The sequence below is a fragment of the Haliotis cracherodii genome, unplaced genomic scaffold, assembly GCF_022045235.1.
Source record: "Haliotis cracherodii isolate W230 unplaced genomic scaffold, xgHalCrac1.p SCAF_21, whole genome shotgun sequence".
Lineage (NCBI taxonomy): Eukaryota > Metazoa > Mollusca > Gastropoda > Lepetellida > Haliotidae > Haliotis > Haliotis cracherodii.
This window is the reverse complement of record NW_027266277.1, coordinates 13,978,995-14,051,083: the sequence shown is the minus strand read 5'-3', so window position 1 is coordinate 14,051,083 and position 72,089 is coordinate 13,978,995. Positions and strand designations below refer to the sequence as shown.

The window sequence follows — 72,089 nt, the reverse complement described above, 5'->3', positions numbered from 1 at the left end:
TCGCGATTTCCTGCTTAAGATGTTCAGAATGGCAGGATTAACAAAATGATTTCGTCAAAATCTAAAATTCATACCACAGCTGTAATTTGATTGACTGCCTTAGATCACGTGCTCAAATTTGACCAATCGCAAACCTTGTAGCAGATTTTGGCACGAAAGCGTCATTAGAAACCAATTTTTATTCAATAAAATCGATTGTTATAACTACGAAAAACTCCAGGCGATGTTACGAGCTTGTAGATGAAAGAATAAGCTTTCTAACGATGTGTCATATGCCAGTCTTCGACGAACGTGTTATTCATACGAAGCCTCGAAAAACGGGTATTTCTTCATGTTACTGAGGGACAGGCGCTGTTATCGGGAAATGGGTGATGACAGATACTATTGATAATTCTTTTTAAAATGCTTTTCCAATAACGTAAACAATAAAAATAAAAAGGAAATAGGTAAGTAAGTGCATTTAATGAAATCGTATATTTGCCGAAAATCATCAAATTTTCGCTTCCTTGGTCCTTAATCTGGACGTTATAAATGTGTTAGCTTACATCTTTTTATATACAACGAACATAATTAAGTAGTAAATGCATTATTTAAATAATGTAATAAACATAACTTTCTTATTTATAAACAATAGGATCAGACCTTTCAAATGGTGTATAACATAGAGTAGCAAAGATATTTTACAAGCAGATATTTTCTTTGATAAATGTTGGTTTCATCTATCACACAAGAATCTCTGGTAACTGGGTGTCACAGCAGTAAACGCTTCTGGTTGACTGGTGTTGAAAGAGTTAAAACAACTAATATTGTCCATCTTTTTACCTGCATGTCATTGTGATGAAACTGCGCGAACAGCTCTTTGATAAACAATTACAAACTTACGTTACCACAAACACTGGACCCATATTATACATAAATACCTCCAACATTTCTTCATGAACCTATGAGCTAAACGCACCCATGATGTCACTGAGTCTGGAGAATTGATACCACTAATATTTACTGCATGTTGGACTTTACCATTATGGTGCCTTAAACAGCTATTCTTGAGTCAAATAGCACAGCCAGACACAAATACAATTGTCTGTTTTGTCTGAATGTTCTGGTTTTTCCCTTTTTTTTTCTTTGAATAAAGCTAAACTTTGTATGATTGTACTGTGCACGTGATTCAATGTGGAGGTAAAATAATCTTAAACAGTGGACAGAACTCAATAAGTTTTCTTCCACAATATAATTGCAGTACGTATTGCAATACAGAGGAATGTATCACAATATATGGCAATACGAAATTTGGGGCAATACGAAATTTGGGGCAATACCGAGCTCTAAATTTTAGTTACAATTAGGTCCCCAGCAACCCATGCTTGCCTAAAGGGATCTGGGTGTCAGGTCCAGTGACTTGGTGGTAGATTGCATGCGTTTGTATCTCAATTAAGTGGATCAATGATCATAGTGTCGATCACTGGATTGTCTGATCCAGATTCGATTATTTACAGATGGCCGACATATAGCTGGAATATCACTAAGTGTGGCGTTGAAAAACAACCACACCAAGTTGAATTAGCTACAAAAATATCACTTTCGGTCTGCATGAAAACACACCATCGAATGTATAGATTATTTACTTTTTTGTAGATAAACGTGTTTATTGTTTGTGAGTCTTATTTCATTAAAAATAAATAGTATTATCCTTGTGTTTTAGTCATCAAGCATGTTAAAAAGTCTGTTTATTCAGGACATGTTTTATAGTACTAGGTTGATAGCCCTTGTACCCTCAAGGGCGTGGATCGTTCCGCGAAATATCAGTCACTGGATTGTCTGGTCCAGATGCGATCATTTATTTACACACGATTGGATTATTGCTGAGCGCGGCCTTTATTTTTTTGCATTTTGGTCCAATGTCATAGCTTTACATTGTGGCTGTAAGTTTTCAGATGTTCTTGAACTACAGAGTCGATCCGGTAATTCTGCTCTCTTCACGGCGTCATGTGAGACACAATCATTATGAGCAGAAAGGAACACAATACTTCAAAGACGAGATCCTTATTCAACGTCACCAGTCCTTGTCATAAAGGTCATCTCTACAATAGCTTTATAAGGGCACGTAATCCAAGGGCATGTAACTGGCAATGCCTCAGTTTCTGCTACAGTCTGTAATTCCACTCATACTTGTCAAAATAAATTGTGATTTGATCATATCGTCACATGACAACAGGACTAACACTTAAAATATGTTAATTGTTGGGCATGTACAACATTTTAGAAGTGATTAATAATTATTTTGAAAGTTCTTGTGGAGAAAACGTGTTTGTATTAGACTATTAACTGATGTACAATGATTCATTACTACAAAACTAGTAACCAGTTGCATATATTACCAATGATATCTCAAAAACATTGTTCTAGTTAACTTGCCTTTATTATATGATAGGAATTTTTTTTATAGAAATGTTGATGTGATGATGAAAGATATTAAACCGTCCACATTGTAACAGACTAATAGTGTTCTCGACAAATAATGTTATTATTTATCCAGATTTACTGACACCAAGATTCTGTGCTGAATTAGCAATTATTTTTTATTTTATAAGAAGTTTTAAAGGTAACATTATATTGAATATCACATGAAAACTACCTTATTCAATGAAATAAATACAAACTTATTTGTTGAAGCGATCATTTCCAAATTAAATAAGAGGTATCTATCTATATAACTCGAGTATTTGGACAACATCAAATTTCAAAACACATTAGGTTTGTCTCCTAATTTGACATATTTTCACAACTCATTGATAATGGCGTCAAATTCCGCTCACTGGCGAATTGCCACATTGTCGGTTTTTTTCGCTAAAATTGAATTATATGTATAATGTAAAGCACTTGAATTGTTACCCAAACACACCTTAAAACAATTTTCCACACCTTACTGGTGTAGTTTCTTGTGATTGATGTGAACTGATGTATTCTTCCTGTGAGATCTACCAAGCTGATATAGAAAGGCAAAAGACCCGCGCTTGTCAAACTTTTGACCAACCGAATTGCAGGTGCTGGATGGGTGGTTCAATCTGGTCGATTCCATCAAAATGAAAACTGTATGATTGAGGCAATCGTGAATACAAACATCTGTAAGTTATACTGACCCAATTCAATCAAATTTACAAAGAAACTATGATTTGTAGGTATTACGGGTTTGACATATATTTGACCAGAGTTTAAATATTTCATTCCGCCTTACTTATATTTTAAGTTCAAAAGAGTTTACAAAATCTATACTGGCTAGCGACTAGTTATGGGGGAGGACCAATTATGGCCGCGCGATGTTTTGGCGCATGCATCTCATTTTACATTTCCTTGTATTCATTAGAAGAGAGAAATATTTTTTTAGAAAATTATGAACAAATCGGATCTTGTGAATTTTAAAAAAAAAAATACATGATAATCCCCTTGCTCAAATACAACTTTACAAACGACACGCGGGAGATGTCACGTGACTAATTCACATAAAAATATAAATCAAACAACACGATGATGCACTTTCAGCTCTGTCATTTCTTCCCCAAAATACAATTCTGAAACCTAATCTGAGCGATATTTCCCAAAATGCATAGCCTCTATATGTCACAAAATCCATAGTACATAGTGTTAAGGATAAGAATGTGTAGATCGAATTTGGGGGATATTGGTCATTGTCAGTTTGCAAACGACACATTGATAATAGCATTTCTTATTCATTTTGATGAATAAAAACAATTAAATGCCATACCAGAGATACTAACAAAATGTAATTTGTATAAATGCGCTTGATCACGTGACGCGTATTGTTAAGACATCGGCGATAACTGATACAGTAGGTCGACAATTTCCATTGTTTTGATTCCCAATAGCGTTAATAGTTATTTCACGGACAAAAAAAAATTAAAGTTATTGGTACAGCAAATTGTGTACACGGAATATGTCAGAAATAACATGAAAAAAATGGCGAGAGCTGGTCAGTGATGAGTGTCAGATTTTGTGATTTGAAAGCATGATGAAACAGGCTTGTGCTGGAGTATGGTAGAAGACGTGGATTAGGGAGTTTGAAATGCTTTCACAAAACTGAGTCCCAGAATTTTATAGGGAGAGTATGGGGGAACATGCATGAGTATTTAATCCACTTCCCCTCACTGGTTGTATAACGTACAGACAACATGGGTGTATATTGCAGAGTTTCCTGTCCAGTGTATCCCCCAGTGTGTCATGTCAGTCTCAACCACCAACTGTACAGGGCTCACCCAGTTGGTATGGAAGATGTAGGCTGTAGATTGCACATAGTTGTAGTGAGTGAGTGAGTGAGTTTGGTTTAACGCCGCTTTTAGCAATATTCCAGCAATATCACGGCGGGGCACACACGAAATGGGCTTCACACATTGAACCCATGTCAGGATTTGAACCCGGATCTTCGGCGTGACGAGCGAACGCTTTAACCACTAGGCTACCGGACCGCCCCACATAGTTGTAAGCCTGACAAAGTAAATAATTTATCTACAATATTAATCCAAACTTTGTTGTGAACTATTCAGTTACCTTTACAACTACATATGACGTGAATGTATTGTATCGGGGAGAGCGTAGGTCAGTGGTTTGATCCCTTAGCCGCGTCACACTGATACCAAGAGACATGGTACTTGTTGTTATCCTGTCTGCTGCTCGGCATTAATGGGACTCAGTGATATGTGCCATATATGGAAGTGTTACTACGATTTATCAATGAAACCAGCCCAGTTCACATTGTTGACCTGCCTGACATCGAAATGTCTTAATCCGATTGGTTGACCGGTGTAACTGTATGCAAAGTAGATTGCCAGTCCTCTTCCGGTTTGGTCGATGTCCACTTCCGGTATGTCTGCAATCCATTTCCGGTGTACCTGCAATCCACTTCCGGTGTGCCTGGGGTCCACTTCCGGTGTGTCTGATGTCTACTTCCGGTTTTCCTGTAGCGCATTGTGCAACATTGTGCAACATTATGCGCCATCCACTTCCGGTGTGCTTCCAATCCACTTCCGGTGTTCCTGATGTGTACTTCCGGTGTTCCTCTACTTCCGGTGTTAAACTTTAGCAACATTGTACAACATTGTGCAACATTGTGCAACATTACGCCTCCAATCTCCACTTCCGGTGTTTCCTGGTCTGTACTTCCGGTGTCTGATCCCCACTTCCGGTGTGCTTGCAATCCACTTCCGGTGTTCCTGATATCCACTTCCGGTGTGTCTGATGTCCACTTCAGTTGTTCCTGTACTTCCGGTGTAAAACTTTCGTAGCCGATGTCCAACATTGTGCAAGATTAACCTTCCAATCCACTTTTATGTGCAACATTTTGCAACATTGTGTAACATTGTGTAACATTGCCCAGAGAAAAACGCCAATCCTTACCCACAATATGAGTTTTAGTCATCTCTTACATTAATACGAGTTCAATACTGAGAAAGACTGCGCAACATGTTTCAATGTGACATTCTGAGAGAAATGTGTCTTTGATCAGTCATGCACTACATTAATTCAACTTAGAGGCTGCCTATGCGTTAACAATCCACAAATCATCGCTTCTCTTACACACAGCACAGCACAGCACAGGAACACCATATTACATCTGTGTCACGAGTTTCATAGTTATTGATACAACGCAGGCTCACCTGTTCAACGCAATTATTTTTTTATAGTAAAAAAAGTGTGCTGAGAAATGGTAAGATCTATATAAATATAACGTATAATGTTCCACAAATATTATTCATACCCAACGAATAGTCTTGCTCTTTTTATTTTCGAATGTATCAATAGTGTCTGTCTTTGTGGTTAAGGCATCCTTTGCGCATTTACAAAACTGGAGATATCATGCAACGTGCAACGTACGTATGCTATTCCACTTTAGGCCCCAGCAACAAAACCTGCACCGGTGCTTAACGGGGATGGTGCGGGCTTATAACCTTCAAATAGATTTGCCCAAGGCCAGACAAACGATCCTGTGCACCCGTAAGCTGGAATGGTTTATTTCACACCGCCAATGTGGCCACAGGTGATCTTATTCATCTCGCGCTATATCCGAACGTTTATTAATAGAAAGGGGGTTTTCCAGACAGTTCACACCCATCTGGAAATCCAACTTGGGCTACTTTGGGGTCCTTTCGAAAGTTCTCATGCCTCCAGGTTCGGTCCGCGGCATCTAGCCACGGCTCAGGGGCACCCTGAGTGGGTGCAAACCCCCTTTCTAGGAGGAACTCTTTTTTAAAAGAACTACTTACATGCTACATGAACCCCAAACTCAACTCTCACCCTTCAACCCCCGCCAATCCGATCGCTCCCTTTTCGCCCACCGACGAATCGCTTTTCTCCCTTTCCGCTCTTTTGGCTCGATTACTCGGGCTCCGCTTTTACCCCGCTTCTGCCCCGCTTTTACGCTTTCGCTTTTAGCTTTCATTTCATCACATTTTTATTATCAAAAATATATAGTAAAATAAAAATAATACTTCTAGTCATTTTACTTCTTGCCCTTCAATGCAGCTTTCCAATTGTCACCATTTATTTTACACACCCTTCTGTTAATTCATTTACCTTCATGTCTTCTCTTGTCTACGGAAGCTGTTTAGGGCCATTTGTTTTGGGGGTTTTTTTTGGGGGGGGGGGGGGGTTCGTGAAATCTCAATATATTTAGTTGAAATATCAAGGGGAAAAAAAACAACAACAATAAAACAAATGGCCTTAAAAGGCTTCCGTATTTGTTTGTAAAACAAATAATTTTATAATTATACTTCATTTTTTGCTGGAACCAATAAAAGAAAATATCTTTAATTCATCATACATGTAGTTCCATTTTTTATACTTCTTTCCAATTTTCACACAAATTCAACCCGGGACTACACCGGTTACGCCGAGAGCATCTGGGCATTGCACCGACCGCCAAAAAACGCAGTTTAGACAGCCGGTACCAAGCCACTCGGAAGACACCGGTTACGCCGAGAGAGCATCTGGGCATTGCACCGATCGCCGAAAAACACAGTTTGGACAGCCGGTACCAAGCCGCTCGGAAGACACCGGTTACGCCGAGAGAGCATCTGGGCATTGCACCGATCGCCAAAAAACGCAGTTTAGACAGCCGGCACCAAGCCACCCGGAAGGAAGCGGCAAAGCACCAATCACAAGCCAGGTGACTAATGCCAAAGGCCATCATTTCCTCCATCGACTGGCCATGGTGGAGCACGTATCTGACGGTCGCTGGCTGGCATCACCACAAGCGTGCTCGCTCGGTCTTGTCGCGTCTGCATCGACGGAGGGGACGATTTTACACATGCATCTGAAGGTAAGTTCATTCATATATTTCACTCCATGTCTTTTATTTCCCGCACAGAGCGCCCATTCTGTCTAACGGGAACGAAGCATGTTCCAAAACTTGTCCTCCCTTGGCCATTTTCAACTTCTTCTTTCATCCCAGAAAATGTCACCTGTTTTGGCCGCTCTCTGGTGCACGTTGCAAGTGTTTTCGTGGCGAAGAAGCGGGCGGGGTGCTTCCTGCATTCTTGTATGGATGATAAATGCGTACCTCCACATACTGACCACGCCCTATAACAGTGGATGCAACTACCGTATTCCATCCGATAGAAGAACTGCACTATGCTATCATTAATCAACATGCACCATTCATCACGCCCTTCAGTGTAAACAAACCTAAGTATTCAACTGCCGTATTTCCCACAAAAACACGTCCCTTTATTATGAGTATTAAGATTTGTGGAGTCATTTTGTTTATCTTGTTTTGGCTGTGAATCACTTGTGCTCATTGTGTTGGACATTGTTGCAGACCCTCACCAAGATGGCTCTGTGGTCGCCGACACAATCTCCTGACACAACATACCACAGCCCCGGAGATTTTCTTCGAGATGGAAGATTGTGAAAGGTAGGTGATTTTATACCTTGGTCTCATTGTACTCAATAATATTTGTCATGGGGTGCCCTGTATTTGCGGTATTAAGCACCCCGCTCCTATTATAGCAAGGATTTATCTAGAATTCCAAACAAGGTGCCATTTATTCCCTCTGCAGGAAGAAAATAATTATATTGAGATATTTGTCATATTATAAAATGTTCTTACTTTCTGAGGAATTGGGAAATTTTAGATTCAAATTGGGAATTTGTACAGTCATTTGCTGCAGACTTGGGGCTGAATATGGGCCTTTGAGCAAGTCTAGATAATCCCCAAATAGATGTACATGACAGGTCCTCTTTCCGATTAAGCACCCCTTTACGATTTTAGGGTTAGGTACCCCTTTCCGATCAAGCACCCTTTTACGATCATTAGGGTTAGGTACCCCTTTCAAATCAAGCAGCCCTATATGATCCTTAGGGTTAGGTACCCCTTTCCGATTAAGCACCCCTTTACGATCATTAGGGTTATGTACCCCTTTCCGATCAAACACCCCTTTACGATCCTTGGGGTTAGGTATGTGGTAGGGTTAGGTACCCCTTTCCGATCAAACACCCCTTTACGATCATTAGGGTTAGGTACCCTTTTCCGATCAAACACCCCTTTACGATCCTTAGGGTTAGGTACCCCTTTCCGATCAAGCACCCCTTTACGATCCTTAGGGTTAGGGTTAGGGTCAGGGTCAGGGTTAGGGTTAGGGTACCCCTTTCCGATCAAGCACCCCTTTACGATCCTTAGGGTTAGGTACCCCTTTCCGATCAAGCACCCCTTTACGATCCTTAGGGTTAGGGTCAGGGTCAGGGTTAGGGTTAGGGTACCCCTTTCCGATCAAGCACCCCTTTACGATCCTTAGGGTTAGGTACCCCTTTCCGATCAAGCACCCCTTTACGATCCTTAGGGTTAGGGTCAGGGTCAGGGTCAGGGTTAGGGTTAGGGTACCCCTTTCCGATCAAGCACCCCTTTACGATCCTTAGGGTTAGGTACCCATTTCTGATCAAACACCCCTTTACGATCCTTAGGGTTAGTTATGTGGTAGGGCATGGGTTAGCTATCTCTTTTTTTTTAATCCAAAGGCATTTATGGAAAATCCATACCATTTCTTTCAAGTTTCAAACGTCGCGATGTCTCTGACAACAAATGTAACTTGTGGTTTCAATAAGCGGCCCCTACCTTTGTCCATTTGCCAAGCTCCCGGGGCGCTTACTACCACTGTCATTTAGGGCTTGTTTATGTTTTTTGTTTCAGTTGTCTTGCAACCATGGCATCTTCATTTTCAGGAGGAATCTATTGTCAGAGTTTTGTAGACTTAATTGGGAGCTTTCCGACATTTCTATTTCAGTGTCTGTTGTTGCTGACAAAGTATGACACCAACATCTGAAGTGTTTCATCACTACATGTCCACTTACCCTGTGCCAGACTTGATTATTATTGCCGTGGTGATGCTGGAATATTGTTGACTTCAATGTTCAACTTTAATTCACTCACTCACACACACATACACACAACCACATACTCACACACTCACACACTTACGTGCTTATAAGACTGGGAGAGTGGAAGTTTCATGGTTCAGTCCCATGGTGGGACGGTAAAGGATGGTGCTTGTTGTTACCCTGCCTGGTGCTTGGCATTAAGGAGCAAAAACAAGTGCTGGGCAACCATTATAAAATGGGCATGGGCATTAGTCTGTACGGGTATAGGCAGACCCCCTCGCACCTACATAAGACTGCTTATAAGACAGGGAGAGTGGAATATAAGACTGCTTTTATGACTGGGAGAGTGGAATATAAGACTGCATATAAGACTGGGAGAGTGCAATATAAGACTGCATATAAGACTGGGAGAGTGCAATATAAGACTGCATATAAGACTGGGAGAGTGCAATATAAGACTGCTTATAAGACTGGGAGAGTGCAATATAAGACTGCTTATAAGACTGGGAGAGTGCAATATAAGACTGCTTATAAGACTGGGAGAGTGCAATATAAGACTGCTTATAAGACTGGGAGAGTGGAAGGTCAGTGGTTCAATCCCCAGGTGGCCAACTCATATCTCTGTCTTGTTATGAGTCTATGTGGTATGGTTGGCACAGTTGTTTGGGTTTTTTCAATTTAGTTGTGCAGAGTTGTGTCCCCTAGGCATGCCTGCCAGGGAGAGCAAAGTTGGTGGTTTTGGATAATCTTGTCTCTCTTAAAGACCCCAGATGATATCAAACAATCACCCCATTCTGTTCCACCCCTCATCCCCTTCTCAGCTCCATCTGATTGTACTCACCCTTTCGGCTGTGTCAGGCCTGGCAACTGGAATACTGTTCAATGCAGGATTAAAACTCACTCACTCACTCACTCACTCACTCACTCACTCACTCACTCATCCTATACTTATCCCATTGTCAAATATTGAGAGACTTGGGTGGTTTTTTTGACTGTATGCATAACTTTATTGAAGAGACTACGGTATATGTTAATCTTGAATTGAATGCCTGAAACCAGTGATCATGGGTTCAAATCCTGGTTCGACCCGATTATGTTTCTAAGTTTGTCACCACCATACCCAAGCTCATGGATTTTGCCCCAAGTGGTAAACATCTTACATCTGCATCACATCGGGATTACCGATGATTGATTTAGTCCCTCATTGAACTCAACTGCCCTCCTTCATAAGATGGGATAAACAGCATGAAGTCCTCTTTATGATGTAATTTCAGTAACATTTGACAGAAAAATGATGATGTTAGCATTTAGTTCCACATTTACCTTCATGTCTTATGTTTTCTGTGAAAACAAATTATTGCATAATTATTCTTTATTTTTCACGTCACCAAATGTCTCAATTAGATCTTCTTCCTCATAGGTCAACTCTTTTCTACTTGTTTCCACTTTTCACACAAACCGGCCACATGTGGACATCCACCCTGCTCATGGTCTCCGTTTCACCGACCACCAAACTGGCACAAGTCTCTTAGAATATGGTTATTAGTTCCATGAATATATCAATAATAAGAACACCTTGTCCCTATAAAAGACTGTCCTCCTTGTAGACAAGTCCATTATGATCCATTATTATGTACTTATCATTCAGTAAAGACTTGGAGCAAGTCTAACAAATCACCCGCCTTTCCGTATCCGGAAGCAGCAAGCACCAATCACAGGCGAGATCACGAACGGCCTTGTTTACTTCCATCAGCTGGCCATGGCGGCACACACGCTTCTTGTGCCCGGCATCACCAACATGCTGGTTCTGTCTGGTCAAATCTCCATCACTGGTCAGGGACAGCTGTAAGTTCCTTGTATATTTTACTCAACAGTTTATATTTCTTGCATGTAGCTGCCATTCTGTCAAATAGGGAGGAATCATGTTTGGAAACCATGTCACGTGCCTTGTCCATTAGCAGGCCTCCAGGACATTGTCACCTGTCTTTGCCGTCCTCTGCTGCACATTCCGAGTGTTTTCAGGCGAGGAAGCTTCCTGTATTGTATGTATTATAAGTGCGTATCTTCACACACTGACCACGCCCGAACAATGTAAACAAACCTTAATATTCAACTACCGTATTTCCCACAAAAACACCTTCCTTTATTATGAGTATTCGTTCTTTGTCTTCATTCCATTGCTGATGTACAGACCTGCTGACCCGATGTCACACAACCACGGCCCTCTCCCCTTGGCTCCCACTCCCAGGGAAACAGTGTCTCATCGTTTTTCATCATTAAAATCTCTTCTATTTTCTAAACACATAACCTTTTAACCTCTATTAAGGTTGTCGGCACTAGTCATTTGTGTTACCAGTTGATTGTATCCATGGTAACAGTACTCTACTCTTTCTAGTATCCTGTACGAGGTAAAATCACATATTAATATCTTATTTATCAATTTCCATCAAATTCAATTTGTAGTTTATTTCTATGATATCAGGGCGTGAACGTTTACATAGCAATTATGGTTTATCTCCCTTTCTTTGTCTGTCAAGTACATGTAGTTGTGTTCATTGTGTTGTACATTGTTGCAGACTCGGACCAACATGGCGATGCGGCCACCAACATGACACAGCCGCCTGACACATCCTTCTGTCACATCCTTCTGACACATCCTTCTGTCACATCCTTCTGACACATCCTCCTGACACAGCCTCCAGACACATCCTTCTGACACATCCTTCTGTCACATCCTTCTGACACATCCTCCTGACACAGCCTCCAGACACATCCTTCTGACACATCCTTCTGTCACATCCTTCTGACACATCCTTCTGTCACATCCTTCTGACACATCCTCCTGACACATCCTTCTGACACATCCTTCTGACACATCCTTCTGTCACATCCCCCTGACACATCCTTCTGACACATCCTTCTGTCACATCCTTCTGTCACAACCTCCTCACAGCCCCTTCATATTTACTTCTAGATGGAAGATGGTGTAAGGTAGGTGATTTTTTTTACCATGGTAGCCACTGTATTCTCCTTAAAAGCAGCCCACTCCAATAATTCATTTACAGGAATAGGTCCTATTTCCTTGTGTATATTGTTCAGGAAGGTATAACTATTATCAAACAAGCTTTTGATGTCACCAGTGATATAAGTGATATCTATACTCCTTTTGGGAGACGTTGATTAATTTGGTAGAGCAGCTTTCACTGTATATATTTAAATTATTACAAACGATAACCATTGCACTTTGATACAGCTAATAGCTATTGTTGGATAATTTTTACCGATGGAAAGCTTGAGCAATCACGAATGAGGTTTCCCGCGATCTTGCTATTTCGATTGTGGAAACATTCTGGTGATAGTTAAACTACAAATGTGACTTTTAACGAGTCAAAGTATGACATATCAAGGCGTCAGTAGCAGTAAACAGTTGGTTGCTGTAAATAACCGTTAGTTGGTGCGATCCCATAGCTACATAGACTTACAACTGTCGTAGAGCTATAATCGCATTGTGAAACGGGGCACCACTTCGTAAGAAGGTCAGTAGTGCAACATACAAAGTAAATATAGAGCAAACGAAAATCAAAGCAGTTCACCTGCCTGTGGAAAGGAATGTGTAAACAGAAAGTGCCTGAGAAAAGGAGTAAAAATAGTGAGAGAAGAAAGTTTGGCACTTATTGGTAGTATAATAAAATTACTTTTTTTTTTGCTTTTTAACCATATCAAAAGACATCTATCTAGACCAGCTAATGCAAGCAATATCGAGACTGTTGATCCTTTTATTTTCTACATGTTTGACAGGTGCTGGAATTTTCTCACTAACTGACTTAAAAATGAAATGAGCTTCAGTCAGCCAAAGGAATGTGTGAAAATAAATAGGATTCCTTATTATGGTACAAACATTGGCAGTCAGCCGAGAAATATTGGGACAATTCTGTTTGCGGAAACACTTCATTTATAGTTTATTTGTACTTATGGAGGACTGTATATGTTGCCACAAGTTATGCAAACAAACCTGAAAACAAGCTTGCAAGGAGTAACTACGCCCATATGTATGTAGGTAGCTGATGGCAGCCTCCCATGATGCAAATAATCTGATTTGTTTGCTGAGAACGCAGAAATTAGACAACCTCATCTCCTCAGTCTACCACCATTTGCTTGTGAAAACTGTCAGCATGATGGCCGCCTCGACATGTGTGTTTAATAAGTTCATTTTCAAAACTACAGCTTGGATTCGTTCGAGGCTTATTTGAATCGTTGTTTTTTGTGATTCCTCTCCAGGCTGGTTCATTAGCGTGTTCTGCATGTAATATTCATGGTCATCACTTTTGTGGGTTCACCGGAATAGAGGTCTTCAAGAATAGATGTTTGTACTAAATGCTTTTTAGTTCATTTAACCTTGGGACAACCATTATGGTGATTGTTTATAGCTTTTGACATAATAAATGTTTAGCCCATCCAAAGGACAAGCCAACAAGATAAGAAATTAGCACTAGCCTGCTATCCAGGACCAATTTCACTTATGTTAAAAGGTATCGTAATAACTAGTAGAATTTCAAACATTTTGTAGGGGTATTGCTATATGTTATCACTATTCAGGCTAGTCGACTTTCTTGGTTAATTTCTCTCCCTGGCCATCACCTCAATTTCGTTGTGATAATGTCAGAATGTTAATGATTTAGATATTAATAACAGTTTCTATTGTCATGTTGGTTTATTGTTAGAAATGTTTGGACGAAAGTTATTGGTACCTTGTCATAGTTCTAATGTTAAATATTCCTGTGAAGATCTGGGTTAGAATAGATCTTCAGTGACCTATGCTTGCCGTAATAGGTGACTTTGCTTGTTGTAAGAGGCGACTAATGGGATCAGGTGGTCAGGCTCGCTGACTTGGTTGATGCATGTCATCGTATCCCAATTGCGTGGATCGATGCTCATGATGTCAATCACTGGATTGTCTGGCCCAGACTAGATTATTTACAGACCGCTGTCATATAGCTGGAATATTGCATCATGTTGCGTTATACAACAAACAAATAATGTAAAAAATATTCGTTTTTATTTTTTCAGTCAGGGATAGAAATTAAAGGTTCCGTAGCCTGTATTGTGATTTCACACTAACCGCTGCCAACTCTGCTAGAAATTCTCTGAGATACTGGGTTTCTTGTCATAAGACTGATGTTAAAATATAACAGGAAGTTTTAGGGGTCCCTAGATTCAAATACCACTGCAACCTCAAGGACCCTTTGCCCCTTAGTTACGAGAACTGCCTTCAACATTAGGGAATTGGAAACGGGCTAATATCTGTTCGTATCTCTGATGATTCTTTGATACAGATACTCTCCAGGCCTGCTCCAACCCCCAAATCCCCTATAATTTCTAACTGCATATTGTCTACAGTTATCAAGTAACACATATCTGGTAAGTTTAGATACCTTTCAATGCTTTTTCAGTAAAAGATGTATACATAATTTAGATGCATACAATTTGAAATCCCAAATTTAATGGTAGTCGACTGATATCGAGGGCTTTAGTTACCAGATAGATCTGAAATGGCAGTATTTCCTAGACAGAAGAAACCCAACAACCTAGATCAGAGATTCCTATCTTGGTCTGTCAGTGTAGGGTTTCCACTGAAACAACTGGTAGCTTTAGGAGATGATGAATTTTTATGGATTAAGAGGAACAAATCCAATAGTTTCCTATGGGACGAGAATTGTGTTAGGAAAGTAACTCGAAAACAGCGATTGCCTCACTTTCAATGTTTGGATAGTCGCCTCCAAGTTAACTAGTTTTATTGTACAATTTGTTTCCCGTGATGTCTCATCTTGGAATTTAAAGTCAGAGTCTACAGGAAATGGAGTCAATGTAAAAGCCATATTTCTCGTCTGCGATAATGTCCAATGATAAATGATACCCAGTTATTTCCTCGGAGCTGGATGTAAGCCTGGCTGGGTCTGAATGTCTATGGTGGTCGGAGGGACTATCTGTCAGTAAAAAGCTCGTAAAGTAGAGGGAGCAGAAATGCTGGAGAACTTCTCATAAAAATGTCTCCAATTCTGTAGCTCCTTGATGATGTTAGCCTTCTGTGAGTGGAACTCTGTCTCTCATCTATCAGAGAAGACCTAGTGTTTGCTGAGTTCAGTCACTACACAAAGGGTTAAGAGTCTGAGATTGTGTTGTATTTTATTGTATAATATTGGACATATTTGTTGTTCTACGTCTGTAACCCGTGCGAATGGAAATGGGTAGTGTTAGAATTTGATGTTTACTGACATTATGAAGAGAACGCTGGCTGGTTGGATCTGTCTGAAAAAGTTATAGTACCTCCACGACGGTGATGAATTGTCGGCTTGTTTCATTTCATGCAGGTGCTTGTCATATAACACTTGCACACCAGCTTCTTGTAAAGATCCCAGGTAGAATAGGTCTTTAGCATCCCGTGCTTGCTGTAAAAAACACACTATGCATGTGGTAAGAGGCGACCAAAATGGATCGGGTGGGCATCCTCGCTGACTTGGTTGATGCATGTCATCGCATCCCAATTTTGTGGTTCGATGCTCATAATGTCAATCACTGTCTTGTCTGGTCCAGACCTTATTATTTACAGACCAAAACAAACAAACAAACAAATCCAACTGAACCAAGACATTATGTAAGTGCTAGTCATGTTATATGCAGTCTGGGCCAAAAATGTTCAAGTCCACTTGCCCGAAGTTGGCCATTAGAATCATTTTTTGTACATTTTAGTCTCATCATATTGTTAATTGTCAGCTCAGCTTATTAGGCCAAACAGAATTTTACAAGACTCAGGCTTTGAACTAATTGCTGAAGTCACAGTAATGGGGTCTAGTTTCTGTCACTGGCTCATATGGCTGATGAAGCTTATGACAATGTTAATGTTGGAACTAGATAAGCCATCCATTGTCGGGCATTACTAAGAACAAGGTAACACCACCATCAACCCTTTCAAAATCCACGATCTGCCTCTGTTGCAGTAATGTTCACTCGTACCCATAGTGTGAAACAGGACACAAAGCATACGTCCTGAACAAGAGTGAATGTGGATCATGTTTTCGAAAGCCAGACAATAAGACAGGAGTTTCGGTCTATCTGAGCATGCTTAGTAATAAGGAATGAGAAATAGAATTACAAAACTAAATCAAGACCTTGCACATTACAACTTACAACTCCATTGTGTTGTATTGTCATTTTTTCACACCCGTGAAACTCTGGGTTATGATTGGTCTTCAGCAACTCATGCTTGCTGTAAGAGGTTTGCTGACTTGGTTGATTTGCATAGATCAGTGTTCATGATATCAATCACTGGGTGGTCTGGTCCAGGCTCGATTATTCACATACTTATAAGACTCTTATCATGTCTATAAGACAGGACTTAATTGTTTCTATGGTCCTGTAGTGTTTCACGATATGGTAAGCAGTAGAAACTAACATTTTTCGTCCACTAGTCCTGAAAATGATAACATATATCAAAACGCTTAAGAATGACAAATCTCTACTAGTCCTCATGATACCTTAACTATTAGCAGTTTCGCAAGTACTATAGGACTACTGCTAATTTCTAACACAGGGTCAGTGTTTACTAAAATAACAATGTTTACGTTTTCCAGTAATTTCAAGAGCTGTCATTATTGGTGTCCAGAAGACTACTAGCATTATCTGATGTCAAAGTACACATTCTTTCAGTGAGCCTTAATGTTCTTAATGTATCACGGCAACATTTAGTATAGTCCTTATGACCAACAGATTTATTGAAACCCACAGGGAACACTGGATTTTCATGTGTTGTCTATTCTCAAACTTGCTACTAATACTCCCCTTTTAAGCCCTATAAATATCAATATCATTTATGCAGAAGTTTCTGGATGTCCCGGACTCCAACGCAGTTGGGTTTTCTTTCTTCATAAAAATCAACAATGGCAGCCACAGCAGACAATATATTTTTACAATGGAGACTCCTTGCCTTCTCCATTGACATTTTTTTTGGTGTTCTTAGCGAATGTTTATGGGAGCGTTTTCAGTTAAAGATAAATTCAAATGGCTGTCATGGCAACCATCAGACATTGGGTGTCAGAATACATCTGAATATAGCCGAATGTCAACTTTTGACTACTTCATGGGTGCTATTAGTGTCGGATATATCATACCTTATGAACCATGTCTATACATCAGGTGAAGTTTATGGGCATGTTTACTTTGAAGGTCAAGGTCACGACTTGTGAAGGTTTTAAAAACATTTGAGAAAAGTGTGTTTCCTCAATAACCACTCAACCCCAAAAAAAGTACTAGAATCTGTACTTTACTAAGAAAGTGTTATCCCAAATATAACATTAGTTACATTTGACCACTTTCTAAATGGCATGGTGTATTCATAACCACTTTAAGGACTTGAGACATTTTGACCTTGAGGTCAGGGTCTCAATTTTATTAAATTTTTGTTGAGGTCAAGGACAAGTTCAATTATGTTGTCAACCTTTTCAGTTTTCTTGACAATGAGCCACAGCAAGATGTCATATTTGGTTTTGCACGTCAAGTAGATTTCTGAAAGAAAACTACTTATTGGAAACTTTAAGGTGAAATAAACTCTACATGTTGTTTCTGATAATCTTATCACATACTAAAGCGAAAGTAAATTGAAGTCTTCAAATATGTCAGTTTTCTATAAACAGTTACTGTATAAGACTATGTAAATAGACTTATGACTGGGGGCAAACGATGTCTATCTTTACTAATTTGAAATTCTGGACCCCAACTGCTGTGTTTGAATGGAATTGTGTGTCCTGGAGATATTCAACAAATTGAACCTTTACTAAACAGGAATTGGCAAGGATGCCACAATCACCACCAATATCACAACATGCCAGTGGCAGGTGAAATCTCAATGACAGTCATTGAAGGAACACAAAATATGTTTTTCTTTTGAGGAAAGTGAAGATTGTAAGATGTGCTTGACATTTTAGATAATCAAACTTTCAGATTATTGATGTGTCTGTCAGCAGCAATAGCGTTGAATCTTCTAGCTCAAACTATTGGCATCATTTGTTGTTTTTTAAATTCTGTAGATATTCCGGGTAAGGATATGGGTCCCCAGCAACCACTGCTTGTCGCGAGAGGCAACTACATGGATCTGGTGGTCAAGCAGTGACTTAGTTGATGCATGTCATCATATCCCAATTGCATGATTTCAGCCACTGGATTGTGTAGCCCAGTCTCAATTATTTACAGACTGACATCATATGGCTGTAATATTACAGAGTCCTGCTCCAAAATAACAGATGCCAAAATTGGCACTATTTTCAGTAGATTTCAGTGTGCATATACACAGTAACCTACGCTAATAACGAACACGTTTATAATGAACTGACCGATATAACAAACATTTTTAGTTCCGTCCATTTGTTGTATATAATGCTGTATATTTGCTTTTAACAAACTACGGTTATTACAAACTAAGATTAGTGGTAACCGTCGTTTACTGTATATGCAGAAAATCTACGAGCAGCTTTAGAAATTTGCATTTTTGCTAACTGACCAGTGTATTGTCAAACAGTGGATATGGACCTTGATTAGCTAAGCTTGTGAGACCGAAACACAATCACCAGACTTTATGCTTCAGATTCATGACCACAGTCGTACCCTTTGACTACAGCCACCATCTGTCCATTGAGCTCAGTTTATAATACCGTATTCGACGTAATAAGCGCCTACGGCAATATTTCTTAATATATTGTCTAGTGAACAATCACAATCAGCACCACCTCAATGTACAAAAGACTTATTTATTCGCGTATAATATGCATTTGTGTGTTATATGCATCCTTAATTATGGGCAATTAAATTCTGTGAAAAATATATACCGTATGTGGTATATAAACATTTCAGGCTGTCAGCATAAACCCTGAAATTTATCTTTCAACTCTGTTTTTTCACCAAAATATTATTCTAATAAGAGCCCCCTATATTTAATATTGAGAGCGCCCTGGGCACTTATTATGTCAAATACAGTAACCAACCTGTTGGGATCCAGGTCAGAAGTCCCCAGCAACATATGCTGGTTGCAAGAGGCAACTCAGTGGATAAGTAATTTAAGCTTGGTGACTTAAATGTTGCATGTCAACCCACCCTAAAGCCATTGACCGTTGCTCATAATATCAAAAACTGGATTGCCTTGTCCAGATTTGACAGTTTACAGACCGTCACTGTATAGCTAGAGTATTGCTGAGTGTAACGTAAACAACAAATAGAATCATAAGAGCCCATATATAAACATTACTTGCTATTAAGAATGTTGCCAATAGATGAATTGGGGCTGGTAGACTGCAGACAGAATGGAATACATGAGACAAGATTTCTGTGTGTTTTTTGCTGAAGGGCAAACTTGAGTGATGTCACCTTTGATGAGCATCTGATTGGGAGTCTAGTCATTTTTCATCCCTCCATGCACTAAAGAGTGATTGTGCGTCTACTGTCTATCAGATTAAGTGGCCACAGCAGGGCAACAGGGAGCATTAATTGGTCATGTAATGTTCCTAATGGTCTGGAAATGCTTTTGGGGCACTTGCAGGAACATGGCGCTAATTACCCAGAATATTGTAATTAACAGGAATAGCGTTAGTTACTTGTCAGGTGTACAAAATATAAACTGACATAGCTCAATGCCAGGAGTTGAGTGTTGCCGGGCAACAAAGGTAGACTGGAAGATTTTAAAAGTCATCAGTAATTATGGTGATAACTTGAGGCGAAACATGGAGGCATGGTCTCACCATGAGCTGTCTAGTTACATGCGTTGAGACATCAACCAGTCATCATATTTGGGTTTTACACAGCATTTTCAGTTACATTTTAATGAGTTTATGCACTATGAGTGTTTTGGCACTGTTTATGTGCTGTGTGGTGCCTTTTGCTTGATATTGGTGAAGCTCACACCAGACTGTGGTCGATAACGCAGGATACGATACGATGCGATACGATGCGATACAATACGATACAAATTTCGACCGGTCACAATATGATTCATATTTCATTAGACTGATCACAATACGATACATATTTCAGTAGACTGATCATAATATGATATATATTTCAGTAGACTGGTCACAAAGCGTTACATATTATAAATAAGTATAATGAATTGATATCCAAGCAGTACATGTCATTTGGTTATATTTACTACAAATGGGAAGTTATGGATGCCAACAAGGATTTATCTAGACCTGCACAGAGGCCAGAATTAGGCCCAAGTCTATACCAAATGTCTATGAAAATTTCGAAACTGGATTTAAACATTTCCCAATTCATGTTGTTATAGTTACAACTAATCTTATGGTATTTTAGAGGTGACTACTTATATTTCACTTATAACAGAACCAGTATGGAGGAAGATGCTTAAATGCTTAGTTTGCATTATTACATTGAATGCAATGTTATACAATGTTAAATAAAAACGTCTTAATTTAGAAGAAAAAATTATAACTTTTTAACAAAATTATTATTTTCCCCAGTTTGCCTCCAAGGAGCATTTAGTTTGGAATCATAGATACATCTGTTTAAGGTGGCCAGTGTAGAAAACAGTGGTGTGTGGGGAAAGGTACAGATATGTTGCCCAGACATGTGAACACTCTGCCATGTGATGTCCACTATTTGATGTAGAGTGTTAAAACACCTCACTGGGATTAAATGCCAGCCTTTCTTGCAACTAATGTTTTTTATGGATTGAGAGAAGTATGTTAATAGGTTATTTAGGTATTTAGTGGAAATTCTTAGCCAATTGACAGGTAGAAAATGTGGAAAAGCTTTCAGTGTGTTGTATTTCCATAGAGCTTTTCCATATGTGGCAGGTTTTTTTTTTCAGTTATTTGTTTGTAAAAGTAGGAAAGTACTGATATCCATCAGCCAAAAGGTTAAAATGAGTCACATTTTGATAAAAATATAGAAATATGTACTTCTTGGATGTATTTACTATATCAGCATGGTAGACCTGAACAAGACCCCAGAAACATGGGAGAACTTGTCGTGAATTTCTCAACATTTCATCAAGATTACAGTTAGTTGCTTTTCTGACTGCTTCATTTCCATTACAGCAGGGAAATTAACCAGTTTTACAGCATTTGCAGTGATTTGGCTAGAGAGAGTTAATATCATTAGGACATGTTTGTGATTCTTACAGTTTTTGACAGGACATTTTACTGTATCTTTACTAAAATTGAAAAATATCTTCAGGACCTTTTGTATGACAATCAGTCAATGTCCTTTGAAATTGAACCCATCTGAAACACTGCTATTGCCCATATGATGTTAAGATTAATATGATTTCCTGTCTGAACAACATTGTTCCATTCATACTATCCCCACTATAGTAATCAGGGAAAAAACTATTTTTCTTAGCACTTCCCTGAATGGGATACCTTTAACATGGGGGAGGGGGAGGTCATGTGACTCATTTTACTTGCTTTTTCTACTGCAGTAGTCTTCAAGTCTATGGGTCCCTCGTTTCAAAGACTACAGGAGCAAAGTTCATTGACCCCAGGACTCCCCTAAACCTAAAATTTGAACACTGTTCTGTACATGCTATCTTAATCCTGTCACTTAATGTCCATGTTGTGTTACAGTTGGTACCCGCAGAAAGCAGTGCATCCGACACACAGTCACAATGTACCGACTCCCAGGCCGGGGACGTGGTCCCCCTCCCCGCGGAGAGGGTTGGGGGGATCGGAGACAGCAGGCCGCCATCATTTCAGTAAGTATATTGAACTATGGGTTTCAGTGTTGGACATACTTTGGGTCGTTATTAGGAGTGAAAAAGTTGAAACCTGACTGAACTTAACAAAGGCTCAGGGCAATTTGCTAATTGTAGTTCTCCATTGGCTGGAGGAATTCTGAGATGAGATACTGTCATCATATAAGCCTACTCGTTAGTGGAAGTGTGTGGTGCCGAAGTGAGGTCTTGTACAAAAAATATGTTAGAGTAATGATTTGAAACGTGGCCCACCAATTAGTATATTGAGTTACATTATTTTGCCTTTGGTATGATGCATAGGGCTCATTTGTGCTGTTCCTTATTTAAATAATTCTTGAAGAAATCACAAACATGTTGTAGTATTGCTTAAGGTATAAACCTGCAAGTATATATGTGGCATATTAGAAACTAGTATCAATGAAGACAGTTGACAGGGTTGACTTGTGCTTGCAAGTACCTGAGAAAGATTCTAGCATCTGTTCGAAAATGTACGGAAAGAAAATGTCAACTGTCTTCAGTGTATGATATAGGCAAGTGGGGATACCATGCTTATTTCACCCACTACCCCCACAGAAGTGTAAAACAAAATGTTTTAATGTAATCAAATATGTTTTTCCAAACATTCCAGAGATTGAATCTGAGAATGTAGAACAGCAGTTTGATGTTAAAATGTCTTCTACTTGAGTGAAATTGCACACAGTTGCACTGAACCAAGTTCCAGTGTAGTAACATGTAACCAGTTGCCGGATACTTTCACACTTGAGTGAACCCTCCATTATGAGCCCTCCATTATGAGGGAATAAGCATATGCCTAGGTTGTCATTAACAATCACTTGAACAGCACACCCACCATTTACTGCCGTTTTATATAGAGGGAGGAGGTGAGTTTTTATGCTGCATTCATCAGTATTGCAGCAGTGTCAAGGAAGGTGAAGGTTTAGCTCAGTGGTGAGAGCACTTACTTGTGACGCAATAACAGGATCCTACTTGCCTGCACATGGCTATGTAGTGTAATGCCAGGTCTTTTTGTCCCCACTTTATACCACTTACTTCTATTTGATATAGAGATGGTGGGTACACAGGATTTATCTGGACCTGCTCAGTGGCCAGTATTCAGCCCCAAGTTTACAGCAACTGTCACAATGTAGTCTTTTTGTTCACAATTTGCTCATCACAGCAGAAGACGTTTGAGTCTTGAAGGGTAAAACGCATGATGTCATTCTTGGGGTTCCTGGTATGATATCACTGGATTGTTGCCGAAAGCAACAGCTCACTAGTAACTGGGTACTTGATCCATAAGGTTTCAAATCAATTTGGAGCTCAGTAATGTTGAATTGTGACCCCAAGGTTACATTGTTACACTTAATTTGGCTTTTGAATCCTGACTCCTTGTATATTGATACAATAAACCATGGAGTTTGGGCTCATTGTTGAAGGACCCAGCTCTGGTTCTACCTATTCAGGAACAGGCTAAATAATTGGGAATTTGCTGCGAAACAGCACTGTGACATCTGTCAAAACAACTCTAAAGAAGCAGTGCTTGCTTTCATTGCATAAGAGAGGCAAGCCAAGCGTAGTTTCCATGATTGAAATCAAGATGTCTGTTTAAGCCGTTGAGCAGCTGTTGCTCTGTGGCTGTTGTTGCTGTTGCAGAACCAGACAGAGCTACAGCGAAAGGTTTACCTCCAACTATAAATGTTGGAAGTTGGACGAACTCATGTGTAGTGGTTGTGGAATATTTTCTGACACTATCCTGAAATAACTTGTAATATTTCTGGAAGGAACTGATGTAGGATGATCGTGTAAATTCATGCTGAATCAAGGAATCTCGCTGGTTGGGAGAGTTCAATGATTTGGGGGTGCCGAGACAGGGAAACCAGGAATTATATCATTTTCAAACGGTTAAACTGCAGTTTCTCTCCCCTGAAGTACACCTTTAACATGGCAGATTGATTGGAGACTAGATGAGGAAAAACATCTTTCCAAGTACATTAGCTAGAGGTCTATTATCATGGGTACATTATGTTTGATAAACAAGGTAGGTGCAAGGACATGTACAATGTATTGTGTACAGTCCTTCTGTGAACCAGTGGCTGAGGGTTATTGTCCCTTGAAAGAAGAAATAACTGTCCGTTTCTAAGAAAAATGAAATGGTTCATCTAGCTCTATGTCATACCTGGCTGATTGCTACCCCTTGCAGGTTTCTACACCCTGAACTAACCACGTCAGTGTGAATCTATTGGAGTTGTTCCCCACTATCTAATGCTAGTCATAAGAGGCTACTCAGTAGTAGAAACAAACATTTTTGTTCCACTAGTCCTTATAATTATCACATAAAGCAACACCTTTACAAATGGCAAATTTCTACTGGTCCTTGTGATACCTTAACTCTTAGGCAGTTTGGCAAGGACTACATTTGCTACTTCATTGATTGGGTTATGAGCCTAGACTTGTTGCTTGTGTGTTATCATATCCCAATGGTGTTTATCATTGCTCATAGTGTCAATCACTGGTTTGTCTGGCCCAGGCTTGATTTATACACAGGTTTACCGTGACTCGAACATTTGGTAAACAGTTCCCTTGCTCATACGGAGGTTTGGCAAGGAGTCATCAGAATCATTGCCTGATAGATGTAGAGTTTACTACAGGAGTGTCTTTCAGATACCATTTATCTACCTATCTAACGAGCATAAAATATTATATTTAGACGTGCCATTGTTTATTTCAGTGCAAACGCATCAGTAGTGAGTCGAGATGAAACTTGTGACACATGCACGGAGACGGACTCAGTTATCAGTGCAGCGGCAAGGAGAGGTATGTAGAGTTTTCTCCCTTGTATATACACCCTTATATGTTCTAGGTTATGTGATATATTTGGTGCAAAGTCAGGAGAGATATATCTATACCCATATATACCCAGGAGATAAACATATGCCTTTATGAGGCCAGTGGAGGCCCAGGTGGCCCAGGCGTCTAAGGCATGACAATTAGCATCCATTGGGCACGCCAGAAACCTGGGAGCATGGGTTCAAATCCCAGTTCCCCCTGATTATGTTTCTTGGTTTGTCAGCACCATACACGTACTTGTGTTTTACACCAAAGTGCATCACATAGGGCTTTCCTCCCACATGATGCTGACACGCTGTGATAGCTGAAATGCTGTTCAAAGCGGCATTAAAACCAACTCACTCACTCACTCAATCACTTATGAGGCTAGTAGCGATTGGTAGAATAAACTTTGACAGTACTTGATAGCTGCTTATCGCTAGGTAAACCGTGATGATAACTTAAGAAACGACTTTACACAGTGTGTCTACAGACCTAGGACAAACTTTTGAGGAAGGACGTACTTGGTTTATTTGTGAATGGAATAATATGTCGATGTTGGCTTTTACTGGCAATGCAGGTTAAAGACATTGTATAGCATCATTTGTAATTGTGGGATCCTTAAGGTTATCTGTAACTTTCAACATCCAATTTTATTATTTACACCACCTGAGTCTCATGTTTAATTTGGAACAATGTACAGCAGAAACTGATAGAATATGTTTCATGTTTGTGACTGACACCAGTAAGTTTGAATACCACAAGGCCATGAACCTCCCCAAATTTTGAACTGGTCAGAATATGTCCCCAATAACTCATACTTGTCTGCTTGTTGGGATTCCAAGGCAAAATAGGCCTTCAGTAGTATAAGCTTGTTTCCTGGTTTGGGTTCCTGGTCAGAATAAGTGCAAATGATACGAGAGGTGGAATCTGATTGTTCCATAGGAGAGGCTTGGAGAGACATAACTCGTAATAGCCACTGGTAGCGCTACAATCGTGCCCAGGAATTCCAGCCTAGTTGGGCAAGGGTGGAAAAAAGACTTTCACAGTCAGTCAATGCCCTTGCCTCAGGAAGATGGTTACTGGGTGCTTATAGAATACAAGCTAGAAGGATTTACGGATTGTTTGTACGAGGTGTTAAGTGGTGGACTTACAGCATTCTTTCATGAAAAGTGAAATAAGCTTAATTCTGACTTTCATGTATTCTATATATTGTTCATTATCATTTTAAGAAAGGAAATACGTTGAAACGTCCAACCTTTGGAGAAACATTGCTAAGTTAGCATATTGTTCAGATAGCGTAACCTTATCTCTTTGTGATGTCATGAACAATGGATGTTATGTCATATTGTTCTCAGCAATGTGACATCATATCACATCATCATATCATTCAGCAGTGATAATCACTATAATGCATGTGTAAATATCAGAAAGCTATTACCCTTATCTCTCTACCCTAGTATGGGTAATATTCATAATTGTGTACCTACTGTTGTCTGAGATGTCAGAGCACGATAGATCTTCAGTTCCATAGCCTAAGTACCCTATTTCCTCCACTAAATGCTTTCAGACACTCTTTACTACCAACGTTTAATCAGGAACCAGCCTTATAATTCCAATTTCAGACTAATGATTAGCTCAAACTCTTCTTCGGTACAGTTCTCTAAAATGCTTTAGTTTTCCAGGGACAATGTGTTGAACGCTTACAGTAGTTGAAATACAATATGTAATGCATTATGAAACTACCTGGCGTTTTTTTGTTTTTTCATCACCAGCGTATAATCGAGGAAATACGGTATTAGGATATGCTAAAATAGTGGCAGAGTGGTCATAATTGTATTTTCAAGACTGTTTTGCCAAAGAACATCAGAACATTCTGATACTGAGATTAAGAAAAAAATAAATTCAATATATTCTTTTTTTAAAATAGCTACAAAATAGGTCTTTTTGACAAATAGGTTTGTTTTATCTTATTCAACCCACAGAATGAAAAATAAGATTGAATTGGTAGCTATCATGACTGTGTTGTAAAGTATGGTCATGAAGATAACTTTTGGCAATTTTCCAGTTGGTGATATCTATACTCCTTTTGGGAGACGTTGATTAATTTGGTAGCAAAACCATAAACACAATGAGGTGATCTACAGGAAATGTGTCGATACTGTTGCCGTACTGGGAATTTGTGATTGATGAATAAATTTGAGAATATGAAATATGAGTCATCTTGAAAAGAAAGTTTGAAAATGTATCGCAATTCGCCATTTCAAAATTAATTTGGATTTTAATAATTAAGGTGTCATGTTTGATCTCTAATTTACAAATCAGATATGTTCATATAAATCTACAAATTGATATAATTAGTTATTCTAGATTTTATCTTGGTTTTCGCTGTGCAGAGTTGCATGTTTTGGCATGCCAGAGACCTAAGGTCTTGGTGGGAGTCTTAGTTGGCCTGATGATGTTTCTAGGTTTGGCAGCACCATACCCGTGCTGTACCACCTTATGCCACAGGTGTAAAATAAGCCCTAAATGATTCTAAAATGCGGCCGCTACTGAGTTTATGTGTATTGATGTGCGACCCCGATACAGCACCCCCTGTCTGGGTGCAAGCAGGTGAAGAGCTAAACGTGATTGGATAGATGTTTATTTATACTGTAGAGTATCTTCCCAGGATGCCACTCGGATAAGGATTGAGCCTCATTCTGATTTCCGTCTGGACCACATGAAATAACACACTCGACACACCTCCAAATGTCAGGGGACTCTAAGGGGGAAATATTGCCGTGATAAACTCAGATTCTGTTGCTTGTTGCCCAGGGGCTTGACAGTGTGGGGTCAGGATACAGGGTTCAGGGGAGACAATCCTGGCATGTTTGACATGTTATGTGTAAATAAAGATAAGATTATTGGCAATTTAGAAAAAAAGACATGCCAACATTCTGTCAATATCAAAGTTGTAGGTACGGATCAATTCTTTTTGAGTCAGTTCAGGAGTAGCTTGACATCAGTTTGCCTGCATTCCTTACATCAATGCATACAGCTGAATAAGTCAGTACACAACAAATGCTTCGGTTTGAAGAACTGTACTTTTATCCAAAATGGTTTTTGTCCCTACAGTAAACTGAAGCCAATTCTTCTTCTCCTGTGTGGTGATATGGCTTGAAGTAGCATTGACCAACACACTCAGAATGAGAGAATCATTGTCAGTGAGGCTCCTTCACCTTCTTATGGCAACATCTGGAGTTGAACGGAAGAAGGATTATTCTGCACTATTATTTATGGTTCCAGCCGACCCATTTGTGAATACAGTTTGAGAGTGAACATTGTCATCAATATGTAGGTGCCACACAGACTGTTCAATACAGAGCCAGTAGATGGGACCAGGTATTAACAGGTATTAATACCTGTCATGTGATGGCCATTATTGGTCAGGAACTCAATCCCTTCTAATCACGCAAATAAAGGTATAAAAACCTTCTTGAGATTAATATCTGCCCTTAGTCGTGTATGTTCCTGATCTTTAGTATACAAACAAGCAGATTGTTATCACAATTGGTAGCCATTACCATGTGACATGAAGTCTTTATCTTTCTCTGACAGTGGTATAAACATTGTATCGGTGTCCTTCCTACCCGTTAGTGCTGTGCTAAACAAATATAGACACGTGATATTGTCTAGCTGTGCTATACAGGGTATATCTCTCCAGGCAGTTGTGTGTTACACACAGACAATAGTGTTGTATCACACAGACAGTATGGTCTTATATGACAGGAATCAGTAATGTTATATGAGATTTATGGCATGTTGTGTCAGGACTAACACTAAGCAGTGGTTAAGTGTCAGTGTCTACCTGTAGGAGTGTTGATTACAGTTGAATCAGATCTTTGCCTGGGACAAAAGCAAGATCCTGCAGTTCTGACATCATGAAAAGTCGATTTTATGACGACTTTGACATTGAGGAGCTACCATGGCAAGGTATTTTCTGGCATGTTTTGGATCTGTACCTTTCAAGGGAGGTTGGTCGATGTATTTGTTATGTCTGTTTGTAACAATATAAGTAAAATCAGAGATTTTAAACCGTGGGAAATATTTGTTTCTTTGACATTTTGATGTTCATTAAGATCATTGAAGTGAAATTAGTACTACTGTTGTAGTATTTCGAAATCGATCATTTATGGGGGGAAAACAACAATAAAAGTAATAATAATGCTTTTTCTACAGCACAAAATTCCTAATCACTGAGGGACATGCTCAATGCACAACACAGCATATGTACATATATATACAACAGAGAGGGGAGAGTAAGATAATAAACATATACACATTCAGTTGTAGGGTTCGAAAATGTAAGTTTGGAGTCCAGATTTAAACAGTGATACAAGGTGCACTTCTGTATGTTGATCGAGTTGTGACGTAAGGTAAGGTTTGGCTTTGTTTTGAAAAGTTTGTGGTAGGTAAGTAGGTCAAGAATGGTGAGAGTTGAAGGAAAGCTGTCCTGTTGTCAGTTGATTTATTGTTTGAAACTGCCATGATCAGTGAATCAATAACTCAAAAATCAATACTTGTGTCTAGGAGAAGCTTAACTGATCACTGATAACGTACCACTCCAGAAGATTCAAGTGTTGTGGTATAGGAACATGAGCGTTGATAATGTAGAATCCAAATTGATATCTGCCCATGGTAGAATACAAATAGAACTAAATATGCTGTGTCCCTAGTTGGTTTCCATGGTAACTATTTCCTCATGTTTGTAATTCAAGGACTTATGGGGATTGGTTGGTGCCAATGGGAGCTGACTATGGATAGTGTTGACTCGAGCTGGAACATTGCAGTCTTTGCCAACGTCTTTTGAGATAACCCATCATTTTCAGTCTATATTAGTCTTGATGCAGGGATGCAAATTAGCACCAGCCTGGACCAGTTTTGTTAATATTAAAGTAGTGGAATTTCAAAGTTTTGAGGATTATTGGCATTGCTATATGTTATCACTGTTCAAGCTGAAGTCTTTGATAGGTGTTTTGAAATTGGAAGAACATGAATACATAACACTTTTCTATGGATAACAATTGCCCCTTCATCAGGTGAAGGGGCAAGAAGTAGCTTTGAAACATCATGGCAAAGAATAAAAGTTGTTATCCCTAAAAAAGTGTCATATATTCACTGTAGATAGTAGACTTTCTTGGCTAGCTTCTATCCCTGGAACTTTATTTATGGATTATTATTAACCAAGCTTGCTGGACCGAATACGTTCAGTAGACAAGGAATCAGTCTTGTGGAGGAAACCACAAGGTGTGTTTTGTGCAGATTTGATGTATGGCCTTCTGTAAATAATCAAGTCTGGACAAGACAGTCCAGTGATTGACATCATGGTCATTGATCTATGCAATTGGGACACGATGACATGCATCAACCAAGTCAGCAGCAATCCTGACCTTCTAATCCTGATGGGTCACCAGCTATGACAAGCATGGGTTGTTGAAGACAATTCTAACCCAGATCGTCCCTGGGAGATATATGGATGTGAAATTACTGGTTAAAAGTGTACTCACCCACACTGTCACTTGAGCCCTATTTTGTTAACAGTTAACCTCAACATATTTTAAGTGACACGCCCTCCCAGTCCCACTCTTGATAATATACTTAAGATGAATGCCCATTACATTTGATGTGAATGCACTGTCAAGTAGTTATGTAACAGTTTCTGCATGTGTAATTGCTCAGGCGTTTATTTCTGTTTTATCTCGGTAAATATCAAAACGCAATGAAATGAGTGCTGACTAATGTAGCAATGGTTTATTTGTGGGTTGTGGCGTTCTTACATGCAGATGTAGTTTAGATAACGACTGGTGATTAAGCTGGAGGCAATACACACACAGAAGTGTAATTCACTCTCAATTTTCACAGTTTGTTTCAGATATTTTGTGTGCTAAAGTGATTTGACCTTTTTTCTTAATTTGACATCGGTGATAGATTTTGATAGAATTTACAACCCCAAAATTACTTTTTAGTTAAGTACGCCTTTTGCAAATTTCGCCTTGACATATAGACTTCTGGTCTGTTGTAGATATTGGGAATGGTGAAATTAAGAGAAAAGATACTTAGTAAATCAAAGGCCTGAGAAAAGATCCAAACTCAATTCAAGATGTTAATATCCACCAAAGTAGGTTCTCCATATTAGCCCCAAAGACCTCGTACATCAAATGATCATTTTCCATGGGCCTTCTAATTAGGTGATGCCTAAGATGTGTTTTTGTCTTGATAGAAGCTTAAAACAATATTCCTGGAAATGTGTACCTTCAAGGATGCATGGAGATGGTAGTTATGATGACTGGTTCATGGAGTTTATGTGCATGCGTATTTATCAGCAGTCACGTGTGACTGATTCATCGCCAAGCTGACAGCACTGATTTCAGCTCTCATCTTCCAGGCAGGAAGATTCCCTTGACACTAATTACCAACCTGCCAACATATTTTCCGATTTTTCAATTTCTTTCTAAGTTTGGAGTCAAATCAATGAGGTTTTGCACCAAAGCACTGGTGTCAAATACTAAGTTATCTTTTCAATTCGCACAGGATAAAACTGACAGCTGATTAAATACAACAGCATAATACACCCCCTCAGCACAGCTAAGTTTCTCTTTTCCTGATATTATGTGCTGCTTTAACAGAGTAATTTTAGAAATATTTTGGGATTTGTACATGTTATACTCTGTTTGTCTCATTGAACAAGGTGTGGTTAAAAATCATAATTGGAAAGTCACTAATCTGAATAGTACAAGACAAATGGTTCAATATTATTCTCTACCATCTCAAAGAATAATAATAACTTCTCTAAATCTATTACAATATAGAGCAGTACTATAAAAAGTAAATATCTGCAATATGCTTTGTTTCATTGCAATGAATTATTTTGGTGACTTTTCAACTTTTAAATATATTAAATCCAGACACACAAAAAATGTCATTTGCACCGAGCTAAGCCCTCCATTTTGAGGTATTGAAACCCTCAAATGTGAGGTATTGAAGAAATAAGTCTGCAGGCACAGGGTACAGAAGCCTTGTTTAGTGAGCAGAGGAGGTAATGATGCTGTGACAGGGCTATAGTTGATCTGTTAAAGCACATTGCATAGGGTGCAGCTATGTAAGAAACACATGTGTGACAGGAGCCTTGCTGAGCGAGGTAGAAGTCAGATGGTAACACGAATACCTGTGTCAACATAAATCTATGCCAGCACATTCAAGTATGATGTTATGATAACAGGATATCCTATTTGAAATACCCAGTAGTTCGGTACAGTGATTTACATTGGTTACAGGCTCTGATTATTATATCGTGTGTCTTGTTGTGGTTGGGTGGTGTTTCTGGGAATTTTCTGAAAAAATAATCTTGTCTAGCAGAAACTGAACAATAATGTTGCTCCATTAGTGATTCCTGATGAAAAAGAAATATGATTTGTTAGGATGGCGAATGATTTGATGAGAGAACTGGACAATTAATTAGCCTTGGATGAAACTAGCAGAAATGTTTATGTATATCATCTGTCAATCTTGTACTCTGTCTTCAGTTGAACTTTTAATTACAGAAAATATTTGTGACATTGTTTAGGAAATTGCCTTTGATGATTCTCATTGTAACTCAAAGGTGCAGTGCCCCTTGCCAAGTTTCATATGCGACACTTACTGCTGATCATGTTTTATGTCCCAAGTTATGTAGGTCAGAGGTCATTAACTTCCAAAAGTCCTAATAACAGGTATAATGACAGGAAACAATCCCAGTAATAAAGGCTTTTGAAACAGAACACTTGGGCTCATGTTGTGAAATAATGAAGGGAAATGTAGTTTTGTTGACATTGGAGCTGGTCATTTGGTGCTGTGCCCCATGGCGTTCAGTGGTACCAGGGGATGATGGCGTTTTGGAAACTTCAGCAACAAAAATAATATTCATTCCGATGTCATGGATTAGGATGATTTTCTTCATATTAATCATAAGATCTGGTTTTGATGACCACTTGACACTGTTGGTAGATTAATCAGGACATGATAGTGAAACGTATGTAATGACAACATCCTTATTGTGTTGACCTTTAAGAGAATGAAAGGCGAGACATTGATGGAATGTTTGCAATTGAATGAGTGAAATTAATAACAGTCGATTTTCTGGAGTTGTCTATCAAATGTTTTTGGAGACCAATGATTATTTCCGTGGAACTTGTCCCGTTGATTGCTTGTAAAACTTCATCTTTCAAATCGTGAAAAGGGTGAACTTGTAACATATTTTTGTTTCATAGATCTGTGTATGAATAGTGCTTGGAGAGACATGGGGAATGATCACCTCTGATTGGCTAATTGTATGTCATCAAGTTTCATGTTTGTTTGTTTGTTTATTTGTTTGTTGGACCAGACAATCCAGTGATTGATGACATGAACATCGATCTATGCAATTGGGATATGATAACATGCATCAACCAAGTCAGCGAGCCTGACCACCCAATCCCATTAGTCACCTCTTATGACAAGCATAGTCGCCTCTAACAGCAAGTATGGGTTGCTTCAAATTTCATGTAGTGTGGACCGTTTCTTACACAGTTGACCTCCAGTATGTCCTGGCTATTCTTACAGGCTTCATCGAATGCCACTCACTCACTCACTCCAGTAATCTGCATCAAGCTACCCTGAAGATGCATCCTAATGACACAGCTGTTGATATGCTGATGGTGAAAAGAAAGGAAACACCCAGCAATACAACAGTAGAAAAAATGTTACAGCTGTTTTCAATGGAAGTGCTTTCTATCAGTTGAACAGATTAAACTGTTAGTGTCTGGTGTATCGTTAATAGTGAAGGGGTGGGGGAAAATTCTTTAAATTATCATTATTGCCTGTCAATGCTTTCCTTAATTGTGTTCACTTTTTCAGTGTAGATAGTGCATGAAATAAGGTGTTCTCTATGCATAGCTGCCAGTTGTCCAAATGTTTCATATTTGCTACGAATGTGCAACAAATATACAAAATGTGATTTATTTCTAAATTTGTAGGTCATTTTGCAGTGTTCGTACAAGCTTGAAAAAGCCTTCGTTTTTAGTGTAAACCGCGAAATGACTTGAAAATCACCAAATTCACTTGAAAATGCCCTGAATTTTAAGGTCACAATTGAAAAGCCTTCATTTTTAGTGTAAACCTTTAAATGACTTGAAAATCACCAAATTAACTTGAAAAGCCTTGAATTTGTACAAATTTACATATACTTGTTAATCAAGTATGAAAGCACACAGAAATATGTACCAAAGATGTTTAATTGAGATTTATCACAGTGGTAGATTTGTGTGCCTGAAGAATTCATGACAGTTATTATTATAGTTAATTTATGTTTTGATGGGTGAAAAATATATATTGCTTTTAAAGTCTTGCGACTAATATAGCCTTGAACATGACAGTTGGCAGCCTTGAAAAGGCCTTGAATTTTGGTGTTTCACGTCTGTATGAACCTTGTTTTGTTAGGCCTTACACTGTCTGCTGCAAACACAAGCTCCTTTTGTTTATCAACTGGCTTGAAGTCTATTTATAGTTTTACATCTGTCCAATCGAGACACTTCACTCGTATTACCAGAAACTGCTGTGGTCAAGTTTCGGAATCACACTATCGTGGGGCTTTGGTTCCCCGACCAGAACAACGGAACAAAATACTAATTGTAATTTGGGAAAGTTGGCAGCTATGTAGATGGCACCTGTGGCCCAGTGGTCTTAAGCGCCATAAGCTGGCGTGTAGATTTGTCTCTCTTTTCAGAATCAGCTGATCATGGGTTTGAAACCCAGATTTTGCACATTCATTATGTTGGACTGTCACTAACATACCCATACTCAGGTGTTTCATCCAATTACTTTATGTCTGCAGCCTGTATCACTTGAAGCAATCCTCCCACATGGAGCTGACATGATGGGACTAAAATACTGTTCTCAGCAACCTGAAGCCCCAGTCACTTACTCCCTCGTGTTCAACCCATGATATGAGGAAATAATGTTAAGTTTATAAGGTATTGACAGTTAGTCCAGGGATGTTTTGCATACAGAGGTTCTTCATATGGCCTTACTGTTATGATGAGGATAAGGTGTAGATGAACTGACGACAGTTTGAAGATCTCCTGTATGCCAAGTTTACTGTCATATGGTTACAACGAGAGAAACGTAGACCATATGTTTGTTGATGCCCAGTAAACGTATGGCCGATATTGCCACAGTGATTGACTGGAACCATTCCGTTAGAGAGTGGTGTCTTCAGACACAAGTTGTTGTCGACTCAACAGGTTAACGATGCCTTTGATCTTTCCGACTTCAAACTTAACCTAGGATCCCTGTAGAGGATTCCTGTCTGACTTTGATGCCCTCACCCCATACTGAGACAAAGCCTGTCTGTAGATCTTGATGAATATCTAAGAGCATACATGTGTATATGTATACATATATCCAGCAGACAGGCAGTCCGGTGACCTTTGCAAATTTGTAACCATATTCTAAATACATAAAGAACCATTTGCAAAGATATAACCTTGCTTGCTCTTAGTCATATGGCAAGGCGAGAGGGGCATGGGTGGCCCAGTCTTTTAAGGAGCCATGGGGCACGTGTAGCCCAAGCTATGGCGCCGTAATTCAGTGTGCAGAGTTGCGTTCCTAGGGCATGGGTCCCTATTAGCATAGGTTCGAATCGCCGTGTTTATGTTTCCAGTTTTGTCAGCCCCATGCCCGTGTTTGTGGGTTTCACCAAAGTGGTAAACGTCCGAGACCTGCATCACTTCGGCTTTCCCCCCGACATTAAGCTGACATGCCGTGATGTAACTGGAATACAGTTCAAAGCAGCGTTCAACATAACTCACTCATTTGCTAGGGTTTGACAAATACGCTATGTACACAATGTCCGAAATAACTCCCTACTCACCAGCCCGCGGCTGGTGACTTTTCTGTCGGGCTGCATGAAATTTGCCCCCATCTGCCAGACTGTCTGGGAGATAATTTAACGACTACTTATGTATTCAGTATTCTTGGTAGATTCTCAAGTAATTTTTTCATTGTTCCAACTGAATCAAGACACGATTCGTCTCAGATTATTGTGCGTGATTTCGATTTCAGTGAATGAAAGGAAGTAACTGCGCTTTCATTGGTCACCAAATTATTCCGATCACTGTGTCTACAAGACAGTGGTCAGTCCCATTCCATAAAGCAATCTGCACACTTAGTTAAAGCTATGATTGTCGTAAGTCTTTGGGAGATGTGATCGTCTTAGAGCTGAGATCACTTGTGGAATAGCCCAGGACTCGTGTTTTTATCAGTGAGGTGTCTAGCTTGGTAAAAAATGACATGTCAGTATTCTTATCTTGCTTATCTTTATCAGATTAAAGGGCAGCCTGTTGGAGACATTGAGTACTCTTGGATTAGAAGCATTATTCTGTTGCGCTTGAAAACTTGAAGACATTCTCTTTTTCAAACCTTGTATGTGAACTGCTGGGCAATCGCTGGTACAGCACAAGATTAAAAGTATAATGTGCTCTTTCCTTACAGGAAGTATCTTTTGTAAAATTGAGCTTGATATTTGCTGATTTGAATCACTCCCCCTGTCGTTAAACTGGTGTTGGGGTAGCCTCGTGGTTAAAGTGTTAGCTTGTCATGCCAGGGAACTGGATTGTATTCCCAGCATGGGAACCATGTGTGAAGTCTATTCTTGGTGTCCATCGCCCTTCATTCCCTCACTCACTATGGTTATTAATCACGTCCAAGGACAACTGGGAACATTTTGTAAATTGGTTTATTTGCAAAGGTTTGTTTCAGTAAAAATCGTTTGGGAAAATGAACCTACCCTTACTTGATGAACATCTTTGAAACAGAAGCTAGGTTTTCTGGTAATCCTTTGAGAAAAATTACAGAGAGCATGAGAGTGACAACAGCCCAAGGCTGAATAGACAACACTTATGTTAGAACATGTAACTTGACACATTATCAGCTGAATGTGAAGGCGTGAAAATGGATATTCTTTGACTCCTGTTTGATCTTTTGTGGGCAGTAATATTGTTAATGTTTCTTTTCATCTATTTCTTGTTTAACACACACCAGATCAATTGCCACACATTCCGGATGGCGAGGTTTCCAAAGTTGGTTAAAGCATTTTAATGCAATAGAGCTGAATTGAAGAGAAAAGTTACAGTACATATATGTAATTATGCTTCAAACAAAATCATATCTTTTTAGTTAAGTTTCCTTTCAGCACAAAATATGCATCAGGTACTGGAACTCGTTTAGCTTTGAAGTCAGACAAATGGTAACGAGAGGACTGTCGAGATGACAAACTGCTTGAGACTGGCTGATCTTTTTAATGAATATTAATGGCTGCTTGATTAGTACTGATTCTTGATTGATGTGCTTCCTGTCATAGGAAGTGCGTAAGGATACATATCAGAAGTAGTTGTCTGGTAGGAGGCCTGATCTGCTTACCACATGTCACTAGTTGTCCACCAGATAGCATCAAGTGGTGGCCATTTTGAAAGATGCTATTGTAGAACTGACATGAAAAGACTTTGGCTTATTTCTATGAGGTATTGCTTACAAATACGGATATTGGGAAAGATTCCATAAAAACATGGCATAACAGTTGCTTAAGGATCAGTTCTGGGTTTGAAAATAGCAGAAGTCCATTAGTCCATGACTAGTAAGATTCAGGACGGACCAATGACATTTCATTGTGAACTTTCACTTTGACCATAAGATAGATGGCAACTCTGTTCAGATCATTTAGTCGACTAGTGAAAATTACGATTAATTTCCAAGTTCTAAACAGCAAGATTGTTTTTGCATAATTTTGCTTACATCTGATAAAATGTTTGACCCTTCTTCTAAGCAATCTCACAGCTATTAAAACTATTTGTGAAGTTTAATTTATTATGCCCCTTGTGAAAGAAAATCTTATATAAAATGAGGTACTTCAGTTGGATGTGTTTGCTAAATATATTTGTCCTGTTTAGATTGTCAGATCCATACCATGTCATTTGAAGGCAGCTATAAACCCAAGTTTTACTCTTACTCTGCAACAGAATACAACAAAAATGATTTACATTGTTCCAGCAATATCTATTCTTCCTCTTGATCTCTGATAGCTCTGCATGACCCAAGCCAGACCAACACAAATAACTTTAATATTCAACATGCTTTTACTTACGTTTTATTATGAATGCATGGGTAAGTTGACTTTGTAGCTTATTTATTTCTTTTCTTTCAGTTTTGATGTGACCAGAAATGATGCATGACATGACATTATCTGTTTTTAACAGGGTCATACATGTGATACCACAAAACTGCCCCCTCCCTCATTGGATTCTGTGAGATTCCTCATTGGCAGAGAGTAGTGTGGAAATAATTCAATATGTTGCATTTAGATGTATTGTTTCTTATGATTCAAATTGTACCAGCTTCATATTCCGAAGTAAATTGTGTTTCATTTCCTCCTTAAAGAATGATATTGTTTGGTCAGAGGAAAAAAAATATTTGTCACTTCGAGCAATGGTCCTCTATGTTATATATACTCCAGCTCTATGATGTATAACTGTCATAACATACAGAAATATTTCCAGACTTTTGGCCTCCTACTTGTCTGGACCCTCCTATATATCACATGTATGGTTATTTAATTTGATTGTAGCATGAGACTGACCTGTCTTTCTCTCTCTCTTTGGTTGTGTTAGACCGCCCCTCGAGCCGGAGCTCGCGACATAATCATTCTAGTCAGTATAGGGACAGACACACCGCCCACCTCGGTAAGACCTTCACCTTTCTCTGCTCACAGCATCGGCGTTGCCACAGCATGGATGCGGCCAAACATGCACGTTCGCTCACATTTTGCACGTTGATTGCTGCTATGTTCACTTGCTCTTGTTGGCTTGCACATGATTGTAACACATGGCACATGATTGTAACACATGGCACCAAGGTGTGAGAACACCAAGCTTCTTGCTTGTTTCAGCTGACACTAAGGCTTCAAGACACCTTTGTTCCAACAGTACTCACATGCCTGTCTTGCACTCAGGCTTTGCTTCAAGTTCGTATGCTAGCACTTGTCGCAGTGTAGATCAGACACTCGTTGTGCTAGACTCAAACTCTTGGCCTAGACTGACTAGTTTAGTTTGGCAGAAAAACATTTTAGCCTTTAGCCTAGACTAATTCACTAGCATACTTGTCAACACATTCTGCTCTTTTGCATGAGAACTTTGGAACATTAACTTGACTAGAACATGTACGATTTATGTTTGGGTTGATGGTTAAAAAGCACAGACCTCGTGAACTTGCTACATGCTTATTACCTTTTTGTGCATAGCACCACATTGCTTGTTTAATGAGATTTCAATAATGAAAAATATATGTGCTAATCATGAAGAAATTATGAACACCATCATTTTAGCTACTAGTACCACCATGCCTGTGGTAAAACTGCTTTTAAAGAAGACTATCAAGTTCACAAGCCCAAACTCATCGTTTGGTGTTTTTCTTATATTACTAAAGTCAATCTGTGAGGGCATGACGGATTAACTATAGTAATATGAAAGAATCGAGCACTCTTTAACTTCTTTTGAGTAGTATATGTCTAAGCTTGTTTGACTAAAGTAATCCTGCTCAAATTGGCTACAGACCAGTTAATCAGAATAATCTGAGTTTGCTTTTAAACCCCTGAGCTCTTACTAGCTTACTTTTGAACAGATGAGCTCTATTAGTAGGTTTGCTAGCCCCATTGTAATCTGACCAGACTCCTGCCTCTGGCTAGTAGTCCAAGGAACAGAGTGGTCACTGTTCTAAATTAGGCAGGAAAGACAAGGAGTCCTTGTCATGACCCTAATGTTTTAGACGTCCCCCGACCTGTGAAGATCAGGGATAGAATAGGTCTTCAGCAACCCATCCTTGCCGTAAAAAGCAACTATTATTGTGGTAAGAGGCGACTAACGGGATCGGGTGGTCTGGCTTGCTGACTTGGTTGATGCCTGTCATGGATCCCAATTGCATGGATCGATGTTCATGATTGTCAATCACTGGATTGTCTGACTCGATTATTTACAGACCACTGTCATATAGCTGGAATATTGCTCAGAGCGGCATTAAACAACAAACAAATTAGACAGTCCCAAGATTCAATTACATGGCAGGAAACCTAGCCTGTCTCCCAGACCAGACAGAATAAATTAAAAAATGAATCCAACTAATATCTAGAATGATTTGGCAAGTCTAGTTTGCCTCACTGAATTAACCTTTTTTCTGGGCTCCATTTGTATTTATTTTGTGGATATGTATACTACTAAAAAAAAGTAAAGGGCCATCTGATTCTGTCTCCTGTTACTATAGTTAACGTGTCTTGGCATGACAGATTAACTTCAGTAATATGAGAGAATCAGGTTGTCTTTAATTGTTTTTTTATATTTGTATATTTTTAAATAAGATAATTTTATTTATAGGAGTAAATGTTAGTCTACTGGAAACCTTAAATACAGCAGATCCCCTGGGACAGCTGATGTATACAGTGATGTAGTCCAACATTAGTGCACACTAGTAGACAAAGTCCTTGTTTCTGTGGAGTGTGTTGCAGTTGCACTGATGTTAAATGTCCTCTGTCCCTCCGTGCTTCACCAGCTTACTGCTGCCCACATCATTGCTTGGATGTTTCATGTGTTTTGGTGCTGTACACTATGTGCTGTGATGGTCAACATGTGCTTAGATTACCTCCTAATGTGCTGTAATACATAATGTGTTTTGTTGTTTCACAAGGTGACCAAATGGTAAGCCTGCCGTGTGGTAAAATGAAATAACAAATCAGTCAGTATCTAACATTGTTCATTCTAAATATTTTACCATCATTATGTATTTTAGTTAAGTCAAGATTAGTAGGAAACAGGATAGCTAATAATCAGCACTGGTCATAATAGGTACCTTTCCATAGAGTTACTTCTATAGGACACTGACGCTGTCATCCAAAATGTCCTGTATATATATATATTTCCAAATTTCAAAGAGATAGAATGTCTTATCCAAAGTTGATGACATCATGGGGACACGGGTGTCCCAATCATCTGTAGCGCTGCAATTGACTGTGCAAAGTTGAATCCCGTGGGCACACCAGAATACTATGATTTGAATCCCGGTTTGCCTCGATTATGTTTCTGGGTATGTCAGCACCATACCCGTACTCGTGGGTTTCACCAAAATGGTTAGAGACCTGCATCACTTCAGGCTTTCCTCCCACATTAATCTTGACATGCCGTGATATAACTGAAATACTGTTAAAAGCACCATTAAACCCAACTCACTCACTCAGCAAAGAGTGAATGTTGTTAAATGCCGCAGTCAGCAATATTCCCGATGTGTCCCGCCTGGGAACAGTTGGTGAGTTACTGAATGTTTTAGACATGTGAAGATCCGGGGTGGAATAGGTCTTCAGCAACCCATGCTTGCTGTAAAAGGCGACTATGCTTGTCATAAAAGGTGATTAATGGGATCGGGTGGTCAGGCTCGCTGACTTGGTTGATGCCTGTCATCGATCCCAATTGCGTGGATTGCTGTTCATGATGTCAATCAGTGGTTTGACTGGTCCAGACTTGATTATTTACAGACCGCCGTCATATAGCTGGACTATTGCTGAGTGAGGCGTTAATCAACAAACAAACAAAAGTGAATGTTTTAAGAGGATGTCTGTATGGGAAACTGGCACCTTGACTTGACTTGATGCAGGAGCTGCAGCCTGTCACAATGTTGTTGCAGCATGACTGATGACCACAGCTGCTGCAGCAGCCATGCTGTGTCTACAGCATGTACAGTCAGAGCCCCACGCTGGGCAAACTGGTTTAGGCTTCAGCTACACCAGTCTTTCCCTGCTCATTCATTCTGCAGCTTACTGTTTATGCATATGCTCAATGTGAAATTGGTTTTAGAAGAGTTGAGATTTGTCCCATTCCCAGACATTCTTGTGTGAGGATTTTAGATTGAATATGTATTACAAAAAGCGCTGTTATCGGTTTAGGGTATATTGACAGAATATCATTTTTCACCAAATTATGTATTTTGGTTCATGAATATCATAAAAAAAGACAATTTCCTGAGATGTTTCTACCAAATTACATCTTAGTCAAGGGAAGCAGAAAGGAAGCTTCATAATTACCATGACGATTAAACTGTGTTTGTGTAGCTAAAGATTGGAGCCTATCCTAGTTAGTTTCCAGTGATAGGATAATAGTGAAATGACGTAGCATTTGCCATAGGGTTAAGTACTTTCTGTTGGCAAAGAGAAGAGTTTGAAGGGAGGTATGTGTTACGCTGGAACACTTTCTCAACAAATAAATGCATCTGAGTTAATTTACATCTTCTTTCTAAGTCACAGACTATGTACACTTTACTTTTCTCCCCGTTCTAAATTGAATTTCATGCAAGTAGGCTTCTTCAAATAGAGCCACCATAAAGGCTGAGAATGAGGCATGAGAGGCAACACAATCGACACGTTGCCAGTTGGGGGCCACTTGTCTCATTATATGCCCCAGCCCCCCGACTTGGATGGGCTGCTGTCTGATTACACGAAAACATGAGGATGTTGAAACACTGGGAATATCTTTACAATGGAATCACAGGTTTGAACTCAATCTGTCCGCTGTATGGGGCATGTTTTTTCGGTCAGGTTTGTGTGGAACGGCACAAAGTATTTACCTTTTGAACTGCAGAACTCAGGTTTGAAGTTACACGAGTTGCTTTTCGGAGAGAGAAAGTCCCAAGACCAGTACTTAACTCTTTCTATGGGGGAGTTAGAAATGTTGTATTTTATTTAAGATGAGTAAGAAAGGTTTTATATGTAGCTTATGGGAATTCCTTGGCATGATTAGAATCATGCTTGTCACATTAACCGACTGAAATGAAAACCGGATGGATATAGTGTATGACCTGGCTGATTGTGTGTCAGCGTCCATGGATCATTGTTCATGATATCAACCACTGGTTTGCCACAGTTGTTTACAGGCTACTGTGAAATAGCAGATGTATTGTTTTGATTATTGTATTGAATGCAGTGTTAAAATACATTGACACCATATTCCCCATATTTTCCTGCCAAGGGAACTTAGTTTACACATCCTAGATAAATCTCTAATGTTTCAAGTCATGCTCATAGGCTTAATCCTACGGGCAGTGGTTATGACTCCAGAGGTTATGGGGTTTTGTTGAACGCCCCTGTCAGCAATATTCCAGCTATGTGATGGCTGTCTGTAAATAATGGCACGTGGACCAGACAATCAACTGACTGACATCATGAGCATAGATCTACGCAACTGGGATATGATGGCATGTATCAACCAAGTCAGCGAGCCTGACCACATGATCCTGTTGGTCGCCTCTTATGTAAAGCGTGGACCAATTGTAACCCAGGTCTTTGTGGCTCCTGGTAGAGGAATACATGATGGTGGTAGTGTACATATGTTGGCACAGCAACATCAGACAGAATAGGGACCAAACAGATCCACTAATAAACTTGGGAGATATGACTCTGCAAGCTAGGATCAAAGACACCTAAGTTCATGATCTGGTGATGGTTCATAAGGCCTAGGAAATACTCATCAACTTTATCTGTGAACTGTTTCTAGTGTACAGGGAATAGCATCACAGGAGGGAAAGTGGGAACTTATTTGGGGGGATAATACTTGTAATTTTCTGTAATGGAATGATCAATATTTTCATTGCAGTTCACAAATTGATATAACAAATGTCCGTGTTGAAATGTAGTCCTGCACCATGACTGTGGAATATATGTATTTTAGGAAAACAAAACTAATCTAGATTTATAGGAAAGCAAGTCTAGCCAGCTCTATTCCACATGAACATCAGGAAAATTATTTGTTTTACTTTTAGAGGAGAGAAATGTATTTTGTAATAAAAGAATTCATAGGCTATATGTTAGACTATGTTGAAAGGATATGGTGCCTCTTACAACCCAAGTACAATCTGGCAACATGACATTAAGAAATAATATTTTTAGAAAAAGTCCGTATTTTTCTCCTTGATGTTTACAATGTTGGATGAAGAAAAGCATGGAAACATTTCATGGACACAAACTAAAATATAAAAAATAATCATCCCCAATTTTGTGTACATATTAGATAAAAGGTCTGTATATTCCAGTGTCAACTCACCCCATGAACTCAAATAGTTTGTAAGTCAGCCATATAAATATTATTGATCCAGCCTGATAATGCTGATGGGTTGTACACCGGCTATACTCGGGCTTGTATTCACCCATCATTGGTGCTGTACCCACCAACCCATGGAGAAGGTCTATCTAGATTCAGCAAGGTTGGTTTTGTCTGACAAGGCCCAGAATCCCAACAGCTGCTGGTGATTCCCTGGTTGAGATGGCAATCACTGAATCAGTGCTGAGTAGAGCTGGGGATCTGTAGGCTAATGCCATGCTAATACCCTGTAATGGGGGATGAAGGAAACTGCTGGCACACATTGAGGTTGGCAGTGGGTAGCTAGATGTTGATCCTGCCCAGACTGCCAGTTAACCAGTCTCCACCCATGTCTGTAGTATTACACAGTAGGCGAAGGCTGAAGATATTGCTAGCAGAGCCTGTGATGGGGGATTGTGGGTAGCTGGATTCGGATGTGGCTTTTGATGTTGCCCAGGAGGCATTCTAGCAACTCTACAAATTCTATCATAGTCTTCTGACCATGCCTTGCAAGCTTCATGCTCCCCGTATCTCCATCGAACAATCCTTCACTTTGTGCCAGCTTCATCAGCCCTCAACTTTCCAGCCTTGTGTTCTTCCTTCTGACTCATTTGTTCCACCCTCAACACTTCTGTCTCCACCTTCCACCCTCAACACTTCTGTCTCCACCTTCCACCCTCAACACTTCTGTCGCAACCTTCCACCCTCAACACTTCTGTCTCCACCTTCCACCCTCAACACTTCTGTCTCCACCTTCCACCCTCAACACTTCTGTCGCAACCTTCCACCCTCAACACTTCTGTCTCAACCTTCCACCCTCAACACTTCTGTCTCCACCTTCCACCATCAATCCTTCAACACTTCCACCCTCAATCCTTCATCCTCCAACCCTCAATCCTTCAGCCTCAGCCTCCCACCATCAACCCTTCAACACTTCCACCCTCAATCCTTCAGCCTCAGCCTCCCACCATCAATCCTTCAACACTTCCACCTTCAACCCTTCAGCCTCAGCCTTCCACCCCCAACCCTTCAGCCTCCCACCTTCAACCCTTCAGCCTCAGTCTTCTTCGTCCCTCGACCCTCCAGCCTCAGTCTCCCACCCTCAACCTTCCAACCTCGGCCTCCCACCCTCAACCTTCCAGCCTCAGCCTCAGCTTCCTACCCTCAACCCTTCAGCCTCAGCCTCCCACCCTCAACCCTTCAGCCTCAGCCTCAGCCTCAGCCTCAGCCTCCAACCCTCAACACTTCACACATCCACCCCCATAAAGTCTTGACCTTTTCTGTGTGATGTTGTGATAAGTAAGAAAGACAGACTTTGGCATCAGGTAAACTAACTAGAGTTTCAGAAGCAATCATCCACCTCAAGGTTAATCTGACGCATTGTGGTTAAACTTAAGGGGTGTCCTCAGATTTGATTATCTCCAAAATTTATTTCTTTTAGCATTGTTATATCAAGTACCCATTACATTTTATGCTTGATCTATTTCAAACACAGGTCACATGTAAGATAGTTAGCCAGTAGCCATTGTAAAGAAGGGCTGATACAGTAGCCGAGTGGTTAAAGCTTTCGCTTGTCACAGTGAAGGTCCAGGTTTGATTCCTCACATCGGTACAAAAAGTGAAGATGTCTCATGCCCCCTGAGGTGATATTGCTGGAATATTTCTAAAAGCAGTGTAAAAACTCTACTCACTCATTCACTCACTCATCTGGCTAAGGATTGATACAAATGATTGATACAAATGTTAGATGACTACTGAGAGGCTAAGAAGGAAGCCTTGTCGTCAACCCCAGGGTTGAAGTGTCATATATTAAGTACTTGCCTGTAACCAAGGTGATAAGGGTCTTATGCTATACAGTATTGAGGGAAGATGCAACTTGACCCTAAATAAGTCCCTGGGGAGATGGTGTGCCTGTATGAGATTGTAGGCAGTGAAATCACTTGGCTAGATCAATGGAAGAATCTCTAGTGATTGCTGTTTGATGGTGATTGCCCTCGACTGATGGGGCAGTAACAACCCAATTAGGACGTGACTGTTTTATTTTTAGTTGAACTGTCACATTTTCTTCTAGATCCTTGTTGAGGCGACATTGATGGGGTTATGACCTTTGAGCTCAACAATCATCCTAATATTTGCCGGATTAATTTCTTTGCCTCAAGTGATTGATAAATCATCACAAATTGATTTGTCAAATGGATGTTGTATTCATTCAATGCTGTAGTATTTGTTGTAGTATGATTTCCTCATTGAAGAGTTACCCTGTACAAGTAGACTGAGTCTAATGTAAGTGACTTCTCTTATAATAAAGTTAGGCAGAGGGGTAGCCTAGTGGGTAAAGCGTCAGCTTGTCACCCCAAAGGCCTGGATTTGATTTCCCACATGGGTACAATGTGTGTCCCTTGCAGTGATATAAATGGAATATTGCTAAAAGCACTTCAACCCTAACTTACTCACATGTGAAGTCACACACATCTAGTGCAAGGAACACCACAATTCATGTTTCTGACCAACATGCAGTGGTCATCAAGTCTATCCAGTGTTATTGAACCAGACAGTCTGTATCATATTTCACACAGCCATCTATTGGTTTGTCAGATCCTGTCTTTGTCTAAAGCCGACATGATAAAGCTATATTCACTCACTCTATAGATATAAAAACTGTCACGAATGACAACCAAGGCCTTTGTATCATAAAGATTTTCATAGTTCACTTAGATGAGATGATTGATTAGATATTGAATTCTTTCAACGTTTTTCTATCTAAATGTGTATTCTACCACCTACACATTGTCATTAATAAGGCACATATTGTGCTACAGCCAAAAGATGCTTTATTGTAGGTGTGGTGTAGCAGTGTTGTCAGTGAAGCTTCTAGACCCTTGAGACTTTGCTACTAGTCTGAATGCCAAGTCCAGTAAATAGTTCAATTGTTCACTTAGCAATTGTAGCCAATATTTGAGGCCTGTGTGGTAGATGTTCTTTCGGACTAGTCAAGCCTATGCTGTAGGTGTTGGTGTAGCAGTGAAGCTTCCAGACGACGCTGTAGGTGAGGTGTAGTGGTGAAGCTCCCAGCCGTTACTGTAGGTGTGGAGTGTAGGGGGACCATCTGGGACAGTCGGCTGGAATCAGGGCTTGTTACTGCTTGATGAATTGTGTGAAGAGCCTGATGAATCGTCTGAGGATGGGATTCTGCTCTGTAATCACCATCTTCCCTCCCTACTGACACATGCATCTGTTTACATTGAATCAGGACAGAAATTCTCCAGCTAAAATAGAGACGGGCAAAAACTGTTGAACTTCTTTGTTTGTGTTGGTTGTGCATAGATAGGATTGTTGCTCCCAGTTTGGGGAACGTAGACCGCTGGTGTATTCTGCTCTCAAGAGCTTGGTTTGTTTAGACTAGCTTTGAAATGCTCGTTTGACTACCAATATCTCCTTTTGTTTCTGAACGTATAATACTTTCAGCATATTTATGTGGATGTAAATTCTGTTATGGTGAGATTTACTGAAATACAATATTTGTCTCATTTCTTGTTTTATTTTTCACTTTTATTCTTTGAAGAACAGTGTGCCAGAGATAGAAATGAGACCAGTGAAAATATGGAGGGTCTAGTTATTTTCTCTCAAAATCATGTTATTTTACAAAACAAATCAGCAGTCAGAAATGAGTGTGGACTAGTTGTGTATGACCAATGGTGTCTACCTCTGTATATTTCTCCCATTGCTTTCTTGACTTTGTCCAAGGAGAATGGTATGTATTGTACAGAATTTGTCCACAAGAGACTGGCTACAAAATGGACTGTCATGACATAGTAAGAAAAATTGAATATTCCCTATGGTGTTTCTGGGCAAAATAGGTTTCAAGTTCCCTTGTGCCTGTCATAAGAGCAAGAAATAATTCCACTTAGAATTCATTTTTACTGCTTTAAAACAATTTTTTTTTTAAATTATTGCTATGACATTTATTTAGTCTTTAGGTTGGTGAAAGTAGCTTTCATCTCTAAATATTTCCCTAGGTGGGATATCTGGGTTAAAATAGGTCCCCAGTTCCCCATTTGTGGTCATAAGTGACCCTGTTGTGATACAGATATTTGAGGAATATACACATTACACCCCCAGGCCATGAGGTACACCCCCTGCACAGGCAGCCTGTCCTGTCCATCACCATGACAACTGGTGGGACAACTGGAGTTGGCAGACTGTCACTTTGTCACTGTCAGGGATGAGTGTGTACCGTGAAGCTGACAGTAGCTCCACTAACGGCATTATCTCCCTTGTGACCTCACATGTTGTGTTCAGTCTCTGTCAACTGGGTAAGGTCACACCCCACTGACACGCCCACTGAACACACATCCCACATTAATGACTAAAGGACCCGTGAAGATCCAAGGTAGAATAGGTCTTCAGCAACACATTCTTGTAAAAGGCAACTATGCTTGTTGTAAGAGGCGATTAATGGGATCAGGTGGTCAGGCATGCTGGCTTGGTTGATGCCTGTCATCGATTCCAATTGCGTGGATCGCTGTTCATGATGTCAATCACTGGATTGTCAGGTTCAGATTCGATTATTTACAAGATCATATGGCTGGAATATTGCTGAGCTGCATTCAACAACAAACGAACAAAACAAAATGAACAGCTGGAAGAAAGACCTTAACACAGAATGTTCAGTCTCAGTTACATATAGCATAAATAGAAACAGTAGAAGAAGTCAACTGACTAACAAGTGAAATTGCCAAGTTTGAATATTTTTTGGACATACTTGGTATGTGTGTGTGTTTTTCTACTGTGCATTAGGAAAACTGTGAGCTTGAAGTTTGATTTGTGTAGGTTACTAGTTACATCTTGCGTGGCTATAGATGCAGTTGACATCTATGTGAAAACATGGTATCAACATCATGAAAGGTTAAAAATGTGAAACTATCAGTAATAACTAGACATGAAAGGTTAAAAATGTGAAACTATCAGTAATAACTAGACATGAAAGGTTAAAAATGTGAAACTATCAGTAATAACTAGACATGAAAGGTTAAAAATGTGAAACTATCAGTAATAACTAGACATGAAAGGTTAAAAATGAGAAACTATCAGTAATAACTCGACATGAAAGGTTGGATCTTTTGTTGACACAAGTTACAGGGGATGTGTTGTTTTCAGGTCCCCGAATTAATGGCCATGCAAAGCATGAACGACATCGAGAGCGGCCTCCCGGCCCCCATCAGTATGAGACATCCACCATGATGAGCAGTGATCTCGAAACCACCAGCTTCTTTGACTCGGAGGATGATAGCAGGTGAGACACCATGTAATTGTTGGCTTCGTTCAATATCACTGTACATTCTCGCAAAATCGGGTGCCCCCTGCCCTGATATTGCTGAAATATTGCTAAAACTCACTCACTCACTCACTCGCTCTCAACTCAAACTGAACATTGTAACAAGGGACCACCTGTGGTCTAGTGGTAGAGCATCCGCCTGGTGAGCGGAAGGTCCTGGGTTTAATTCCCGGCCGCGTCGCACCTAAAGACATTAAAAAATGGTTCCTCTGTTGTTACCATGTCTGGCGCTCGGCATTAAGGGGCAAAAACAAGGACTAGTCGGCTCAGATTTGGGTGTAATGTGTCTGAGTGGGGTATTAATAACTGCATCATGGTATCTCAGTGAGCTAGCACTATCAATCGGCATCAGTCCGGACTAGTACAAGCTGACACACACACACATACACACACGCGCATGCACATCGCTTCATTAAAGTGGACGCGACATTAAACTCAATTTCACCTCACCTTTTAACAAGGGTTAATTTGCTTGACAAGCTGTCGTACCATTGAGTTATGTCTTGCATGACCAATGTCATTGAATACAATCTCCGAGCAGCGGCAGAAACTAACTTTTTTAGTCCACAAGTCCTTGTAAGGATAACATGCCGGCATCTTAAGGGTTCGTAGAATTTCTGGCTTTTGTGGGGAGGTATCAATGTGCGGGGGAAATCTTCAGGTTCATAACAAATTACAGATGATAGAATGCATGTGATATGTTGTGGTACGCATCACAATACCTGAATCATTATTGCACTAAATTACAACATGAAAGTCAGGCCAATACCCAACTAGTCCTCGTTAGTCAAAGGTTTTGTCCTTAACAAAAGTTGAGTAGTATATGCTATCACTATTTGGGTTGGAACATGAATCAGGTTAAGTTGTCTACCCAAGGACCAGCTGGTCAACATGGCTGCTGGGTATGGATAATGGATGGCACATCGCTTGGGAACTCATGTATGTGTCTCTACCAAAATCAGAAATTCATTATCAGCCGTGATATAACTGAAATACTGCTCAGTGCAGTGTTTGGACCAGTGCACAGTGTGATCATTGTATTTTGTGGTTACAGGTTTTCAACAGTTACTGATACAACAGGAATGTCATCACGATATGGTCGCCATCGGAAACGACGGAGGAGACATCGGCCGCCTCCTATCAGTAGAGTAAGATAATATCCAAATATAATTCTTTTTTTAAAGATAAAATAAATGCTAATGTTGCATGAGTGTAATTGGGATATTTATTTGCTCACCAATCATTTTGGGATATTCCCTTATTTTGATGCCAGGGGAGAAGAGGTTGCCAAATACCCAGGCTTGTAATAGAGCTGGATATATAGAGGAATGGGTGGTCATGTGTGACTGGCTGATTGTGTGTCATCATACCCCGACAGCATGACGTTTACCTAACCACTGGTTTGCTCCTTCAGACTTTTTAGTTACAGACCGCTGTGCCAAAAACCTTCTAAATAACTATCTCAAACTTTGTAATTATTTTTCATAATGTGTTATTTGTCAGCACATGGTCTTTACTGCTCGAACTGAGCTCTTGGCATCATTTGCACAAATTATAGTCTTATTAAATGTGGCATTAAATGTTAAAACATGATTTTTCTAGTCTTGTGTTTCGGTGAATACTGAAAACTGTTGACTCTCTGGTCAGTATTGGAAAGGTTTGGTTTGTGGACAGTTATTGCCATCTGATAGTAAATTTGTTATTTTTGTGTTGATCATTGATCTGTGTTTTGTTTCAGGCTTCATCATTTAGCAGTATAACCGATTCGACAATGTCTCTAAACATAATAACAGTTACACTTAATATGGGTAAGTTGATGCACTGTTCAGTAGTGTCCTGTCTCTTGCTGTTTACTTTGTAAATGGAAGAATATGCAGCTGGGATAGATGGTGTTCGGCTTTTCATCGGTTAACTATTGTGATGATATAGAGTTTAGATTTACCCAAACAGACTTGTTATTGTCAGTCATGTCAATTGTCGAAGACAAAAAGCTACTGTTTTAGTTAATATTTCAAATGTTCAAAGTAATCAATGCATAAATGTGTCACTGCTCACCAGTGGTGTGAAATATGTTTATTTCTTTTGGGATTTTCTTTCATATTTACTTTCATATTTACTTGGATTGTGTTACAGATACAGTCAACTTCCTGGGAATCAGTATTGTGGGACAGAGCAACAAGGGAGGGGACGGCGGCATCTACGTGGGCTCCATCATGAAAGGGTGAGTACGCCAGACTGACGCCTGTCATAATGGCAACACTGAAACTGGAAGATCTTGATGTCCCTTGTTCTTAAAGGAACCCTTTCCCAGTGAAGATCCCGGTTAGACTTCCCATGCTTTTACGTAAGAGGTGATTAACGGCATCGGATGCAGTGACTGGGTTGATGCATGCTGCCGTATCCCGTTGGTCAATGCTCACTGGATTATGTAGTGACTACTTTATTTCAGTTATGTAAAAGAAGCCATTCTGTTTTCTTCATTACAGCGGCGCTGTAGCTCAAGATGGCCGCATTGAACCAGGGGACATGATTCTCGAGGTGAATGGTATCAGTTTCGAGAACATGAGTAACGATGATGCCGTAAGGACGTTACGAGAGGCAGTACAGAAACCGGGGTATGTTCAATACCTTGGCTTACTTGAATAGTTTTGCAATTTGTAAAGCTTTATTACAAATAACTGGAATATTAATCCTGTAGTTTTAAACTACATTCTCTCACTTAATAAGCTTTGTGGTAAAAATATCCAAACAGTATTCAAAAGGTATTTAATGTAGCAATTGGCAGATACAGTGTATAGTTAATGAATAGTTGTATGAGATGTTCAGATATTGCCATTATCCATTGGAATCACCTGTGCGATAACTGATTTATGTCATCTTGTTTCAGTCCAATCACACTAGTCGTAGCCAAATGTTGGGACCCAAACCCTAAAGGTTATTTCACAGTTCCAAGACAGGAGCCAGTTCGGCCAATCGACCCGTCGGCGTGGGTGGCACACACGACTGCGATGCGGGAACACTACATGGGGCGTGGCGGACCCAGCACCTCAATCAGCAATATGACGTCAACTAGCTCCTCACTCACTAGCTCTATACCTGAGTCAGAACGTAAGTTCATCCCTCTATATGGAAGGGGCAGTAGGGAGACATCACTTTCCCAACTGCCCCAAACACATGGCCCCATACCTGAGAGCATCCTTCAGACTATGGGACAGATTTGTTTCCTTGTTGTTTTTATCATTTGGGGCAAGAAATGGAGGTGGTTTATCTATTTCCTGCAGGGTTTAGGAGTGATGGGGGTAGCCAAGTGGCTAGAGCGTTCGCTCATCGCATCAAAGGCCTGGGTTCTATTCCCCACATGGGTACAATGTGTGAAGCTTATTTCCCCTGTCATGATGTGGCTGGAATATTGCTAAGAAAGCGGCATAAAACCCAACTCGCTCATATGGCACTTGCTGGCTACCGAATACCATGTTTGGTACTTATTATTAAACTGTTGGGATTGTTGACGTACACATGCAAGAAACAATACACGTTGCTACATGACACTGTAATATGGTTGTTGCCCTTATAAACTGTACTTCATGGCTTAAGCACAAATGAAATAAAATAAAAAAGCTTTTTTTTTGTTTTCAGGGTTTGATGACTTAAATCTCACAGTGAATACTGACATGGCAACCGTTGTCAAGGCGATGGCACAGCCAGACTCAGGGCTGGAAATCCGAGACAGAATGTGGCTCAAAATAACGATACCAAATGCTTTTATAGGTATATATATATGTTTATATGTATGCTTCATGTTCTAGAGCAGAAGAGGCACATAACACAATTTTTTAATCTTAACAAATGATATTTACGGTAAAGTAACACGCTCAACTAATAATCTAATAAAGACTGAAAAGGATGCTGAAAGTGTGATCTTGAATCAAGATATTTCGTCCCGGACAAATTGTTGTGACATGATAATCAGGTCATTTATTCTTTCGTTCAGGTTCCGATCTTGTAGATTGGCTCTTTACGCACGTGGAGGGTTTCGCTGACCGGAGAGATGCAAGGAAATATGCTTGTAATCTGCTGAAAGCTGGCTACATCCGGCACACAGTCAACAAGCTGACGTTTTCAGAACAGTGCTACTACGTCTTTGGAGATCTCTGTGGTAAAGTTTTGTCTTTTAATCATTTTCATTGTTCAGATCCAAGAGTTGCCTGATTATATTTCAGATTTTGTCAGCACAATACCCATGCTCATGTGGTGAAGTCTGCGGCCTGAATCTTTTTGTGTTAACTTGCCACATGAATACTGTTCAAAGCAGCGTTAAGCTATGTCTGCTAGTGGTAAAAGGTGACCAAATGGATGGGATGGTCAGACTCAGACCTGCTTGATAGCGTATCATAGTTCGCCATCACAAGGATCGTTGCTCACAATATCAGTCACTGGATTGTCTGGTCCCGACTTGATTCTGTACAGGCTGTGATACCGCTGGAATATTGCTGAGTGCGGCGTTATCAGACAAAAGTAACACCCTGACACAGTGCTCATGATATCAACCAGTGGTTTGTGTGGCCCAGTGTATATACTGGTGTATAACAACAATATGATAATGACCTCCCATGTGGTGTATACAATGTTATATACTTGCTCCTCTCTCCTGTTTCAGGTCCTCCGCAGTATCCAGGTAAGCCTGCAGTCGCTGATTGCATTTGTCACCTCCCATATCTCCTCCTTAATCAGTTGCCAGAATTCTAAACTACTTAAAAACAGTGGTGTCATTGGTGGGAAGTTTGGTATCACTATATTGACTCAAGAGTATCACAGTATATCAGAGTATCACAGTATATCAAACTATCACAGTAAATCAACAGACCCATGAAGATCCGGGGTGGAATAGGCCTTCAGCAACCCATGCTTGTCGTAAAAGGCAACTATGCTTGTCGTAAAAGGCAACTATGCTTGACTAACGGGATCGGGTTGTCAGACTCGCTCACTTTGTTGATGCATGTCATCGATCCTAACTACATTGATCGATACTCATGGTGTCAATCACTGGATTGACTGGTCCAGACTCATTTATTTACAGACCGCCGTCATATAGCTTGAATACTGCTGAGTGCGGCGTTAAACAACAAACAAAACTGTATATGCATAAGTAATAATATTAATGTTTCTATATGTTTATTGATAAAACATGACTTATGATAACCTGAAAGTAATAAATTTATTCACAAATAAGAACTGGGCTGGCCCATTAATGGTTTAAATTTTCGGCCTCCTCATTGTCCATCTTATTACACATAAACGTTTCTGTGGCACTGGATTATTTACTTGGTATCGATATTCATAAATTTGTAAGTTGCTACCCAACGGTGGTCAGACTCGGAGACATGGTTGATGGCGTGTTATCGTACCCTGACACCGTGGATCGTTGCTCACGATCAATGAATTGTCTGGTCGGGACTCGATTATTTACAGGTCGCCGCCATGTAGCTGGAATATTGCTGATTGCTGCATTAAACAACAAATAACAAGAGGTATTAAAGAAATAATGCAAGTTAAATGCTGGACAGCACTGTATATTCATCCCTCCTTCTCCAGATCTGACATCCCTGAGTCTTGAAGACGTGGACTCTGTATCAGAAGCCGACCGTGACACCCTCGCCCCCCTGCCACCCCCTGCGTGGAACAATCAATACCCCTACAGCAGCTCCAACTACTTGCCCCAGAACCTCAGCTATATACCCCCCTACAGCTACACAAGCACTGACAACACCAGCTACGTCGGCAGCTTCGTCGACGGCATGCCGCCCCCACCTGTTGGTGCAGTGCCCCCTGGTGGTGGAGGTAATGGCAGTGCAGGGAGTGTCCATAGTGCATCAGGTAAGGCGGTGGTTGTGGCAATAGAATGTTTTTGGGTAGTATGTCTTCCTACTTATCATCCCTTTGAGGACGAATGGAATTGTCCGTTCAGATCCATCATCTATGGATTGATTCATTTTGGTGTAGGTTTCTTTTTTTAAAGAGAGTTTGTGTTTTATGTATCAACCTGTCTCCCCTTCAATGTAAATGGTATTGTCCATTCCTAGCCAAGAAGAATGCTTAGCTTTGTATATAATTGTTAGAGTATTTTGGTTGTAGGGGGTTTGTCATTTTGACAAAGAAAGTTTGTGCAGAGAATCCAAAATTACTGCTGTTTGATTTCTCGCTTTGCTTTATTTGAGCTTGCAATTGAGACAAGTTAAAAGTATTTAATTTCAATTTGCTTAAACTTGATTACATGTTAAAGTTAAGATGTATATTTCTATGTTCCCATTTTTATGATGAAAATAAGCATTTTGTCTCTGTTTATATTTATTGGCTTGCCAATTAGACATTAATGGCTGTGGGTGATTTGCTTCTACTAACCTAATATTTAGCCTTGCTAATGCTCAACTAAGTACATTCTTATTATGTGCCTATGAAACACGTGTTTGAATGTGATATATTAATATAAAAGAACAGTAAACAAATGTTAGTTGCCAAAGACCTTGGCCATGACTAGTTGGAAATATTTTCCATTTATGTTCAGATTATTTTCATTTTATTGAATGTAATCTCAAAATTTGAGGAATTTAAGAAATATAATCGGTTCCTTTTGAGTCAAAGGGAGATAACTGTGGTGTTACTCGCTAAAGGAACATAACATAAGAAATGGATTAAGTGTTCCAAGATATTTTGGACAACAATGTTTCTACTTTGCTAAAGAAACACTGGTCTGAGAAACTGATTAAGCCTATAGGTATTAGCCAAGATATTTTGGACAACCATGTTTTTACTTTGCTAAAGAAACACTGCTTTGAAAAACTGATTAAGCCTATAGGTATTATCCAAGATATTTTGGACAACTATCTTTCTACTTTGCTAAAGAAACACTGGTCTGAGAAACTGATTAAGCCTATAGGTATTAGCCAAGATATTTTGGACAACCCTGGTGTAAATGTACTAAAGAAACACTGCTTTGAGGTATTATCCAAGATATTTTGGACAACAGAGAGGACAGATGACCTGATGTTACTAGTTGTTGCTGTTGTACTAATGTGAAATTCAAAGGCTAACTTTGATTTGTTTATTTGTTCCTTACTCTGCAGTAGCATGATACGGGCAAGTCCGTCTTACCGTTGCTTGCAACTCTTGCTTCCTAGCTGCTGCTTGTTTTATTTGCCACTTGTCACATTACCATGGCTGTCCTGGCGACACCTGCGTTGTCATGGCTGCATGTTGGTTGCTAGGTTACGGCCACACGTGCTTAGTCTGCTAGACATTTCAGTTTGGGTCACATGGCCTGCTTCTTTGCTTCAGAGCATCGTTCATTATTCATATTGGAATCTCTCACAAATTTTCTGATCTTTGTTGAACTGGTATGTGGCGATACTCTGTAAACGGATGCATTGTGAAAAGTAAGGTCAAGGTCGTTAATATGTATCTAGGATTAAGTATGGAGTCCAGATATTACAAGTGGTTAATTTGTAAACTAGTTATTTAAGATCTGTGGTTATCATTTGATTGTGATGGTGATTCATCAGTTCCGAGCATGTCACACTCACTCACTCACTCCCTCCCTCCCTCCCCCCCTCCCTCCCTCCCTCCCCACCCTCCCGGCATGACATTCACACACATCACGTCAAGCATGCTTCTCTGTGTTGCTCGTTATGCATGTCTAGTTGCTTGCACTCTTCGCTTCATTCATGTCCCGAGTCTGGCCAGGAATGCCAGCTGTTGTACTGTGTTGTTTCAATATGTGTGATTTTCTTTTGATTTCCTGTTGATTTCAGTCGCTGCTAAAGACTGTACATGTTTAGTTAGTACATACAATCATTTGCGCAAGCTTTGGGAAAATAAGGATAAACAAAGTGCCCATCACCATCAACAGTCCTCCTCGTGTGATCCCCACCGGCGTAGCTTGGCGGAGCACACCGCCCACGCCATGCATGGGAGCAGACATCATATTGCATGGAGGAGAAATTCCTCGAGTAGTTTGGGTTTGTAGTCTTCTCCTTGCACTTCCGTCAACCCCCCTCCAAAAAGTTGACTGCTGATTGTTTGGTCACATGATTTGCCCTTCTTTTGTCCACCCTCAATTTGTAATGAAACAAGTTTCGGATTTGTAATGACAAAAAACTTTACTTCTGTTTTTAAAGTCACATTATTAAACATGTGACTTTGATGGGGCATTTGCAAATTCCTATACTCTTACCCTCTCACTGAGATGCCCCTGGAAACTGACCAGCTTTGTGAGGCTGTCAACTATTTTCTAGCCATGGACATCTTCAAAGTACTTGACAGTTGTGGCTTAAGTGGTAACTGATCAGTGACCTTGAGGTACTGTTATGTACATGAAGTAATGGTTAATAACTTGACTTGATAGTAAGTAGCCAGTCTTCAATGTAAATGTTTCTCTCTCTGAAATAATCATTTGACTGACACACCAGCAGGCAACTGAACTACGGGGACCCTATCTAGATTATCCTAAACATAGTTGTAGATGTATTTTATTTCCATCATCAGTAATTGTATGTGAAGTTATTTAAATCAGTGTTTATAATGTACTTTATGTATTAGGGCTGGGACGAGTCCAAATCTACTACCCGGGTACCCGACCCCCTATTACCCGACCCTACCCGGGTACCCACTGCAAGTTTCAAGAGTTGGGAACAAAATGTCTGATTGGTAATTGTTTTACTGCAGCCCTGGCTAAAAGATACAGATTCTATTTAGATACATGTATCAAACAATCAGATCAAGTGTTCACTGAAGTTGACTGAAGCTTGATCTTTGCTCAAACATATACAAGTCAAAAGGAATGTGTGCATCGTCAGAAGGAAATGCGAACATTAGCGACATTCGTGTAACCGCTGAGCTATAGTGAGTTTTTGTCATTTAACAATATATCACGTGACTAACCATCGGTCTGGGTAGTCCTGTGGGTACCCGGGTCCTACTCAGTACCCATCCGACCCGAGTACCCGAGTTACCCGTCCCAGCCCTATTATGTATGTTAGAATTAGCATGTTAGGTTTCTTTGTCAGCATGTTGTAGTATGTTAGAATTAGCCTTTAGGTGTCTTTGTCAGCATGATAGAAGTCAACTGTTTGTATATGTGGTTAGTATTAATAGATAGTGTTTTATAGATACAAAAATAAGGCATGCTTTTAAAGTTAGAAAAATGCCCCCATCCAGTTGGAGCAGATTATGTGTTAGTAATACCATGATTAAGGCCAAACGGTAAGAGAATAGTCTTTGTAAAGTACTTAATGGTAGGGATAATTGTGTAATAAGTACTTTCCATAACTGCATCAGCTAATCTAACGCATCACCCATAATGCTGCCACTAATTCCTCCGTCATTGCTTCTAATGCTGGGTAGACAAAGTTAACGTCAACATTGAATTAACTGCAAGAGATCAAGATAGACATTGTGATCTGCTGTGTATTTTACCATTTGTAGTTAACTCGAAAAAAATTGTCATGGAATATGGATACTATAAACCTTTCACAATGCTATGACTTGATGGACTAAATCTTCCATATCGTACTCATTACACATGTTCAGGGCATATTTGTATCTCGTATTAAAATTAAATATGTGTCTTGAGAATAAGGACTTCATCCAGTGTGTTTTAGACTACTTTCATGTCTGGGTAGTAAAGGTTTTAATGTGGATCATGTGGTTACACTGGCCAATAAACTAATAAGTACACTGTTGGCTGTGAAACTATTCTCTCATGCCGTGTAAAGTATACCAAGGGAGATAATTACAAAATGTGTCGGTTAAAGGGGAGATAATTCCAGTCATGAAGGAATATACAGATATTATAGATATTATTTTGGCTGACAATTTCAATTTCCTCGTTTCAAATCTGTCTCATGTATTGTGTTCATTTTGTTGAATCAAGATCAGTCTCTTTCATTCATTGTTACAACATTAAGTTTTAAACTAAGTTGATTGTTTTCAAGAACAGTTCATTTGCTCTTTCTGCACGAAGAGTACCAAGCAGCATTAAGTGAAGTCATTTACCAAGTACAAGCAGTTTTAGAGTTGTCTTTCCTTGATTGTCAGTTGTTAACTATGACCTGAGCAGTTGTTGGTGGAACATCTCATTGTTTTGCTAAACTCGTGTGCATGATGTCCGAATGGTGTTGCATCTACACGTTGATCATCATAACATGGCACATGTAACAATATGTCTCCTGTCTGTACCTACACTGAATGATATCTATCTTCCTTTGTGGAAGTGAAACCTGCAGCCCACAAACTCATCAATATTGGCATGTGCTACTTAGATACTTATCATCAACTTATGGCACCTGCAGCTGTATCATTTCACTTCATGTCATCGTATCTCAATTGCGTGGATCGATGCTCATGATGTCGATCACTGGATTGCCTGGTCCAGACTTGATTATTTACAGACTACCGCCATATAGCTGGAATATCGCTGAGTGCGGCGTTAAACAAACAAACAAACAAACAAACTTCATTTGCGTATTATTACTTCTTTGCACGATCAGTCTTTGGTAAAAATTGGAGGATGTTTTGTTTCTATTTGCATCATGTTCCACTGCATCCTGCCTTCATTTTGTTTTTTAAAAATGGGGGGGGAAGAGAGAATAGATTGTAACCACACTTTCATTCTATTTGTGACGACTCTTGAATTTTATTCCACTCTTCATGCATTGTCTTAGTTCTAAAATGGGGGAAAAAAGGACTTACCTGTATAACTGTTTCCTATATTTTTCCTCCTACCTGCCACATATATTTTTTTTCAATTTACTAAAAATAATTATATCTTCATTAACAACATCAAATTGAATAATCTCTAAACAGAAATAAATACATTTGGAAGAAAAAAAAGTTGGATCATGAAAAACAAATAGGAACAATACATCTATTTTTCCAACTTGACTGTATTGGCAGTGGCTGTCTTCACACTGTCAAGTAAAACCCTATATGTACGCCTATCACCGTCATCGTCACTTCAAATAGACATTACCCATCATGCCCCTGTCTCGTCTTGACACGACACACACCAGTGCTGTCCGGCAGCCTTGTTCTCTGTGTACAGCTTTTGCTCTGCCGTGTTGCGCCATTTCCGTTGCCGCAGCAGTGTGTTCGTTATCAGCTTGCTATTCTTTTCTGCTTGCTTGATATTGGTTTCTCTGACACACGAAGGTGCAGTTGCCGGAATTCATCCTGAACTTTGACATTGAGAAATGTCCCCCAACTGGACTGATAGGAGCTGTGAATGCAGGCAGGCTATGGAAGCATAGGAGTATTGGAATATGCACTACAAGTTTTTAGTTTTTTGCAGGCTATCCTACTTTGCAGTCATTGTCAGCTTCTATGTCTAGTTTTCACAACGTCCTTGAGAAAATAAGAAAATACAATCTTATCTGCAGGATGTCTGCTGGTATTTCATATTTTCTATGGTAATATCCCAATAAGAATTATTGGATGTCACTGTTCAGTTAAAAACAGAATGAAAGTGTTACTGTATATTAAACACGAAAAACACCAGCAGACATCCTGAAGTATTTTCTGGATATCATTGTTGATTTTTCAACACAAATCAATATTTCAAATGATACATCCCACCATTGCTTGTACTATGTAGGGGTAATCTTCAATTAATGTCCTCTTCTTGTGATCACTGATCTTGTTTTGTATGTTGGACTACTCTCACATGATGATAACTTGCACCAGTCTTTCAGCACTCAGTAGAGGGGACTTCAACTTCTGCTTCTCCTTCTCAGCCATTTTAAATAGCATAAGACTGGCTTATAATGCTGTGTTTTGGATCTGCCTAGTCTCCGATCTCCTTCAGTGTTCAAAGTGAGCATTGAAGTCCAGGAGTCCGTGCAAAAAACTCGATGTTAACTTTCAGAATTTAGGGATCCCTAGATTTTAATACTAGCAGCAATCTCAAGGTTCTCAGGACCCCCACTTACTTTCAACCACTGCTGTTGATTTGATGATAGGTTAACCACGTACCGTATTTGCCGTAAAAGCACCCCAGGCACTTCGGAAATTGCAAAGGAGGATGTTTACTGAAACCATATTCAAACAGTTCAAACGTTGATGAAACTGAAACTTCTTCTATAATATTAAATCACATAAATTTTCAGTCTTTGTAGGGGCACTTATGATTATTACTTACAGATTGGTCTAGTAGTTGGTCGGGGTTCGCTTACTGGAACAGGGTGCTTAATACGGTAAATACGGTACCTAAATGGAAAGTTTCTTTTTTAAAACCGCTGCTGAATTTTGAAAAAGATGCATCCAACTGATCCGTAATATTGAGACCCTTAGTATGAACTACAAGATTTTGGGGGTCCAAATTTGGTCGGAATGTTCACACTTTGCTTAAAGTAAGAACAAATTAATTAACATGGTTGATAATTCAGTCTGACATTTACAGATGTAGGTCGAAATGATATCAGAATCTTTGTCCCAAAACTGTATAGACTTTGCACTGCTCTATTTACAAGCTTAAAGCTTAAATGTCACAATTTGGACTTTAATGTGACTGATAAATCCTATTTTTTAAGTTCTGATTATGATCAAATTTCTAAAAGAGTTCTTACATTTATGTGTCAAAATTTGTTCAAATTGTGTCAGCAGGTGCTTGGCCTTAATGGCCTTAAGAAAGCTTGTGTGAAGTTATCTATCATTTGTAAACATTGACATTTAGATATGGTTGCCATAGTAACTAACATTGTTACCATGGTCTCCAGTATTTGACATATGCCCCTCTCTCTCTCTCTCTCTCTCTCTGACTACCAGTACAAAATGCATGTTTGTGTCTCCCCCGGCACTGGCACGGTGCGGCCGAGAAGTTCCTTCACAAAACTCTCTGTCATGATGATACGTTTGAACCTAACAACAATATTCCTGGTGTCAAAACCACGGCACAAGCCGCCACGCCCGCGAGTCAAAACAAGACAGGTTAGTGACCCGTTGCACGGAACACCATCATCTCACTATCGTCATCACCGAGACAACACATAACGACCTTGACCTCATGCTATCGTCTCCAAAGACATTTCCATTGTCATCTCATAGCCTGGAATGTCATGTTGGCATGGTAATCAGACATCAGTATTGTCTCATCATCTCGTGATTAATGCCATCAATATCATAGGAGGTGGGTAGCCTAGTGGCGTTCGCTCATCACACTGAAGGCCTGGGTTCGATTCCCCACATGGGTACAATGTGTGAAGCCCATTTCTGGTGTCCCCCTCCGTGATATTGCTGGAATATTGCTACAAGCGGTGTCAAACAATACTCACTCACTGACTCATAGTCTCATCATGATGTTGTCTGTGGCATGGAATGTCATGTTTTAATCATTGCCAAACATCTGGTGTCATTCCTGAATATCATCACCAAGCATCGTCGTCATATCTTGAACTCATCCTCCCCAGTTGAAACACTTTAGCTGCTAGAATCCTCTGTTTGCAATCAAGGATTTCACCAAAGTGGTGAACATCTTCAGTGTTCTCGCTGCAAATAGCTGCAAAATTACTGATGTGGCGTTAAGCAATATCCACTCACTCACTCTTCAGTGTGCATCCTTTGTGCTTTCCTCAAACACAAAGTTGACACCATGATACAAAGGAGATACTGGTCACAGCTGTGTTAAACCCACTCCAGACTGATAGAACCTATGTGCTGTGCTACCAGCCATGTCACGTTGCTAGTTTCTCCCTGTTCATCAGTACCCTCATTTACATCATAATTCAGGTTGAGTTGAGCTGTTGTACAATGATACTGTCATTTCCCTCTATTAAATCTCCTCTGGTTCTCTCAACATGGAGTAGCAGGTTGTTTGTTTTACATCTGGGTGTTTGTGAGCAGTGCAGCAGGTGCTTGTGTCATTGCCTCGTTGCTGCTTTCAGTGAATGTTTACTACCAGTCAGCAATATCCTGGCTTGAGTCTGGACCACACAAACCCGTGACTGAAAACATGAGCAACTATCATGGGCAAGATAACACACTGACAAGTCCTGATTCCTGACCACCCTATCCTCGTTAGTTAGCTCCTGTGACCAGCATGGGATACGGAGGACTGTAACTGACCGGAATCCCTAAGGGTTGTTCTCTTCACTACAAGCCATATACTGTCAATCTTGAAATTAGTGCGTCTCCAAATTAATACGACTGCTGACACCGAGCCAAAACTGCAACTCCCCCCACCCCATCCCCAGTGGAAAGATACAGAGCCTCGCCTTGATCCCATCAAATACAAATAGCACTGCTTATAAGCAGCGAGTAAAAGAACTTCCGTAATAACAATAAACATTGTTTTGTTAAAAACAACACAGTTTATATGTTTATTCTGTTGACTGGCGCTGAGGAAGTTTTAAGGCAATAAGATAATTGAACCAACAACAGTTCACTGATTGGAATGGTCAATGATGCCTAGTTTGACACGAGTGGGTAGAACTCTTGACCCCAGCACTGATAACTCACTGTATGTCTATTGTAAATTCCTATTCTTTAAATGACTTGAATCTTGTTTGTGTATATATTCAAGTTGGTATTTCCGCTATCCAAAGTGAGCAGTGAGGCCATCTTATTGTTGATAGTCATTTTGGAGACATAAATGCGAAGTTTCATAAATGCAAACAAAGACCACTCGCATTTTTCGCATTTAATTCACGCTCGCATTAATTTGAAGATTTACAGTAGTTGTAGAAGTTGGACACAGCCTCAACATTCTTTTCTTTTTAAGGGATGTCCACATTCCACATTAGCTTTGGCTCACTGTTAGTTAATCATATCATTTTTGTGTCACCGTTTTGCTTTTCAACACTCCTGGGTTTGTCAGCTGTTTGATTGCACTGTCAGCGTTATGACCGCTTTCCCACAGGACCAAGTCAGTGCTGAAAGCATTACCTGTATGTCAACACATATTACATCTTGGCTAGTTAGGTGGGGTCGTAGAGAAAACATGCACTGTCAGCGTTATGACCGCTTTCCCACAGGGCCAAGTCCGTGCTGAAAGCATTACCTGTATGGCAACACATATTACATCTTGGCTAGTTAGGTGGGGTCGTAGAGAAAACATGCACTGTCAGCGTTATGACCGCTTTCCCACAGGACCAAGTCAGTGTTGTAAGCATTACCTGTATGTCAACACATATTACACCCTGGCTAGTTAGGTGGGGTCGTAGGGAAAACATGCACTGTCAGCATTATGACCGCTTTCCCACAGGACCAAGTCAGTGCTGTAAGCATTACCTGTATGTCAACACATATTACACCCTGGCTAGTTAGGTGGGGGTCGTAGGGAAAACATGCTTTGTCAGCAAATAATCGGGAATGGTGTGGTGTTCCTCGTACACAGCATAGAACAGCTACATTGGCTGACCAGTGTTGTTCATTGTGTTGTCGTGTGACGTGCTTCAAACTGTGGTGTCTGTCATGTCCTGGTGAAGGGAGGTCACTCTAGTGTGACGTTAAGCTGTGGTTTGTGACGTAGTTCATGTTCCTGGGTTAACATGTAGAATTAACACTAACTGTGTCAAGTAGGTTTCCTTCATGGTAGTCTTGCATATGTCCGTTGTTTATGCTAATGAAAAGTTATAATTAATTAATCAGTTATTGAACATAAACAAAATTACAAATCATTTTACAAATGTGAATAATTATGATAAAAAATGTAATTATGATTTCACTAAACAATGTCAACTGCATGCAGTAAGATTAGAACTTTTGCATTTGAATGTGTAAAGTGTGTCTGCATGAGATCTACAGTTTAGTACAGTGTATTAATTCCAAAGCCCTTTTCCTCAAAGACGTGGTTGTTTTTTCAGGGAGCAGTGCATCTGGTAGCAGCAAGAAGGAGAAAGAAAAGTCCGACCGAAAATCTGCTAGTCCTGCTGGGAGTGGCGGCGGCAGTGACACTGACACAGCCAGCCTAGCGAGCGCGCGACGAGGTGCCCCCAGCGATCGCAGCCTCCCCCCACCTCCTGGGCCTCTTGCACAGATGCCAGCAGACCTCAGTGGGAGCAGGCAGTCCTTTAGAATGGCCATGGGAAACCCATGTGAGTTCTTTGTGGATGTCATGTGATTGGGCACATGTCCAGGTCATGTGACTGACTCCAGAGCCAATCAGCTTGATTGTATTGCATGCAGAGTGATTGAGCAATTCACCAGTGAACCAGAACTCGTCACTTGAGTGTAGAGTGAATCGTTATACTGCAGACTACTTATACGCAGTTTTATAACTTATGTCCAAACTTGTGGAAGATCGGAACAACAGTTTGGCTCCAGAACATAACGTTCGTCCAAAGGATCTGATTTGAAACAATGTCTATCTATTTTCTTTGATCATTTTCAGCCTACTGTGTTACTACATATGCGCATTCTTGTAAACCTGTGTGTATTTAATGCATGACTACGGTGTTGTTATTTATTGTAGCTCTTCTAGAGATTGAGGACATACCGACCACGATTGACTGACGGAAAGTTGCTGCCTGTCTGCCACCTGCCCGTTGCATTCTTCCCTCCGCCCGTTGCCCGCCCGCCCGTAGCCCGCCCGCCATCTCACATCTAACCCACTTCGTTCTTCTAACAACGCTAACCCTTCTACAGTGCCCGCCCGCCTCGTTCGTTCGTTCGCTCTCTGACGCTCTTTCCTTCCCATCATGCAATTAACCCTGCTGCATAAACCTCTGTTGGACTTCTCAAAGCCTTGCTTTGGATTTCACATGGGTGGGTGTGCACCAATAGACATGATCGTGGTTAGTCATGTGACGTGTCATCATGTGATACCTAGCACCGAGGACAGACCGGCCAATGAATCCTGTCCATGAGAGAGAGAGAGAGAGAGAGAGATCACAGCATTGTATACAAAGTTATTTTTGAAGAAGCCAGTAGGTGTGTAGCTTGACTGAATGCTGTAGAAGACGTGAATGCTGGAAATTGGTTTTCAGTTTCCACAACAGTTACTTCCCTTTGTGTCAACTCGTCTTTCGTTTCCTTTTTCACTTTCCTCACTCACCTTATGCATGCTTTCCAAATGCTTGTGTAACCATCGCCAAAATTAACACTGTCAAAACAGAGTGCAGTCTGCGTGATCACAAATACTTTTTCATTTCTTTGCCTGTCTATTGCTGTTCTGTTCACATCTGCTTGTCTGCATGCGTTACCTTTAATAAACTAACTCATGCATAATTCTTTCATGGGGTGTTGATAAAGAGGACTGTATCTGTTGGTTAAATCTTATCCAGTTTTGGAAGAAGCGAAACATAGGTTGATATTGACACCATTCGGAAAGAATTCTGCAAGCATGGCAACCCACACCCAAGCCCCATTCTAAGCATGGCCTGTCATCCTCAGCACTGCCCCTCCCACCTGTCCCAGCATCCTTTTGGCATGCAATATTCCGTCTCAGTGGCCAGCATGTCCGTCATCAAACACTCATGATGACGTCATTATCTGCTGACGGTGACGTCATCGTCATGAGTTTGACCTGAGAAACATATCAAAGTGTCCAGCTGCATCCAATTTCGAGCTAAATTAATTGAACTTTCATGCAATGGTGTGAAAGTAGAAATATGTTTATTTTATAATTTATGTTAAAGCTTTATTTCAGGTTTCGACAATCAAGTTTAATTTGAACTGGAAATTGTCTTATTAGTTCAAATTGTCTAATTATATTGGGAGGGTAGCCACCTGGCATAATTTCATTGATTTTATAGTGATTATATAAAATTCCCTAATGAGGACATTTATGGAAATTTTTGCTATTATTGGCATAATTTCAATTATCCTTGAAGAAATAAAATTGAAATGAATAAAGTGTTTTCCTTCCATGAAGGATCATAAGTATGAAGGTGATTTAAATCAGATTCCATAATAACTACGTAAGTTTCGGAATACTTTTAGTGTTAGCATAATTCATTGTTAAAATAAATTTCTGAAAGTTGTTGTGCCTTGATAAGATAATGGATGTTGAACAGCTGGAGGTCATTTGTCAAACGTCAGTCGAAGACCGACTTGAAAGGTGAACTGTTTGTCGTCTTCTATACCCCTTGCTTTTGCAGGCCATGTTCTTACAAGCAGTTCCTCAGTTACGTACTACACTCACGCGTGTGCAGTTTACGTACATGCTACGATGTGTACATAAGTCGTCGAACATGCTACGATGTATGCATAAGTTATCGAATATGCTACGATGTCCGTAAGTCATACATTAAATTTGTAAGTCAATCATTGTGGCATGGGGTCTGCACACATGGTATGCGTAAGTCCTACATGCTACGATTGATTAATTTACGTAATATATTAGACATACGTCACACGTACATGTTACGATTAGTTATGTAATACATGTGTGTGTAATGTCTTATGGACATGCTAAGATTGAGTTATGCATGGTAGTCAAATATGTTTACGTTGAAAACAAGAGAAAATTGCTCAACGTGGATAATAATGAGTTTTAGTCTTGGACATGGTGGTATATTGTTACTTCTGTAATTCTGATGAATTGTTTGTAAGTTTTCTTTTCATGTTTGCATACATACTCATGGTATGGTAGTTTACGATTTAGTTAGAGCAGTAGTTGATAGAAATTGTTTCGATAATTGTAACGAGAGCAACAACTTGGGATTGAACCTAAGACAGCACAGCTACTATTTCCATTGGTTTCTGGGTTGAGTGGTTTTCTCTTGTTAATGAATGCCTTGTACAAATGCAGAACACCAGTGTATGACTGCTAGAGTGACAGTGCGAATGAATGCAGTGGGAGTGCATGGTACATAGTATGCAAGACCGGCTGACTCTAGTGGCCGTTAGTGAGAAACCTGCTCGGATGGACTATGCTATTTATCTTGACAACTTTTAACCTTTTGTACAGACTACATCTGCTATTGTATATTATTTTCTGTCCTTGTACAAAGCTTCTTCACCTGTACAGTTTTACTATGTGCTTTTTTATGTTGATGAGAGTTGTCTCCCTTTGTCAAGTACCAAGTTGTGATAAGACATATCGATGATTTTAAACGAGTGTTGGCATGAACACATTGCTCTGCTGATAATCTGGTGTCCATCCATTTAACTTGCTCTTGTGTGCATCACTTATTGTTTGTTTCAACAAGTATATTTTATATGTCACTATTACAGCCTAATGTGTAGACTTGGTTGAGATTGTTTGCCTACTTGTTATGTAACGTAAACCTGGCGCCGATTCTGAAATAGATACCTGAGCTTATTTCTGAAATCGAGAGAAACCTGAACTGTGAAGATATATGAATATTGTCAACTTGATTTGTTGTCTGTTATTGTGTATCCAATCAACCATTATCTTCCATCATGTCCGGGAGTGGGGTAGCCTAGTGGTTAAAGCGTTCGCTCGTCACGCCGAAGACCCGGGTTTGATTCCCACATGGGTACAATGTGTGAAGCCCATCCTGGTGTCCCCTGCCGTGACATTGATGGGATATTGCTAAAAGCAGCGTAAAACCAAAGTCACTAGCTCACTCCATCATGTCCAGGTGAAATGTCTCTGTTTCCCGACTTGGGTGCTAGTTGTCCTCGACATCATCGCCAAAACATCCGAACAGGACCTTTCCCGTCTACAGTGCAATATCCTTTCTTTACCATATAGCAGGTCCCACATACAAACCACTTGAAACAGAAGTTTGTAATGAACCTTTACAATCAACGCACAAGTTTTAGAGCTGCTTTGTTGAAGTTACAAGCTGGACTTTTACTTCAGTGTTAAAGAGCGGATATATGTTTTAATTTATTATCAGATCTCGACTCATTGCCAAATTTTATGTTTTTGCCTATATTTTACCTTCTTTCACCAACTTCAACCACAGAGCTGATGAAAACTTAAATATTTGTCAAATTCAGTTGCTACTTACGGACTGGTCATTAATCATGGGGGAGGGAGAGCCGGTGAGATTAGGGGAGGGGAGGGGGGTCAATAGGAAATGACACGGGGAAACAGAGGGAGGGGTGTCACAAAGTTTATCACAAGTATGTAGGGGGAGGAGAAGAAAGAAGGGAAAATGACTTTTTTTCCAAATAAAAACAATGACCAGTCCCTTATCTAAATGAATGAGTGGTGATCTGTCTCTTTTCTCATTTGAAGGGGCACAAAGATGAGGAAGATTAGCATTACAATAAATTCTACCTCATAAGTGATTTTTTGGTGAAATATTTATGCTTATATGACAGAAAGTTAGATAGTTGGTTGAAATTCTATGTCAATTTGTCCAGGGGAGAGCGAAGAAGTCCTTGCCATTTCGAATAAGACTAAGGACTTCTAAGATTTGAATCATCTTTCGTAGTTGTGTTTTCTCACAGACTGACCTGACATGAAGCGATAGGACCATGATTACACCATTTAACCTGAAGCCACCAATCTGGTTCAGGCTTAAATTTAATGATGAGAAGTTACTTGACTCCCATGGGGTAGGTTAGTCACCATTATGTTGGCCCAGTGAACTGTTACCAACCTTCTGTGGAGTCCTGTTTTAAGGAAATCACTCACGAACCTGTATTCCTAGAGTACAGGGTATTGTTGTTATTTTCATGTTTCATTGCCATGCTATTGTGCAACTCTCATACTATACTGAGGGAAAGAAGTAAAGGAACACATTCATATGTTTGATGATGGAAAGAAGTAGAGGAACACACACGTTTGACAACATCGTAAAGTTTCCCAAAGATGGCAGCCATTTTGCTGACATAAAGGCTATTGGTTGTACACAGCAGTTAACTTTCTCTACATATTTTGCTGTCCCCTTATTTCTTCCCATGAGTATATGTACATCATAACCTTACAGAGGCTCTTAAACCACTTACAGAGGCTCTTAAACCATGCTCTTTCGTTAGGGCTCTTAGACTAAGCTCTTGCAGGGGCTTTATTATGTTCATATGCAGATAGGGAAGCTATGAATGACTATTTATAGAAATGTTGCCTTACGTAGGGTTATTTTTGTAGTGTAGCGGCTGGTTGAGAGCATGCAGAGTGCGTCCGAGCAGGTCATGTGCTTGATTGTGTAAACAGTTTTTGTAAAGAAAATCTGAGTTGACTGTAGACATGTGTAAATGTCACCAAATTGTCATAATAAACGAATATTCAAAGATATTGCTTTCCTTTGTTCTCATGGAATCACAGGCCTACCAAGGACAACCTGCAGAGAGCAACCAAACTAATGAACATGCAGACACTTTGAATAGAAATAGCCACGCAAATTACAAACAATACACAATCCCAAACTGTGTGATCACCATTGAAGATGGACGGCCTCCATGGTCAAGTGGTAGAGCATCTGCCCAGAGGAAGGTCCAGGGTTCGATCCCAGGCTACGTCATACCAAAAGACCTTAAATGATGGTACTTGTTGTTTCCCTGCCTGGCACTCATCTTAAAGGGGCTGAAACATGGACTGGTCGGCTGGAAGTCAGTATACTGTGTCTGAGAGGGGTGTCTATGTTAAACTGCACCATGGTATCTCAGTGGGCTAGCACTGTAAGATGTGCATAGGTCTGGACTAGTACATGCAGACACACATATATTTTGGATGACGTTAAACCCCATTTAATGTCGCCTCCATTGAAAGTGTGCCAGGTTCGTATCATTACGATGCAAACCTGATGAGGAGGAGAGACTAAAGTGATGCAGGTCTTGGATGTTTAACACTGTGGTAGAAGACAGGAACGGCTATGGTGCTGACAGACCCAGGAACATGAAGGGGGCGAACTGGGATTGGCACCCACAAGTGTGTGTGGATTAACCTTTGGATATTTACACGGGAACATTTCAGCAGTTCTCAATGTTGATTGGTCCATTGAAGGCCTGATGTCTCATTTGTGAGACGTTCATATTGACTACATGACATCTGAACAATAGGCTGCCTTCAGTCACTAACACCATTCATTCAGGACTTGAAGTAAGAGGCGACTAACAGGCTCGGGTGGTCAGGCTCGCTGACTTGGAGGATGCATGTCATATCATATCCCAAATGCGTGGACCGATGCTCATGATGTCAATCACTGGATTGTCTGGTAAAGGTTGAATATCACAGACCGTTGTAATATAGCTGGAATAATGCTGAGAGCGGCGTTAATAACAAACAAACAAACATTCACTGGTGACTGACAATCCATAATTCAAATGTTTTTTCTCTAAATCCATGGGGGCCAGATTACAGGCCAGCAGAGAGCAACCTAACTATGGAATATGTACACACTTGAAACAGCCACACAAACTACAAACACGACACAATCCCCATAGAGTGTGCATAGTAATAAGGACATTGCACAATTTCAATATATGCACCCAGTTTGTTGCAGTCTGCATGCTTTTCTGTTTGGTTCCATTGAAACTGTGCCAGGTTCTTATTGCAGGTGAAGTTGTTGGAGACATGGTTTTGTTTGTTGTTTTAGGCCACGCTCAGCAATATTGCAGCTATATGACGGCAGTCTGTTAATAATCGAGTCTGGACCAGACAATCCAGTGATTGATATCATGAGCATCGATCCACGTAATTCTGATCGATGACATACATCAACCAAGTCAG

General features: G+C 40.0%; 1 protein-coding gene across 1 annotated transcript; it reads left to right on the top strand.

The window, feature by feature from the left end:
* Nucleotides 1-12,297: 12,297 nt before the first annotated feature.
* Nucleotides 12,298-67,382, top strand: LOC139470781 (segment polarity protein dishevelled homolog DVL-3-like; the record flags this gene model as incomplete). Its single annotated transcript, XM_071253072.1, has 17 exons — nucleotides 12,298-12,375; nucleotides 22,011-22,138; nucleotides 24,867-24,952; nucleotides 38,683-38,754; nucleotides 49,339-49,474; nucleotides 50,571-50,664; nucleotides 51,255-51,324; nucleotides 51,650-51,737; nucleotides 52,003-52,131; nucleotides 52,404-52,624; nucleotides 53,153-53,284; nucleotides 53,508-53,672; nucleotides 54,174-54,191; nucleotides 55,109-55,390; nucleotides 57,322-57,528; nucleotides 65,365-65,595; nucleotides 65,973-67,382. Coding segments are annotated over 17 exons (2,178 nt in total), but the record flags the coding sequence as incomplete, so codon positions are not given.
* Between the last annotated feature and the right edge of the window lie 4,707 nt (nucleotides 67,383-72,089).